This window comes from Choloepus didactylus, chromosome 4 (genome assembly GCF_015220235.1).
Source record: "Choloepus didactylus isolate mChoDid1 chromosome 4, mChoDid1.pri, whole genome shotgun sequence".
Classification (NCBI taxonomy): Eukaryota; Metazoa; Chordata; class Mammalia; order Pilosa; family Megalonychidae; genus Choloepus; species Choloepus didactylus.
In genome coordinates, this window is record NC_051310.1 from 158,536,202 (window position 1) to 158,604,839 (window position 68,638).

General features: G+C 47.8%; 4 protein-coding genes across 16 annotated transcripts; 2 read left to right on the forward strand and 2 right to left on the reverse strand.

The window, feature by feature from the left end:
- Positions 1-11,146: 11,146 nt before the first annotated feature.
- NYNRIN (NYN domain and retroviral integrase containing) lies at positions 11,147-28,156 on the forward strand. Its single transcript, XM_037834686.1, has 9 exons — positions 11,147-11,451; positions 11,576-11,790; positions 17,928-18,613; positions 18,739-20,274; positions 21,090-21,220; positions 21,350-21,446; positions 23,029-23,130; positions 23,322-23,423; positions 24,559-28,156. Exons 2-9 carry the CDS (start codon positions 11,593-11,595, stop codon positions 27,479-27,481), a joined length of 5,775 nt encoding a protein of 1,924 aa, XP_037690614.1. The 5' UTR covers positions 11,147-11,451; positions 11,576-11,592; the 3' UTR covers positions 27,482-28,156.
- A 6,345-nt stretch (positions 28,157-34,501) lies between these two features.
- On the reverse strand, positions 34,502-38,172 carry CBLN3 (cerebellin 3 precursor). The gene is made up of 3 exons (XM_037834700.1): positions 37,824-38,172; positions 37,340-37,459; positions 34,502-37,012 (listed from the first exon to the last, which is right to left on the reverse strand). The coding sequence occupies exons 1-3, from the start codon at positions 38,121-38,123 to the stop codon at positions 36,815-36,817; spliced, it is 618 nt and encodes a 205-aa protein (XP_037690628.1). The 5' UTR covers positions 38,124-38,172; the 3' UTR covers positions 34,502-36,814.
- A 1,211-nt stretch (positions 38,173-39,383) lies between these two features.
- Positions 39,384-50,993, forward strand: KHNYN (KH and NYN domain containing). 8 transcript variants are annotated; one of them, XM_037834690.1, is made up of 9 exons: positions 39,384-39,528; positions 40,301-40,802; positions 41,591-42,696; positions 42,821-42,951; positions 43,034-43,130; positions 43,688-43,735; positions 45,710-45,817; positions 46,027-46,128; positions 46,679-50,993. In XM_037834690.1, exons 2-9 carry the CDS (start codon positions 40,602-40,604, stop codon positions 46,926-46,928), a joined length of 2,043 nt encoding a protein of 680 aa, XP_037690618.1. In that variant the 5' UTR covers positions 39,384-39,528; positions 40,301-40,601; the 3' UTR covers positions 46,929-50,993. The 8 variants fall into 8 exon arrangements, 5 of the variants coding, with proteins under 5 accessions (XP_037690618.1, XP_037690616.1, XP_037690620.1 ...); XM_037834688.1 differs by lacking the exon at positions 39,384-39,528 and adding an exon at positions 39,740-39,933; XM_037834691.1 differs by lacking the exon at positions 39,384-39,528 and adding an exon at positions 39,975-40,193.
- Positions 49,428-52,405, reverse strand: SDR39U1 (short chain dehydrogenase/reductase family 39U member 1). Of its 6 annotated transcripts, none has more exons than XM_037834694.1 (6): positions 52,335-52,405; positions 51,917-52,023; positions 51,744-51,826; positions 51,317-51,438; positions 50,446-50,589; positions 49,428-50,163 (listed from the first exon to the last, which is right to left on the reverse strand). In XM_037834694.1, the coding sequence occupies exons 1-6, from the start codon at positions 52,348-52,350 to the stop codon at positions 49,751-49,753; spliced, it is 885 nt and encodes a 294-aa protein (XP_037690622.1). In that variant the 5' UTR covers positions 52,351-52,405; the 3' UTR covers positions 49,428-49,750. The 6 variants fall into 6 exon arrangements, with proteins under 6 accessions (XP_037690622.1, XP_037690621.1, XP_037690624.1 ...); XM_037834693.1 differs by lacking the exon at positions 52,335-52,405 and adding an exon at positions 52,146-52,312; XM_037834696.1 differs by lacking the exons at positions 50,446-50,589; positions 52,335-52,405 and adding an exon at positions 52,146-52,312.
- Between the last annotated feature and the right edge of the window lie 16,233 nt (positions 52,406-68,638).

The following is a 68,638-nucleotide window of genomic DNA, read 5'->3' on the forward strand; positions in this document are numbered from 1 at the left end:
GGGACGGTCTCGGTTTCAGAAATGAGTCCCAGGGAAGGCGGGAACCTTCATGCCAGGTAAACAGTCTTACAGAAGGAAGAATTTCCTTCTCAGGTGCTGGTGTATTTGTATAACAACAGGTATCCTTCCTGCAGTTAATATTTTAAAAAGTGTAAAGGTAGTAACTGCTCATTAAAAACAAAATCTAACAAAATAAAGGACCATGAAACAGAAAGTGGAAGTCTCCACGCCATGCCCTCGGCACCCTCAGTTTTCATCCTTCTATACCTTTTGTTTTGTAGCCTTCCGGTCCCCATCCCGGCTCCCCAGGCATCCATCCCTCACCTACTTGGTCCTTTTTCTTGGCCAGCTTCCCACAGTATGGGTGTGCCTTAACTCTGGAGAGAAATGTGTCGACAGCCTTTTTTTAAATGCAGTTTTTAATTGTAAACTTTAACGTATATGCATAACAGTGTATTTCAAAGGACGATTTAACAAGTAAAGAGCAAATTTCAAAGAATGTTACAGGCTACAGTTCCACAGTTTCAATTCTTTCCTTACTGTGCAATGTAGGATATATACAGAAAGGTGATAACTTTCAAAGCACAATTCAACAAATAGCTATAAAACAAATTTCAAAGAATGCTATAGGTTATAGTTCCACCATTTCAGTTATTTCCTTCTAGCTATTCTAATACCCTAGCATCTCAAAAATAGGTATATATATATATATATATATATATATATATATATTATATAAAGTTTCAGTATTCGTAATCCTTTGTTAAATCCTATCTTGTTTGTTGCTATTCGTTTCTCTTGTTTAATCACTTTCTCAATTTTCAGGGGTGTCTAGGCAGTGAGCACCCTAACTTGTTCATATTGAAAGGGGGTGTTGACAGTATGGGGAAGGGGGTTGTATCTGATTGTTGCTCTTAAAGAGGTTGTTGCCTCTGGGTTTAAGACTTGTCTGGCATAGGAACACTCTGGTAGATTTAAGTTTCTGAGAGATAAAATTTAGTGAGTGAAACTTTTATAGAGTCTCAGATAGGACCTAGGTATTTGGGGACTACTGTTATTAAGGGTATGGCATACTGTGCCCATTTGGGATTTCTAGCTGGAACTTGCATAAGAGTAACCTCCATGATAGTCTCTCCACTCTATTTGAAATCTTTTAGCCACTGTAACCTTGTTTTGTTACCTTTCTTTTTTCCCTTTTCGTCAAGTAGACATTTTCAATCCCTCAATGCTAGGGCCAGGCTCATTCCTGGGAGTTGTATCCTATGTTCCCAGGGAGATTCGCTCCCCTGGAAGTCATGTCCCACACAGTGGAGAGGTTAATGAATTTATTTGCGAAGTTGGGCTTAGAGAGAGAAAGGCCACATCTGAGCAACAAAAGGGGTTCTCTGGAGGGGCCTCTCAGGGTAATTATAGGAAGGTTTAGCTTCCCATTTACAGCGCTAAGTTTCACAAGAGCAAGCCTCAGGATCGAGGGCCTCACATATTAAGTAGAGGGTTCCTAATTTCACATAACATATATTCTGTCCCAAGATAAACAGTTTCTTATGTTATCTTCACTTAGTTGTATAATCATCATCACTCTGACTTTTTAACAGTTATTATAACATAAAACATCCCAGAGCTCTTATCATCCACCAATTATTCATCCCTTGAATTAGTGTAATGTTGCTAAGATGTTGCTATTAAATATAGTCTACGATATGTAATGGGTAGTTTTTCCATATATCACTCTGTTGTTAACAATTTGTACCAGTGTCATACATTATATCATGCTAACACTTATTTGTATTTGTAGTGCTACTCTGTGAGTTACATGCCTTTGAACAACCACTTTCCAACATATTCACCTTCAGTGCGGCACTGATACTTATAATCCTGTTAACCAACCATAGTCACACCTGTTCATTACCATACCATTAAGTTCACCCTCATTATCATGTCTGTACATATTAGATTATCATCCCCCCTTCACTAGCTTCAGTCTACCTCCAGGTCCCCTATATTCTACCTTATAAGACACTTATTTTACATTGTTCACAGAGTTCACATTAGTGGTAACATACAATATCTTTCCTTTTGTGTCTGACTTATTCATTTAGCATTATGTCTTCAGGGTTCATCCATGTTGCCATATGTTTCAGGACCTTGTTCCTTTTACTGCTACATAGTATTCCATCATATGTTTATACCACATTTTGTTTATCCACTTGTCTGTTGAAGAACATTTGGATTGTTTCCATTTCTTGGCAATTGTGAACAATGCTGCTACGAACATTGGTATACAAATGTCTGTTCATGTCACTGCTTTCAGATCTTCTGGGTGTATACCAAGAAGTGAAACTGCCAGATCATAGGGTAACTTGATATCTAGTTTTCTGAAGAACCACCAAACTGTCTTCCACAATGGTTTACCATTATACATTCCCACTAGCAATGAATAAGAGTTCCAATTTCTCCGCATCCTCTACAGCATTTGTAGTTTCCTGTTTGTTTAATGGTAGCCATTCTTATTGGTGTGAGATGATATCTCATTGTGGTCTTGATTTGCATTTCCTTAATAGCTAGTAAAGATGAACATTTTTTCATGTGTTTTTTAGCCGTTTGTATTTCCTTTTCAGAGAAATGTTTTTTCATATCTTTTGCCCATTTTATAATCTGGCTGTTGTACTATTGTTACTGAGTTGTAAGATTTCTTTATATAGGCAAGATATCAGTCTCTTGTCAGATACATGGTTTCCAAATATTTTCTCCCATTGCTTTGGCTACCTCTTTGTCTTTTTGACAAATTCCTTTGAGGTATAGAGGCTTTTGATTTTGATCAATAGCCTTTAATGCAGTAATTTCATTCTAGAAATCTGTCCTACAAACACATCTGCATTTCTGTGAAAGACTTATGTACAAGAATGCTCATTATAGAATTGTTTGCCAATACTGGACATTGGAGACTTTATGTTAATTGTCAACATAATTGAGAGATGGGAGCAAATCCCCTAGGTATGAGAAACTCTGGTTTGGGGGATCAAGTAGGGGAGACAAAGGGCTGTTACCAAATAGTGTGCATGTGCTTCCAACTAATAAAAGTTATCCTTCTGGGGGACAAATAGGGTCTATTGGGCTGCTTGTTCTGTAATCTGGACTCGGGAGATCTAAGTCAGTGGGAAGGACTCCCCTAACAGTGGCTCTTCTTTTACTGAAGACAAAAGTTAGCATGGTATTCTGCATCTTGCTTTTAATTTTTTGTACCAAAAAAATAGAAAATCAAACTAAAGTACACATTTAGAAAAACTGGAAAGTAGCCCAAACACCCCAAAATCCAGAAAAACAGCATGAATTTATTTATTTATTTATTTATTTATTTATTTATTTAAACTAATGAACTGCCTGACATGGTTTGCGTGACCTGCACCTTTGGGTGATCATTTCAGGGAGGTGACACAGTGGGCAGTAAGAATATTTCTGGAAGCCATATCTCCATGGGGACAGCAAGCAAGAACTTAATTGGACATGGAAGTAACAGCAAACCACATAAATACACCCCACTAAACCTACAATTAATATGTGTCCCACTTTGCTTACTTTCCCCATAGGCCGAGTCCCAAAATGTCTGTGGCTGCTGCAATGCCACTTGACACAGGGAAGTCAGAAGGGGAAAAACACAGTGGTCTTTACCAGCTGCAGTTAGAATATTGTTTACAAATTTTACAGAAACACATAACAGTGTGAACCTATTGCTGGGCACCCTTCCAAGGCCTTGACTGGGTTCTGTGTAACTGTGAATCCCTGAAGCTTTGGCTTCCTTAGCTACGTGGTAAATGTGCTTCTGGGTTGGGTGCTGGGTGGGGGACTGGGCAGCCAGCATCTGGATAATTCCCTCCAGCCCTCCGTCCCTTGTACTTGGCTTTTTAAAACTCATAATATGTCTTGGAGAGAGTTCCCTACTGGGACAAATAGAGGTGCCTAATCCTCCCCATCACGTGTATATTTAGATGTTAGTGTTCCATTGAATGAATATCCACATTTAGATTATTTCCAATCTGCCATAATGAATGATGCTGCAAAGAATATTCTTGTTCATGTATTTTTTTTAGCACAGGTGAGAATATATTTGTAAGAGAACCTCTCAGAAGTGTGATTGCTCGGTCACAGAGAATGTTCAGTTAAGATTTTGATAGATTTTGTCAATTGCTAATCTTGGAGGTTGTGAAGACATGTCAAGAGAGTATGAGACGGGCCAACACTGAGTGTAATCAAATGTTGTGGGTCAAGCCGCTCTGTCAGTGAAAAATGGTATCTTGCTGTAACTTTAATTTACATTTCTCTTATTAAAGGTGAAATTGAGCATCCTTTCAAATGTTTAAGAACCATTTAAATTTCCTTTTTTTTGGTGAATTTTTTGTTTATAGCTGTTCTGGTTTGCTAAGGCTGCCAGAATATAAAATACCAGAAATGGATTGGCTTTTATAAAGGAGTTTATCTGGTTACAAAGTTACTGTCTAAAGGCCATACAGTGTCCAAGGTAAGGCATCAACAGAGGGTACCTTCACTGCAGAAAGGCCAATGGCATCCGGAAAACCTCTGTTAGCTCGGAAGGCACGTGGTTGGGTCTGCTTGCCCCAAGTTGCGTTTCAAAATGACATTCTCTAAAATCTCAGCTTCCAATGGCCGTCTTCAAAATATCTGTCTCTGCTGCAGCTCTGAGGTCCTTCTGTTTGTGAGCCTCGTTATCAGATTCCAGTGAACTGATCAAGGCCCATGCTGAATGGGCAGGGTCACACCCCCATGGAAACGTTCAATCAGAGGTCATACCTTAGCCACAGGAGTCACTCACAGTTGGGTGGGACACATCTCCATGGAAACAACCTAATGCAAAAGTTCCTTCTTAACACTAATACGTTTGCCCCTACAAGATTGCATTAAAGAACATGACTTTTTCTGGGGGGCATAATATATCCCAACTTGTACAATAGCAATTTCTGTTTTTCTATTGAGTTTTTAGTTGTTTTTTTTTCCTTATTGATTTGCAAGAGCTGCTTAAATATGAAGGAAATTAGCCTGTGATATATTTGGCAAACATATTTTCCCATGGAAAAAATTCCATATTTATTTAATTAAATGTATTAAGCTATTTTAAAAGTGATTTCTGAAATAGTAACATTCTTAGAAAGGCCAGTCCCACCCAAATATAATAATAAAATAGATCTCCCATTTCTTGTTCTAGTTCATTTATGGTTTCATCTTTTAATATTTGAATCTTTGATGCTTTCAAAATTTGTTTTGGTGTATGGTGTGAGGTGTGGATACAACTTTTTCTTGGGATGCTGCCCCATTTTTTTTCCACTGACTGAAAGGCCATCTCAATAATATATTAAATTCTTATATGCAGCAGGTCTTATTTTCTAGAGTTTTCATCTGTTCGATTGAACAGTTTGTCTATTCATGTACCCAGTTGCTCACAATAATTTTATAATATGTTTTAAAATTTGGTAGAGGCTAATTTCCCTTCATTACTTTTCTTTTTGAGTACCAGAATTTAAATCAACTTGCTTAGTCCCCATCTCTCCATTCTATTATACTTTTTAGCTTTTTTACTTTAAAATTTTAAATTTTTACTGGAATTGCATTGATTTTATACATAAATTTGCTAACTGTACATAACATCTTTAGTATATTGTTTTCCTATTCAAGAATATGGTGTGCCAGTTTGAAACTGTTATGGACCCCAGAAAAGCCATGACCTTTTTAATCCAATCTTGTTGAGTGGAACCTTTTAATTGTTTCCATGGAGATGTGACTCACCCAACTGTTGGTGAGAACTTTGATTAGATAATTTCCTTGAAGGTGTGACCCCACCCATCCAGTAATTAGTTGACTGCAGTACTTTAAGAGAGCTCACAGAGAGACGGGCCTCAGAGAAGCTGAGAGAGACATTTTGGGAAGAAGCTAAGATACATAATCCAGAGTTTGCTCCTGGGAGAAGCTAAGAGTTGATACAGACCCAGACACTTGCAGATGCAGACAGAAAGATGTTTGGAGATGCTAAGCTAAGAGATGAAGCTCAGAATTTACCCCAGAGAAGCTAAGAGAGGACCCCCAGATGCTTACAGAGAAATGCCCTGGGAGAACAAACAAAGATGCATAGGAGCTGAGAGAGAGAAGCTAAGAGAGACAGAAGCCCAGAGACATTTTGGAGAAAGCCATTTTGAAACCAGAACCCAGGAGGAGCAAAGGACCAGTAGACATTAGCCACGTGTCTTCCCAGCTGGCAGAGGTGTTCCAGATGCCATTGGCCTTTCTTCAGTGAAGGTATCCTCTTGTTGATGCCTTAATGTGGACATTGTTATGGTCTTGGAACTGTAAATTTGTAAACTAATAAATTCCATTTATAAAACCAATCCATTTCTGGTATTTTGCATAATGGCAGCTCTAGCAAACCGGAACACATGGTAGTCTTTCCATTCGTTTATCTTCTTTTATGCTTCTCAATAGTATTGTATTTAAATTTTTTTTTTTTAAATGTAGGTTGTATATTTCTTTTACTACATTTATTCTTACATGTTTTTTTATTTCTTATTGCTCTTATCAATCGGTACTTTTCCTGTGTATTATCTTCTGACTTGTGCTGTTTTTCCTTTTGAAAGCAATTGATTTTTATATATTAACTATGTAACAATATTATCAGGCATCACTTATATTATACTTACTCTGTGTCAAACAGCTATTTATATTAACTCATTAAATCCTCTTAATGATTCTAGAAAGTGAGTACTATTTAACAATGAGGAAACAGAAGCTCAGAGAGGTTAAGCAACTTGCTTAAGGTCACACAGCTAGAAAAGTGGCTGATTCAAGGTTTCAAAGCCTATGTGTCTAAGTTCTACACTAACTGAATCCAGTCACCTAACTCTTATTCATAATGATATCATTTGTAGGGATCCTTCTGCAATATGCTTTCAGTTGATTCTCTTGGGTTTTCCTCAAGAAAATAATTTTATTATTTATAAATATTGATAAATTTTATACTTCTTAATTGATTTCTATTGTCTAATAATGATGACTAGTATCTCCAAAATGATGTTAAACTTTTACTTGAGAGTTTCATGTGGGTTCTTACTGCCTCCAAGCCCAATTGGACCATATGCCTTTTAAGGACAGGAGAGTTTATTTCCTCTGTATTTCCCATCATGTTTAGCAACGTGCTGGCTACACAAGGGATATGTAAAATATCCTTTTAGGTTCTTTGTTTGGTGGACTCAAATGAAACAAATACTCAAGAGACATTAGAGCTTCTAGGAGATCACAGGGCCACAGCCTCCCTCTGGAGCCGAGCCTGACCATGGCCTGGTATCCCTGAGACCACAAAGCCCCCAGACAGTGCACCCATCCAGGTGCCGTTCTCCTCCATCTTCTGGAGACATGACTAGAGTCCTAGGTTCTCAAACTGGAGGAAGCTTAGAGATCACCCAGTCCAATGGTGACAAAACCACTTCTTTCTTATAGGCATGGAGCTCTTGGTTCAAATGAAATGTTGCTTAGAAGATTAAATGCATAAAACAGATAAGAGCAGAGGTGACCTGCTGGAGGGTCCTGGAGGTCATCTGCTCGTCCTCCACTTCTCTGGTTGAAGACGGTCATGGAGGAGGTGACAGAGCTGGGATTTGGTTCCAAGTCTTTGACACCAAGCCCTCTGCTGCTGAGAGAGAGGTAAAAAGGTCTAGTGGGAGAAGAGTGTTAGTGAGAGGAAGAGTAGGGGAAATCAGTATAATCTCAATTTCCTCAGCCTCACCAGTCTGTGGATGTTAATTGAAGAAAAGGGTATGTAAATATTCTCTCTGTGCCCTCTTTGCTCTTCTCTATCCTGCCCAGTGCCCAGGAACTGATTGATATCAATGGACTGTCTTAACCTGACTTCCTTGTCTCTTGGCTTCAGGTTGGGTTTGACCCATGCTAGGCACTAGCAGAAAATTGTAAGGTGGGAGGAAAAGTGATATTTACTTTCACCTCCTTCCAAGCTGGACCACAGTTTATCAGTGGCTGCCCTGGTCTGACTCCTCTGTCCTGCTCCTTGCCAACACTTTGAAACAGAAGACCTGATTGAACTTTGGGTCTCTAGTGAGGTGATTATCTCCCCATTCTGCCCACCTCTAACTGCCCTTGCCTGGAGTTAGATGCTGTTCTCTGACCTCCTTCTATAGTTCCAGCTATTGCCCATTGGTTGGTTCCAGTAACCACTTCTTCTGTTTGTCCTTTTGTGGTTATAGGTGTTAAACAGCTTCCCTCTGATACCACCTCCAGGGTTCCGCACCATCTCTTACTGGTTTTCCCCAACCTTACACCCATATCTCTGTAAAATCTCCATTTTTAAAACTACCTTCCCTTTGAGAGCACCATGTGTTCCCTGCCAGGACGCTGACCAACATGGAGGAATGACTGCTAAGCATTTGGAACCACCATAAGTCCTGAACATTCTATGTACCTTCTGGAAGCCACTTCTGCTGTGACAGGAGCCACCCAGGAATGAAAGTGGCCCAGGCAGAAACCTCTTTCCCCCTGGGTTACTCTGACACAAAAGTCCCAGACAGGGCTGCCTGGATCTCAGAGCTCCTCACCCCCAGGAACTCAGACAGGAGAGGATCTGGGCTGGGCTGGGAGGCATTTGTGTTTCCGAAGCACCTCTCCCTCTCCAGCCCAGGAGAGATAAAGCTCTGTTCCTCTGTCAAGTTCACAGGGCAGGCCCCTCCTTTACTCAAGATGAGTTTTCTCCTCAGAGATTCCTCATTTCTCATGCAAACAGGCTCCTGGCAGGGTGTTGTCAGACATGCCTGGACATATACAGTTCTACTAAGACTTGAGCTGGGATCCTTTTATTCAGGGTTGGGAAGGTAGATTTGGGCCAGGTTCTGGAATGCCTCCAACCCACTCAAACACATTGTAACTTATTATTGTGGTCAAGGAATCACTGCATGTATTCACACAGGGAAAGACTTGGATCAAAAAATTGTTAAAAGATTTAACTTGTTCCCATCTCAGTGGCTGTGTCAGCTCACCAGAGAGCCTCCTATCAAGGCACTCTCCACTGCCTGCCTTTTTTTATTTCCAGTAGAGTGCTGATCATGCCCTTCTTTCTTCCCCCATTTCATGAGGGCAGGGAGCTCTCTGTTGTGGTCAGTGCTATATTCCCAGGCCAATGCTATTACTCTCAGGACCTGGCTCATAGTAAATCGTCAGTAAATGTGTTGAATTTGTCAAAGGACTGAATTAATTTGGTCCAGTAAATGAATTTTGATGAAGAGGCCAAAGCCCAGTGAGGTTAAGGGACTTAGTGACCTGCTTAAAGACACATAGCTCAATTCTGGCAAAGCTGGGAGTAGAACCAGGCTGTCTAACTAAATCCATGATCTCCAGGTGGAGAGGCAAAAGATGGGAGATGGGTTAGCCGAAAGGGTGAGGAGAGCCGGTCTGTAAGCTAGGCTGGTGGCAGTGAGACGGGAAAGGTTGGGAAGGAGGGAACTTCTGGGAAGGTATGGTGACACATTGGTCAGTGCCAAGGTGGTAGAGCAGATACAGAACTGGGAAGGGGGAGTGAACACATATTTGATATCTGTTTTGAGCCAGGCATATGTGCTACTTGTTTTATCTGTGTAGTCTGATTCACAGCCTGTCTATAGGTATTATTATCCCCATTTTTATGAGCTAAAGAAAGGAAGCACAAGAGTTCAAATACATTGCCCTTTTTTATCCATTTATGAAGTGCTTGACCTCTTCCCACCCTCTACATAGCCTCTTTGAACATAGGATTAAACTGGGGAGTTTTCCTTTAAGGTGGTGCCTGTGTTTGTAGTCCACAGGCAGTTGGAAGAGGGCAACAAGAGCCAAGTATTTATTCAGGGAAAGAGTGGGGAGCAGGGATCCATGGTTCCCATCTGGCTTCAGAGAAACCGAAGCAGAATAAGGCAGGCAAGGGCAGTTAGAGGTGGGCACTAACCTCTAGTGGGGAGATAATCACCTCACTAGAGACCCAAAGTTCACTCAGGTCTTCTGTTTCAAAGTGTTGGCGAGGAGTAGGACAGAGGAGTCAGACCAGGGCAGAGCAGAAGGCTTTTGAGCCAGAGGTCACACAGATCACTTTTTCCTTTTCTAGATTCTAATGTAGGGAGAAGTGAAGGTGGGGTTGGGTGGGTTGAGTTCAGCCCGGACTGGGGGTAGCATGAGCCCATGGCCCTCTTCCTCTCAGTTGGGTCCCTCCCTTGCACAGGGCGCTCCTAGCCCCTCGCCCTGTGCACAAACATATGATGGCCTTGCAGCCCAGATGTTCCAGGGTAGGCTTAATTTAAAACCTGCTGCCCTTTGTCCCTATAAGTACACTTGTGCCTGTCAGACTATGGCTCTCGACCTTGGTTTGGAAAATAAGGTCCCTGAGGCCCAGGACCCAGCTCCTGACCTCCACAGAGCCAGGTTCTGTTCAGGCCACTGAGCTCTATAAGGTGTTCTTTGTGCTGAGGAAGCCTCCAGGGCCCAGGGGTTGGAGGTGGGCCCCCAAGCCCAGGGCTTGGCCCAGACCACGGATGCCAGTCTGCTGGCTGTGGGTCAAGAGTTGAGGGAGACCTCAGAGGTCAAGCTGCCCACCAGACCCTCGTCCCATCCTAAAACCTCCCCATAGCATAAATCACACTTGGTAAAAAAGGCTTTCATAAACAACTAATCTCAAAAATCCTCTGCAGCTCTCCCCGCCGCTCCAGCCCTGGGGGGCTTCAGGAGGGCTGGGCTGCCTGCCAGCAGCAGGCTGTCGCCAGACTTCGGCGGGGGTGGGGGTAGTGGGGGTGGGGAGTGGGTCCTGTGACCCTTTCCTTCCTGCTTGGTCTCCAGCCCAGAGTTTCCTCAGGCCCCAGCCTCCCTGGGCTCCCCACCCTGCTCTACTTTAACCCTTTCCTCCGAGGAAAGGCGGGGGAAGAGAGGGAAGGAGTGGCTGGGGTCTGGTTCTCAAGGGGAGCGTGGGAGGCGGGGAGAAAGAGCCCGTCCCACATCTCAAAACACAGTCCCTGGAAGCCAAGACCACCCCCCCCTCAACCCGAATGCTCATCCTTCTCCTTCCCTTCCTTCCACTTGGAAAATGGGAATGTGGAAGGAAATTAACTCGGGTTCCTGGATTCTGGCTCCGGGCCCAAAACTTGGGTGGAAGGCAGAGGTTTCCAGGACCCTCCCCGCCCCCTCCTCCCCGCCCCGTCGTTCCCTCCCTCCGCCCCCCGCGCCCCTCTGAAGCTACCCAGAAGACCGAGAGGGAGTTTATCCCGGAGGGTGACGAGCGGCGAAGGGGGAAGGCTGGGGGCGGAGGGAAGGGCGGCGGGAGCCCGACCGGTCCCACCCCCAGCTGAACCCCTGGCAGGAAGAGACTGTCGCGGGAGCCGCCGCCGAGAGGGACGGAGCCCCGGAGGGCGGGCGCCGGAGCCGTGGCCGGTGGGTCCGGGAGCCCGCAGGGAGGCGGCCGAGGCCCGCGACGAGACGGAGGGAGGGGGGGCGTGGCCTAGGCTCCCGGCGCTGGGGCTGGGACCCCGGTGACACTGTCGCCCCCTCCCCCCAGGGGCGGGCGGGGCAGCCATGCTCCTGTCCGGGGGCGACCTTCCGGCGCAGGAATGGTTCATGGTGCAGGCCAAAGCGAAGCCCCGTGTGCAGCGACAGCGGCTGCAAGTGCAGCGCATCTTCAGAGTGAAGCTGAACGCCTTCCAGAACCGCCCGGACAACCCTTACTTCTGGCTCCAGCTCGAGGGGCCCCGGGAGAACATAGGCAAAGCCAAGGTAATCAGCTTCTCCCCACCCCGACCCGTCCCTGCCAGCCAGACCCTCCCTTTCCCTCCCACCCCCAGACGGTGGTCTCCAGAGGTCCCGGGACCTGGATTCTGAGATATGGTGGGCAGGTTACTGGGCCATCCTCTGGTCTTTCTAGATCTGCACTCTTCCCTCCTTTCCTACCCCTCCTTCCTCTGGTTCCTTCTTTTTTTTCTGCCCCACCCCTCACTTGCGTGTCACTTCTGCCCCTCAAGTACTATGAGAGAGCCTCTATGGTTTGTGACCCCACTCTCCCCTCCCCTGCCCCAGGCTCGCTTTCCCAGGATCCACAGCCTTCATCTGGGTGCAACTTAAGGTCCTGCATTTCTGTGGCCTCTGCAACACGCCTCCTGTTCCCCCCAAAGTCTCTGGAAGGCCCAGGCCCTTCTGTTGCTTTTAAGTCTCCTTAAATCCTGGGTTGCCCCTTGGAGCCTCCCAGAGTGCTGGGACTGGAGGGAATCTTAGAGATGCTTCTAGAGCAACCCTGGCATTTTACAGATGAGGCCCAGGGACCAGACAGGGGAAGGGGCTTGTGGGAGGGCTCAGGGTTTTGTAGGTTGGGGGTTGCAAGGGCTGGTACCAGAACCCAGGGCTCTGGGCTCCCTGCCTGACCTCTTGATGCCCTAGACAGCTTCTTGCAGGGGCCCGGGAATGGGGGTGCAGCTGCTCTGGAAGGCACCAGCCCTTTGGGGTGGGGTATGGGGGTGTGGAGGGAATCTGGGAGGAGGGCTGTGGGCTTCCAGATGAAAGGGCCTGCTGTGTGGGGCTGGACCTTGGACAGGCCAAGGCCTCTCTTGAATTCTCCTCAGCTCCCCTCACAAGCTTCTCTTCCGGCTTGGGCCTCTCAGATACCCCCTGGCTCCCAGTCATGGCTACAGTCTCCCCCTTCCCCCAGATCGACTTATCTCTTTCTGGTAGGAGTGTCTCCCTCTGGCCCAGACCCCCACACCCACAACCAACACACACCTTCTCCAGCTGAGTCTGTATCAAATATCCCAACTGGCCAAGGCCGTGGGTGGGAGAGGCCCAGATCCTGGGCAGGCTGGGAGTTCCTCCCGGCCCCTCTGTGGAACTGCTGGGTCAGCGGTTTTTCCAGTTCTGACTGAGGTACTGGGGGAAGGGAGGGGTGCCTGCTGGGAACAGATGTGCGGGGATCCTGCAGGGTAAGACTAGTCCATAGCTGGGATAAGGTGGGTTAACAAGAGGAAGACTTAGGCTCTTCATCTTTTTGTTAATAGCTCAGCCTTTTATGGGTCTGCCACTTTCTGAGGGGCCCTGCCCCCCTGCTCTCTGCCTAATTCTCAGTACTGCCTCAGGGTTCTTTGGGTCCCTGGTGCCCTCCCTCATGTCACTTCAGGTTCCAGCTCCTGGCCCTGCTAGTGTAAGGGGTGGTTTCCTCAGTTTCCCCCCTCCTTGCTCCCCATTCCCCACTGCCGGCCCTTTGGGAAAGGCATCGTTTAAGATGGAAACCGCACATGAGGGGATTCTGGTAACTCCTTCCTTTATTGCACAGAATGAGCAGAAAGAAGAGATTGTTTGAGATTTGGAGCAGGTAGCCAGGGAAGGGCTTTGTCCCAGGATTTGGGAGATCTGGCTAGGACAGAGGGGAGTTGTGGAGAGAGTTTGGGATTGCCAGTCAGGACTGGGTTTACTACCTTCCAACTGGACGACCTGGGTCAAATTGTTTACCCTTCTTGAGTCTCTTTCCTCATCTATAAAAACAGAATATAACACCCGCCTCATGGAGGGCTTGTTAGTGTCAGCTGAGGTAATGTATGCTTAAATACTTTCACAGAAAGTGGAGAGCTGTAGAGTATAAATGTCTGTTACTATTGTTGCTAACTAGCTGTATAACTTTGAGCAAGTGCTTTCCCTCTCTGAGTCCTGGTCTCCTTGTGTGTAAAGTGCAAGGAGGCTCTGGCTTAAATACTCTCTAAGGTACAGTGATTGATACATGTAAACCTCCCAAGTGTAAGAATGTCTTGAGGTTTCCCTGTGGAGGTGGTATGGCTGACCCCAATCCTCGCTGTAGGTATGCAGATTTGTACACTCTGTTAACAGCCTAGTGTACGCAGGCCAACTAGTAGAGCAGATTCAGGGAAACCAGGGGTTGCAGGACGGGGGTGGGGAGGGGGGGAGGAACACAGGAAGTGAGGGTAGGGGTGGCTTGTCTGGGTCTTAGGGGAGGAGGAGTCAAGAAGGAGAGAGGCTCATCTGGAGAAGGTCCTGCCTGGGTTTCTACATTATTTGTGGTTGATTTTCCAGGAAAAGCTCTGTAGAACTCAAGTGCTTCTGAATTGTTTTGTTGTGGTGGGATTTAAAAAATAATGAAGACATTGCGGGAAATCACATTCTCAGGCAGCAAAAACAAACGCTGGGGAGGCCTGACCTCTCTGAGGTGAAATCAGCAAGTGGAAAGGAGGGTTTTAATAAAGATTATAAGATCCGGGGGACAAGCCCTGCCCAGCCCTTCTGCCCTTTTTGGAGTTATGGGAGGATGGGTTGGGTGGCAGAGAAGAGAGATGACATGTTCACTTCTCACATTTTTGAGGGTGATGAACGGAGAAGACGGGAGCCCAGGGGAAGATAGCGATGAGAGACGGAGACATCTAGGGACTGGGCTCCGGGCTCTGGAGCCCTGGGACAGGGTGTGGCTTGCTGACTTTTGGCTGGACACTAACTGTGAAGCACCAAGGAAGCTGGCTATGGCAGTGTGTGCTGGAGCCAGCTCCTACCAGCCCATGGGTAAAATTTCAGGAATTTTGCCAGCCGGTAAAGTCCCACTGGCTGCTGAAAATCCATCAAGGTGGGAGTATTTACTTCACCAAAACTGGCAAAATGCTACAAATATCGGGGTCATCTCCCCTCCCTCTGCCAGTGGATTGTTCAACATTTACCAGCACACTGTTGAGATGGGCACCTAATCCTTATTTTCTTTAAACTTAATTTTTATTTTATCAAAATAATACACATTTTAAAAGTCCAATACTTTAGAAAGCTTAGAACAGAATATAGCATTTCCCAGCCTTGTCCTTCCCTTCTCCCCTTCAGCACTTCTCCCCATAGACAAAATTTGCTCTGGCACTGGTATACCACCTTTCTGGAAAATGTGCATATACGGTAATCTTCTGATTAATCAGTTTTAGATGTTATCTTTGTACTTTGCATTATCGTAGGTGAGGATTTAGCTCTCTTACACTGCCATCCCCTCTCTCCTGTCAAAGATATTCTGTCTGAATGCTTCTTTTAAAAAACAGCATCCTATTCTTGTTTAAATTCTTTATTATCTCTCCTAGAAGGGTAATGACAGTAAACTTAAAAATTTTTTCTTCTCCCTCACTAGATTTTTTTCCTTCAAGTTTCTTTTTTTCCTGTATGTTTTGGTCGCTATGTTTTATATTAGCAGTTTTCCTCATATCTCTGGTAATCCTTGTCTGTTCATGTAAGTGTGGAGGACAAAATGGGGAGCTGAGGCTGTAGGCAAGATTTGTTGATTTTTTGAGCTTCGCTTTAGGGAGATTTGGGGGGCGCTGTCAGTTAGGAAAGCCACTTGATGATCTATAGGTCTTGGCTCTTGGGCTAGTCAGATTTGCGAGAATGTATTCCTCTAGTCTTTGGCCTGAAAGGTCAGGGTTTGGCTGCTGACACTCTGTGATCAGTTTTCATTATCATCTCGCCCACGTTTTTTTTGGTACCCATGTTCCCAGTATGCTGATCGACTTCTAATCGTAAACCTTTATTTTTTTTCTCTTGAGAGAACAAACCTCCAGCCATCTGCTGATGTGGGAAGATACTCACCCAGCTGTGTGTGGCAGGGGCTGGGTTTCCAAATATAACTGATCCTCAAAGAACTTTAACCCAGTCCTCCTTATTTTAGGTCCCTCTTTTGAATTCCAGAGATTCTTGGTGCTGCCATTTTCTGAGCCTTTTGAATATTTTGCCTTGTGTATTGGGTTGGTTCTGGAAAGCAGATGATGAACAGTCACTTAAGGGAAAGGAGAATTGTAAGACAGGTATAAATGGTGAAACATTCTTATTGAGTGTAGAGTAGTATCGAAATACTTGGTGTTATTGTTTTTCTTTCATTTACAAGTTGGCAAAGGACCCTGGGACTTCGGTATTTTTACAAATACATGGCTCTTTTTCTGTGCTTGTTATCTATTACTCTTTATCACTTATCTATTCAGTTGTTCCTGCCTCCTCTTCTTTTTCTTCTCTCCTCTTGGAAGATAAAAGGTCGGGGTGGGCTTTAAGCAGGAAAGTTGACCCAGGTATTTTCTGGGATGTAAATGCCCATTTTCCCCCTTATTTCTCTTGCTCTATGGTTTAGACAGCATATGGTTAAAGACCCAGTCTGAGGAATCAGAGTGCCTGAGTATTCTAGCTTGAATCTGTGTGACCTTGGACGTGCAACTTTCCTTGCTCATCTAAAATGGGGATAATAGTAATTGCCTCACAGGGCTGAGAGAGGAATAAATGAGATAATGTGTGTCAAGAGGCTGGCACAATAAATATTAGTTCAGATTTATTATTTTGAAAATTATCTCAGTCCCTATATGGCTTTTCATGAAAAGATATTGAAGAGTTGATGAGCCAATAAAGGTTTTAAGCTCTTTGCAGAAAGAGAAAGAAATCACCAGCATCTTCCTCCCTGACACATCTCTCCATGTTACATATTGTTTCTGTGTAGTTGGAATGTGGGGGGCATTTGTTAAGGGCTGTGAGAGTTATCCTGCCCTTGGTCAGATTGACCCTTGCTGGGCAGTGGGACAAGCTCAGATTCCAAGTAGGAGGGGTTGGCTTGGAATATCCACTGGGTTTTGGACTTCTTTAGACTGATCAAAATGTGGTCAGCTCTGGGCCTCAGAGGACCCTTTGGGGAGAGGGTTGGCAGCCCATGTCCTGGGCCAGGTGGAGGAGGTAAGCCTAGGCCTGAGCTGGGAAGGATGACCTGGGTCCTGAGTAGAGGCAATGAGGTGGTTTTTAGGATGGCCATTGGAGATCCAAAACGGAGCATTTGGTCCCTAATGGAACTATCTGTGGAAAAACTGGAAGAGGGGTGACCCTTGTAGATGTGGACAGACTCTGGTCTGCCCAGACAGCTGGAGGACCTCCTCCTGGTTCAGCCCTTGTGCGTATCTGCAGTGTTCCCCTGGATACCGGCCCAGCAACTTATCTATCACCTCCTCAGTCCCCTCTAAGCGACACAGTTGTCATGGTTACGGGTACAGGTTGCACTAGAAGACCTTCTGGAGGGGGATTAAGCCGGAATCCCACAGCATTACTCTGTGGTCGGCACGCAGTCAGCCAAAGGAGGCAGGAAGAACTCTGGTTTCAGGGTCAGGCTGCCATGGGTTGTGAGCCTTAGCCGTTTGCCCTTGACCAAGCCACGTAGCCCTTCGGAGCCTGTAAAATGGGAATAGACTGTGCCAGGCACCATCCCATGCATTACCCATGTGTCAACCCCCTGAGGCTTCATAATAGCCTAATAAAGCAGAAACTATTACTATCCCCATTTTACAGATGAGGAAACATAGGTGCAGGGAGGATAAATAACTTGCCCCAGTTCACACAGCTAGTACTTAGGCAGCGTCAAACCTAGCCAGTCTGGTTTCAAGCTTGTGTGCTTAGTTATCAAAGTCAAGTTCCTGGCACATGGCACATGGAGGGAGCTCAGGAGTGTACTCCTCCTTCCCCCTGGCTGTTATAGAATCCTAGAGTACCAGAAAGGGAGTAGGCCTTACCTAGTTGAACCTGCCATTTTACGGGGGAAGAGACTGAGGCCCTGAGAAGATGCTCATTTCCCCACAATTAACCTAATCTATTGAGATCAAGTTGGAACTAGAACCAGTTGAGACGAAGCCCAGGGTCCCCACCCTCTTCCCCACCCCTTGCCTCCTCCACTCCGAGTGTTCCCTGGAAAGAAATGGGTGTGTGAGGAGGCGAGACCAGCGACAGAGGGGCTGGCCACCGGGGAGTCACTGGGAGAGTCTTGGCTCGTGGCAGGCAGGGGGAGGGGTGGGCATCCTGGGATGGGGGTGGAGGGCAGTGTCTGTGCCAAGCCTTTAAAGGGCTGATTTCCTTTGTGCTCTCCCCACTGTGTCCAGGAGTATCTGAAGGGCCTGTGCAGCCCAGAGCTGTGGAAGGAGGTTCGCTACCCGCCAGTCCTCCACTGCGCCTTTCTCGGGGCCCAGGGTCTCTTCCTCGACTGCCTATGCTGGAGCACCCTGGCCTACCTGGTGCCTGGCCCCCCCGGCTCCCTGATGGTGGGGGGGCTGACCGAGTCTTTCGTCATGACCCAGAACTGGCTGGAGGAGCTGGTGGGGCGGCTGCGCTGGGGCCCTGCCCCTCTGCTGACCCCCCGGGGGATCTGGGAGGCCGAGGTGACCCGGGCCTTTGGTGCCCTGGTCTGGATTCGTGGTGACCAGCATGCAGGGGAGCTACTGCAACTGCCCCCGGCGGTCCAGGAGCTGCTGCTGAGCCTGGTGCGGGATGCCGCGGGCAAGGAGGACATCATCGAGTGGCTGAGCCGCATCGGCATCTCAGAGACCCTCTCTGATCCTGAGGTCCTGATCTGCCTTCCCCACCAGCAGAAGGAAGGCCCGGCCCTGGTGTCCGTGGGAGAGGGTCCTGGGCCCTTCCTGGAGATGGGGACTGTCCAGAATGGGGGCTCAGAGGATTCAAAGAGATTAACCAGCCCAGGAGCCAATGGGCCCCTGGTCTCAGGCATCTTGGGTCCTCAGGAGATCCCAGCCAAGAACAAGCAGCAGGAGACAGCAAACCAACTGGTACGGTAAGTTCTGGAAAATGAGCCTGGCTTCTCTGACCTTACCCCTGTCCCCCTACCCTAAGGAGATAGTAGCAGTTTGGGACTGACCTAGCATTCCTACTTTTCCAACAAACTTGGACTTCCTCCAGGGTCGGTTCCAACAACCAAGGTGGTACGGACAGTGCTCGCCAGGAAGGGCCAGTGCAAGCCACCAGCAGTCAGGACTCTGTGAACCACACACAAGCCCTGATGAAGCAAAGGCAGGTCAAGAGGGTGGAAGATAAACTCCCCTTCCAGGCTCCGGTGTCAGCCCTGAGTGTGTGCCCTCCCTGGAAGGCCTGGAACCCAGGGCCAGCCTTTGGGCCCTTGTGGCCAGGGGCAATTGCTGCAACTTTCTGGAGGATCAATGAACTTCATTCTCTCCACCTGGCCTGGCTCCTGTCCCAAGCGTGCTTCAATTTTCCCTTCTGGCAGAGGCCACTAGGCCCCATTCAGTTCAAGCTGCCAGGGCAGAATCCTCTGCCCTTGAATCTGGAGTGGAAGCAGAAGGAGTTGTCTCCTTTGCCCAGTGTGGAGAGCCCAGCCTGTAAACCAGATGGGGGACTGGGAGGAGAGGCAGCCCTACAGAATTGCCCAAGGCCAGAGACCCCCCCAAAAGTCCTGAGCTTGTTGGTGGTCCCAGGGGGCTCGGGTGTAAAGAACACAGTTATCCCAGGACTTCCACAGATAGGACCACCTTCTACCTCTACACCCCAACTGCAAACTATGGGTGAGCCAGGGGATCAAGGAACAAGGCAGTTGGATTGTAAGGGACTGAAAGAGGAATGTTCTTCAGCGCTGCCTGCAGGGCAAGAGATGCCCACTGCTCAAGGGGGGGCAACCACTCCATCAGTACCGGAAGCTCAAACAGTGCCTGAACCTCAAAAAGTGCCCATGGCTGTCGCAGTGCCCACAGCAGTACCCACAGCTCAACAATCACCCATCAGCCAAAAGTTGCCTGCAACTCAAAAAGTGCCTACTGCTCAGATGACGCCGGCAGCCCCCACAGTCCCCGCAGCTCACGAAGTGCCTTCAGGTTCAGGGCCAGCAGCTCAAGCAGTGCCTGCAGCTCCAAAAGCAGCCATGGCTCATCCAGCATCTCCAACTCAAATGGTGTCCCCGGCTCCTAAGGCTCCCACAGCTCAAGAGACGCCCACAGTGAAAACGTCGCCTGCAGGTCCCAAAACACCCAAAGCTCAAACCGTGCCTGCAGCTAAAACAGGGTCCACTGCTCCAAAAGCACCTGCAGCTCCAAAAGCCACCACAGCCCCCAAAGCACCTGCAGTTTCCAAAGCCTCCCGAGCTCCCCAAACGCCTGCAGCTCAGAAGGTACCCACAGATCCAGGGCGCCCCCTGGATGAAGCCAAACTCCTGAAGGGTCAGGGAGAGGCTGGGAGGCAGGGTCCTCACCCCAGCAGTGCCTTGGGACCCAGCAGTAAGCACCAGCCCCAGATGGAGGGTCTCCTGGGGGCTTGGGAGGGGGCCCCGAGGCAGTCGCCTCGCCACCCACAGGCAAACAGCACAGTCACCAGCTTCCAGAGGTACCACGAGGCACTGAACACACCCTTTGAGCTGAACCTGTCAGGGGAACCCGGGAACCAGGGCTTGCGGCGCGTGGTCATTGACGGCAGCAGCGTGGCCATGGTGTGAGTAACCACGGGCAAGGGCACGGGCAAAGGGTGGGCCAGGGGTGCTGGGGAGCCGAGCAGGGTGTTCCTGGGGGTGGAGTGGGGGCATCCTTTCCTGACCTCTAAATGGGCGACCTGGGGTTCAACTGGGGGAAAAGACAGGAAAGGAAGTGGCACAGGTTGGGTGGCTACTGTCTACCCACAGTGTGCTTTGAATTCTCGTGGCAGCCCTGCAAAGGTAGGTGGCTGTTCTCCTGCTCTGATAGATGCGGTACAGGCTCAGGCAGGTGAAGGATCTTGCTCCATGGTCCCAGAGCCAGTAAGGGGCCTCACTGGCCTTTGGGTTTAGTTCTTTCCAGGGCCAAGGCCCATGCTCTTTCCACTCTGCCAGGCTGCTTCACATAGCCAGCCCCGGACCAGCTTTTAAACTCAGTCCAAACTTCTAGATGGGGCACAAACCTCCTCTCCTCTGTGGGGCTTTTCCTGGACATGTTGACGCGTAGAGACAGCCCTCCCCTCATGGTACTAACCAGCTGCACCATTCAGTTTGCCTCAGGGTGCAGAGGATGCTCCCAGCACAGGGTGGTCGGTTAATGTTTGCTTCCAGCTCTAAACTCATGCTTTAGGGGTTGCTTCTTCCCTGTCTTCCCTCACCATGCCTTTGCACACGTGTGTGCACACATACAGTGTGTGGCAGGGCCCTGCACCCAGTAGGTGCTCACAGATTGTTTGCTGATGGAGGGAGAAGGGCGTTGTTGGTGTCTTTGGGAGCAGAGAGGCAGGGCCGTTCCGTGTGCAGGATGCTGCCCCCTCACTGCCACCCCCCACCACAGGCATGGCCTCCAGCACTTCTTTTCCTGCCGTGGCATTGCCATGGCGGTGCAGTATTTCTGGAACCGGGGACACCGAGAGGTCACCGTGTTTGTACCCACCTGGCAGCTGAAGAAGAATCGGAGGGTGAGAGGTAAGCTCGCCACTGCCTGCCCAGCTCCAACAGCATGGCTGGGCTCCCCCGACCCTCCCGCCACCCCACCGTGGCCATTGCCAGTCAGCCCTCCCCTTGACCATCTCTGCTTCTACCTTTCACCCCTAGAGAGCCACTTCCTGACGAAGCTGCACTCCCTCAAGATGCTTTCAATCACCCCTTCCCAGCTCGAGAACGGCAAGAAGATCACTACCTACGACTATAGGTGGGCCAGGGCCTCAGGGCTCTCTGTGGGCTCAGGGGGTGTGGGGCTGTGCAGCAGGTGGAGTCCTGCCCCAAGTGCTCTGGGGAAATGGATGCAAACGTCCTGGAAGGGTCAGGTCTGGGGAGGATGGGGAGCGCACAGGCTCTCTGTGGGCAGAGGGAGGGACAGAAGTGAGGAGCAGGCTCCATGCGAGCTCTAGCCAAGCCCAGGGGTCGTTGCTGACTGTGGGAACAGCCGTAGTTAACAGACTTTCTTCCCTCATGACCTGTGGGCTAAGACCCAGCTGCTTTGGGGCAGGCTAGCCCTGGTGACTCTTCACGCCTCGAGTGAGCATCAGAGGTACTGTAGGTAGATGGTTTGGGTTGAAACAAGCGTCTCAAGGAGCTGCCTCAGGCTTTCCATCAATCCAGACATGGCCTGGGAGGAGGTATGGACGTGACTGTATGTGGTTGGGGCTGGCCTGGTCTCCTAGCTGAACCCTGAAGGCTGCCCTGCTTGTCAGTCCTAAGCTCCCGCTCCCTGCCATGGCTATGGGATCAGCATGCTGGGCTTGTGTCTGGCCCCTGGGTCTGGAGGAGGCTGTGATCCTACCCGTGTTAGGGCATAGAAGGCCCTGCCATGGTCACTGGTCCTGGACTGGAGTTAATGCTGAAGAAGTCAGTGGAAGTCTTGGCTTGTCTCCCATGCCGGGCAGGAAGTTCTGTTCCTCCCCACTTTTCCCAAGACCCGGCTCCCAGCTTGGAGTCTCAGGCGTGGGAAGGGCTCGGGCACCCTCCCCTGGAGAGCTAGTTCCCTGGGTAAGGCCTTAAGCGCCTCTGAATTCAAACCTGGGTTGGGGGGAAGATGGCTTTCCTGCAGAAGGGCCCTCTGCTGTCCTCTTGTGGAATGGCATCCTGGGGCAGGGCAGTGGGAATCTTCAGGGAGTGCAGAGAAGTAGGTAGCCGTTGCCTTCCCTTCTGGTCACAGCCCTCTTTAGAGACGTGATTCTTGGAAAAATGAATTTGTTCATCCAGGCATCATATGTTTGTCAAGGCATCAGTCATATGTTTGTGCTTTGTGTTTGTATATATGTGTGTCTCTGTTTCTCTAGACATCCATATATGTATATAAAATATCTTGACAGGTATATGAATGTTGTGCATTGGTATAGAATAATAATGGAGTATTTACATGGATGCTGTGCAGCAGGCATTTAGCTAGACACTGAAATGCATGATCTCATTCAATTTAATCTTCATCACAATATAGGGTAGGTTATTTTATCTCTGTTTTACAGATGCAGAAATTGAAGCTATGTCTGTATATTTATATGTGCACACAGCTGTACATGTTTGTGTGTGGAGGGGTGGGTGGGTTTCTGTGTACATGTCTGTGCGTGTTGTATGTGTGGAGGCCTATGTGTATACCAGGGATGTGTGTGCATCTAAGCCCACCCTCCCAGGGGGCTGTCTGTGAAACAGTAGAGGGCAGCTCTGCCTCCCTGACTAGGAAGGGCATTTTTGATGGACTCACCTCAGTGTGAAGCTGCAAGGACATTTTCTCCGAGGACCTGGGTCGTGAGCGACTCCCTCTGCCACCTCAGGTTCATGGTGAAGCTGGCGGAGGAGACAGATGGCATCATCGTCACCAATGAGCAGATCCACATCCTGATGAACAACTCTAAGAAACTGATGGTCAAGGATCGGTGAGGGGCATGTGCTGTCCTTCCCCTTGGATGTCAGGCAGCCCCCGGGCAGGGCAGATGTTGGGGCAAGGAGAGGGGCCTTGGAGGGGTACTCAGCAGGTCCTGCTGGGAGGGGATGAGGGCCTCAGCCCCATCGTGACTACAGAGATGCCCCAGGTGGCCCCTGTACCGTGCTCCTCTCTCCCGCCCAGCCTGCTGCCCTTCACCTTTGCGGGAAACCTCTTCATGGTGCCAGATGACCCCCTGGGCCGGGACGGCCCCACCCTGGATGAGTTTCTGAAGAAGCCAAATAGGTAATGGGCTAGACCTCCCCCAGCTCCTAGCTCCTCTTAGGTCAGATGGAAACTTCCCCTTCATGCCGGCCAGCATTTGTCTTGTGCTTATTAATGTAAAGAGTGATTTGACTTTTTCATGTCTTTAGACTTCTACCATGTATTTATGTATCCATAAACCACTTCCAGTATGGTTTTGCAGTTGGAAAACTTTACATACATGCTGGAATACCATGTGCATCTTTTGACAACTTGCATCATACTCAATGTTTTAGTATTTTTTTCAGACACACGCCATGCTGATTCACAGGGCTCACTTCAATGGCTGCGTAGACCAGTGTATTCATGTGGTCTGTTGAGGGCCATTTTTTGGACTTTTTATGCTATTGGCACCAAGGCTTCAGTGAACAGTCTTGTTCTTGCTTTGTTGTGTGCAAGGGGGGCTGTCTCTAGAGTATATGCCCAGTAGGATTTTTCTCCATATTCATTATCCCATTTGATCCTCACAGTGTGAGTTAGATATAAAGGGCCACTCTCCTCATTCTACATACTTTTCCAGGTCACTGTCCTGGCACCAGCAGAGCTGGTTTGCAGCACCTCAGGTCCTCTGACCCCCGCCTCCATTGAGCCACCTGGCTGTCCCCTTCCCATTCCCGGGGCCCAGCAGGGGACTGAGGCTGGGACCTTCTGGGGCAGGTCCCACAGCCCTACTTCACCAGTGTGGAAAAAAGTGATGTGAATGAGGTGCTGCCCTGGCCAGGTCCCTCCCCTTTCTAGACCTCGCCCCTCAGGGGTCCGGTTGGAAGCCGCCACCAGTCAACTAATGCTTACCGAACCCTTGGCTTGAAACTGGTTTACGATGTTGCCTGGTCCAGGAGCTTTGGATTTGATGAAACTTCAGAGCACAGAGGAACCTCTAATATTGAAGTTCTGGCACTTGTAGGAGGCAGGGGAAGTGTCTTGGGCAGGGGCCTGCCTGATGCCCCTTAGGAGGCTGCACTTGGCCTGGCCTCAGGGGCACTTAGTGACGGGCGAGGCTCTGCGGGGTGTCCACAGGTGAGGTTTTCCCCTTGGATGACTTCTGGGGGTGGGTCTGCTCCACCCACCCCACCCCCATGAGGCCCCTCACCCCCTCTGCTCTGTTGTCTTGACGTAGATTGGACACCGATATTGGAAACTTTCTAAAAGTATGGAAGACCCTCCCTCCCATCTCCTCCAGCGTCTCTGAGTTGAGTGGTGCCACTACCCCTGGGCCCCTGGAGAGCCCGCAGCAGGTGGAAGAAGTCGAGGAGGAGAACGAGGAAAGGCAGGAGGAGGAGAAGAAGGAGGAAAGGCAGGAGGCGAAGAAGGAGGAGCAGGAGGAGGAGGAGAAGGAGAGGCAGGATGAGGAGCAGAGGGAGGCGCGGGGTGTGCAGCAGCCAGCTGGGGAGGCCGGCCTCGATACCTCCCAGGCCTCACTCTTCCAAACCGAGTGCCCCTGCCTTTCAGAGGAAATCCTCCGGTGCCTCAGCCTCCATGACCCCACCAACGGGGCCCTAGACATCGATCTCCTGCCTGGGGTGGCTTCTCCCTATCTGGGCGTCCTCTGGGACGGGAAGGCTCCCTGCCAGCAGGTGCTCGCACACCTGGCCCGGCTGACCGTCCCCAGCAACTTCACCGCGCTCTCCTTCTTTGTGGGGTTCATGGACTCCCATCGGGATGCCATCCCCGACTATGAAGCCCTCGTGGGCCCCCTGCACGGCCTCCTCAAGCAGAAGCCTGACTGGCAGTGGGCCCGGGAGCACGAGCAGGCCTTCCTGGCCCTGAAGCGAGCCCTGGTGTCCGCCCTCTGCCTGACGGCCCCCGACGCCCAGCTGCCCTGCCGCCTGGACGTGACGGTGAGCAACGTGGCGCTGAAGGCCACTCTCTATCAGGAGCACTCAGGGAGGAAGCACCCAGTAGCCTATACCTCGAAACCTCTCCTCCCCGATGAGGAGGGCGAGGGCCCACAGTCGGGGGGAGACAGCCCCTACGCCGTGGCCTGGGCCCTCAAGCATTTTTCCCGCTGCATTGGAGACACGCCCGTGATCCTGGGCCTCTCCTATGCCTCCCGGGCTGCTGCGGACCCCGAGGCAAAGGAGGGCAGGAGGGTTTCTGATGCATGGCTGATCCGTTGGTCCCTCTTGGTACAGGACAGAGGCAAGAGGGCCCTGGAACTGACCCTTCTCCAGGGTCTGCTGGGGGAAAACCGCCTCCTGACACCCACTGCCTCACTGCCACGTTTTTTCCAGGTTCTGCCCCCTTTCTCTGACTTGTCCACTTTCGTCTGCATCCACATGTCAGGCTATTGTTTCTACCGTGAGGATGAGTGGTGCGCAGGCTTCGGTCTCTATGTGCTGTCTCCCTCCAGCCCCCCTGTCTCCCTTTCCTTCTCCTGCTCCCCTTACACCCCAACCTACGCCCACCTGGCCGCCGTGGCCTGTGGGCTGGAGCGCTTCGGCCAGTCCAGCCTGCCCTTGGTTTTCCTCACCCACTGCAACTGGATCTTCAGCCTCCTCTGGGAGCTCCTCCCCCTCTGGAAGGCCCGGGGCTTCCTCTCCTCCGACGGGGCTCTGCTACCTCACCCGAGCCTGCTCTCCTACATCATCTCCCTCACCTCCAGCCTCTCGTCCCTTCCGTTTATCTACCGAACCTCCTACCGGGGTTCTCTGTTTGCTGTGACAGTGGACACCCTGGCCAAGCAGGGTGCCCAGGGGGGCGGGCAGTGGTGGGACTTGCCAAAGGATGTGCCAGCCCCGGCGGTGTCCCCCCGTCCCAGGGGCAAGAAGCCCAACCTGCTGGCTCTACAGCTCAGTGACAGCAGCCTGGCGGACGTCATCGCCAAGCTGCGGGCTGGGCAGAAGCTGTCCGGCTCCTCGCCCTTCAGCTCGGTCTTTACCTCACTCAGCCTCGACAAGGAGAGTGGCCTGCTCATGTTCAAGGGAGATAAGAAGCCCAGGGTCTGGGTAGTCCCGAAGCAACTCCGGAGGGATCTGATTTTCTCTGTGCATGACCTCCCCGTGGGAGCCCACCAGAGACCAGAGGAGACCTATAAGAAGTTGCGCTTGCTGGGGTGGTGGCCCGGCATGCAGGAGCATGTGAGAGATTACTGCAGGAGCTGCCTGTTCTGCATCCCCAGAAATCTCATAGGCAGCGAGTCGAAGGTCATCGAGTCCCTGTGGCCTCTCAGGTCGAATGCCCCCTGGTCCAGCCTGCAGCTCGAGGTGGTGGGCCCCGTCACCACAAGCGAGGAGGGCCACAAGCACGTGCTTATTGTGGCCGACCCCCACACCAGATGGGTGGAGGCTTTCCCCCTGAAGCCCTACACGCACACCGCTGTGGCCCAGGTGCTGCTTCAGCACGTGTTTGCCAGGTGGGGGGTTCCTGTGAGGCTGGAGGCAGCCCAGGGCCCCCAGTTTGCCCGGCATGTCCTAGTGAGCTGCGGTCTGGCCCTGGGAGCCCATGCGGTGTCCGTGAGTCGGGACCTCCAGTTCCCCTGCCTGACGAGCTCAGCAGCCTACTGGGAGTTTAAGAGGGCCCTCAAGGAGTTCATCTTCCTGCATGGGAAGAAGTGGGCGGCCTCCCTGCCCCTGCTGCACCTGGCCTTCAGGGCCTCCTCTTCTGAGGCCACGCCCTTCCAGATCCTGACGGGCGGCGAGCTGAAGCTGACTGAGCCTCTGTGGTGGGAGATGAGCAGTGCCAATATCGAAGGGCTCAAGATGGACATCTTCCTGCTACAGCTGATTGGGGAGCTGCTGGAGCTCCACTGGAGGGCGGCTGACAGGGTCTCAGAGAGGGTGGAGAACAGGCGTTTCAAGCAGGAGAGCCAGGAGAAGGAGTGGAACGTGGGTGACCAGGTCCTCTTGCTGTCCCTCCCCAGGAATGGCAGCAGTGCCAAATGGGTGGGTCCCTTCTATATTGAGGACCGGCTGAGCCTGTCTCTCTACAGGGTCTGGGGCTTCCCGACCCCAGAGAAGCTGGGGTGCATCTATCCCAGCAGCCTGATGAAGGCCTTTGCCAAGAGTGGCACACCCCTGTCCTTCAAGGTGTTGGAGCAGTGAGCTGGAGCAGTGGTGGAGCCCTTTTCCTGTCCAGGAGCCCTGAATTTCTGCTGCTAGGTCCCCTCTGTACCCCCACAGTGCTCTTACTTGGGGACCCTTGGATGTGCCTTTTATAGAGAAGCTGCTTCATAAAGCTCTGTTAATTGCATTGAACTGGGGACCCAGATCCCTTTGGAAACATCCCCAGTTTGGGGTATTTACAGAATCTGCCAAAGGCTGTCAGATATGGGCCTCTGGCACTTTTATCATGGGGAGTAGAAAGTTTTCTTACTAAGCTAGGCCAGGCTCAGTTTCTTTTCCCTAAGTGTTCCCTTTGTCCCGTCACACACAGGCACACATGTGCACATGTATGAGGGTATACACACACACACACACCCCAGGATTTTATTCCTACAGTCTTAATCATGAAACTGTGTGACTCTGTCTAGACCTCGGACTCAGAACCACATTCTTCTCCCAAAAAGAAACCTCAAATGCAGGCTCCTCCCTTCAAACTGTTCATTTGGGGACGATTTGTCCCTGGCATTGTCACAGCTGACACAAATCCATGCCAGCAGTGGGGAGGCAGCTGGCTCCTCAGTCTCCTGGGCAGCTTTCTCAGGCCAGGTTGGGCCTGTCTGGCTGTCAAGGAAGGGCTGCCAGTCTTCCCAGACCTTCAGGGCAGTAGCTTGGGGCTGGGGGTGGGGGGTGGGGGGTGGGCGGGGTGGGGCAGGATGGCCCCTTTGTCAGCACAGGAAGGGGAGGGGGAGAATGGGTCTGGCCTACCTCATTTCACTCCAGCCCATGGAGACAACCCCCAACCCCACGCTTTGATGGTGTCAACCCCACAGGAATCAAGGATCTCGATGCCAAGGGTGGCATTTCTACCTGAAGAGCTGCTTCGACTAGACCTAGGGGCTCAGGCCTCTGTTTTGGGGGTTGGGGAGTGTCTTGAATGAGCATCTGGGAGGTGTCGAGGTGCCAGAACGGCTCTATACCCAACCCCTTCCAGTCCCATCCCAAAGCCCATGGCCCTCTTCTGCTCCTGCCTCTACTTTACCCTGCGTCCCCAAGATCCTGCCGAATGTGTGATTGCTTTGTTTGGATCACCCCCAGCCCCCTGGAACCTACCTTCTGTGTAGCTCAAAGCCCAGACTCCTTTGTGGCCACTCTTGCAGCAGGGGTGAGTTTCTCATAGGTGTGGGTGCTTCTGCTCTGTGCCTAGGCTCAGCCCTGAGAACTGCTGCTGCTGCCGACAGTGGGCTCCAGTGAAGGGCAGAGCTGTGTCACCCTGGCTGGGCCTCTGAGTAGCTTTACGTCTCCCAGCCCAGCTCAGGTGGCCAGAACATGTGGCATTACAGAGTGCTAGAGCCAGAGGAGAACCTGCCATTGAGCCCAGCTTGCTTGTTATACAACCAAGGAAAGAAGCCCAGAGAGGGACAGTGATGTGCCCAAAGCCACACAGCTAGTTTGTGACTGTACCGGGACCAGGATTGAGCTTCCCTACTCCCGGTTCATCATAAACAGGGTTCCAGTGACAGGTTCAAGTTATAGAATCCCTCAAAATCCTATGCCCACATTCTCTCCCACTCCCCATTCCCTGATCTTGTAGACAAACTACCTAGATGTTACCCTTAAACTGTTTCCAGCTGTTGACTCTGTCCAGGAAAGAATGATTGGGTGCTGGCTGAGAAACTGAAAGGTGAGCTGTGGGAATTTTAGCAGATACCCCTTCTCCTCCTCCTCCTCCTCTTCCTTTAACGGTGTCCAGCCTCCTCCTCCCTCCCCAGAGCTCTACCCAGTCCCCCTGTTAGCCACATTTATGATAATATACCTCCCTTTTAAGTGACTTTTTTTTTTTTTTCATTTGATTTGTCAATAAACGGATCAAACTGGAGCCAATGTCTAGTTATTTTTTTTTAGCTTTGGATGCAATTATGGGAGTGGGGAGCGTGGGAGTGGCCATGGTGTATGGTTGCCATGTTTCCTTGCAAACTTAGAGATTGGAAGGCCTGAAGAATACCTCTTCCAGATCATTTGGCCAAACTCTTATTTTTACAGATGAGGAGACCAGGGCTTGGCAAGTGATGTGTTTATTTTTACAGATGAGGAGACCAGGGCTTGGCAAGTGATGTGTTTAAGGCCCCATGGCTGGTTAATGGCAGAGCTGGGACCAGAGCCCAGACTCTGGACTTTCGAGGTGGTGCTCTTTCCAGTTCATATCTTGGAAGCTAGCCTGAGAAAAGGGCATTAGGGCTGGACCAGTTTAGATGTACTGGAAACATGACAGACCTACATTTGGATATCGGCTGTATATTTACTATCTATGTGGCCTGTTTCCTGAGGTCTCAGTTTCCCCATCTGTAAAATGTAGAGTCACCCTAAATTATGGGGTATGCAGGGATTGCATAAAATAATCTGTGTGAAGAAGCTGGCATGGTGCTGGGTGTGGAGTGAACACTCGCGATGTGCCAGCTAACAGCACTCTTCCTGCTCCTGGAACTCTTGCTGATATCCCTACCCAGGCTGGGAGACCTTCCTAACCCTGGCCAAGCTTCCAGACTTCAGGCCTCTGCAGCTTGGGCCTCTGCTTCTTGCTGCCTTTTCTCACCTGCCTGGGCCTCTGCTCATCACCGGCCGGGGTTTGGAGTGGCAGGAGGGAATTGTCCTTCCTGAGAACTCCCCAGCTCATGCATACACTGTATTCAGGATTTAGAGAGCACCTACTACATGCCAGGCTCTCTGCTAGGTGTGGGGTGCATGCCGGGTAACAAGAATGACATGGTCTTGGCTCCTTCGGATCTCACAGGCAGAGCTGGAGACAGATGATTCAACACAGGGTGGAAGGAGAATAGAAGCTGGCACAGGAGCACACAGCACAGGGCTCTGGGGTCTCGGCTCACATGTCATGGAGAGGTCTTTCCTGGCTCCACTCGCCTGAAAGTAATATACAGTTTCTCACAAAAAGTGGGAGAGCGAAGGGTGCAGAACTCTTGAGTGGAAGACACCGATCAGACAGGTGGCTCAGCCAAATCCCTTTGTTTTCCACTCAAGATAACTTCAAGCAATAATCTGCTTTTACCCACACTGGCTTCTCAGCACTCATGGTGAGATTTCTCTTCTTAGCTGTTGCACAATTTCCAAAGTCCTAGCAGTGACTTGAGATTGCTTCTGTTTTGGGAGTGGTGAATAAAAGAGACATGTCCACACCTGAGAACCGTGGACACTGGAAACTACTACTAGGCACTGCTTTTTATATCCAACTTGAACTTTTCCTTCTCCTTTGGGACACTGACAAGAGAGCTTCCCCATGTCTCTGACAGAGAAGTTACAAAGTAGCCAGTATGCAAATAGTCTCAGGGCAAAATGCAAACTAAAGATAAAGAATATCCTGTGCTCTGTCCCAGTCCCAAATTAAAACTTACATAAAATAGCTTGTGAGGTTCGGTCCACCTAAGTCTTACTATACCAGGATTTTCTAGGGACCATCTCCCTAGACCAAGTATTTATGGATAGAAGTGAACACAGATGAAAGAAAGAAGCACTGTGTCAGGTAAACAGCCACAATAAAACAAAACAAATCCTACCTGCTTTTTAAAGATTGTCCAAGGGTTACTGGAACATGCATTTTTAACTTGTTGACTAATTCATGTGGTAGCAATAACTTAGACACATTGAGTACTTGCCCCATGCCAGGCATTGTTCTGAATGCTTTTCAACCCCATGGGGTAGATACAATTATTATCTTCATTTTATGGGTGAAGAAAATGAGGCAGGGAGAGGTTAAGTAACTTGCTCAGTGTCATGTGCAGCTGCTAAGTGAGAGGCTGGGTTTGAGCTCTGGCCCCAGTGCCCGTTACCTTGGAGTTACTCTCTACCCCCCACCCCTCAATCTCTGGCCTCTCCATCTTTTATTAATGCATGGTATAGTGTCAGCTAATATTTCTCCATTTTACTTTGATCCAGATTAAGATATTTCGAGAACTAAAACAGGTCCTGATTTACCTCAGTTGGGCCCAAGAGGGATTCTCTAGGCCCTGGGAAGTTTTGACTTAAGTGCCATATTCTCTTTTGCCCTCAGCTAATAAGTGGCATTATTTCTCAGGTCTCTGCATTCCTGTAGATGATGAAAAATGGAGCAGGGGTGATCACAGCAGCTGGACAGTGAAGGACCTTGCAAACCATGTTAAGAAATATGGAGTCCATTCTGAAGGCCACTGGAACCCTAAAGGGCAACAAAGTTCACTTGGAGCAAACCTAGTGTAGGGAATGGACAGAGGGAGGTGAAACTGGAGGCCAAGAGGCCAGTTAGGCAGTTTTCGTAGAAGGCTAGTTGAAGGATTGGTAGCTTGAGCCAGGATGGATGGGAAGCAATGGATGGAACTGATGGGTGTGAGTGACTGAATCTGGGGGGTTATGGGAGAGGGAGAAATCAAGGAAAACAACTAGTTTTTGGCTTGGGCAACTGGGAAGTTCCATTTACGGACACAGAGAACAAGGGAGGGAGAATGTTTCTGAGGAGGAAAGAATACAATTTCAAGTGTTTTGCAGTTGACTTTAAGATGGGACATCCAATGTATGGATCTGAGGTTTAGGAGGGAGATCCTGGCTAGAGATGAAAATGTGGACAGAAGTTTGTACTTTTGAGAGTGCGTTGCAACAGAAGAAATCCTAGGGTGGAATCCTGAGGAAAACCAACATTTAAGAAATGGACAGAAGAAAGGGAGCCTGGAAAAGAAACTGGGATGTGGCCAGAGAGGTTGGGGGTAAAGCCCAGGGAATGCACAGTCATGGAAGGTGGGCAGAGAGTGCTTCTAGGAGGCAGAATTCACAAGGTCAAAGGTGAGGGAGAGGCTGAGTATCAGGAAGTCTAGGAGGTGTCCACTGACTTTAGTGACAAGGAAATTGCGAGTGACCAGCTGAGGACAGTTTAGGTGGAGCAGTGGAAGCCGTAGTTGACTAGTGAGTAAGGGGTGAACAACTGGTTAGCATAGATATTTTTATTAAGAAACTTGGCTCTAAAGAGGAGGAGAGATGATGCTAGCTAGCGTCAGGGGCACATAGGGCTGAGGACATCCGTATCTATATTTTCAACCACATCCCTATCTATTTTTTTTTCTTTCAGATCTTAGAGACTTGAGCCTACTTAACTGCTAAAGGGAAGGAGTGAGTAGAGGGGGAGAAGATGAACATATGGGAGAGAGAGAGCAAAAAATGAGTGTATGTTTGGAGGAAATTGGGTCCAGGAAATGGGATCAGGGCTTGAATTGGATTGTGGAGATGATGGGGAAAGAAGGCAAAGGAACCCTGAGAAGAACTGCTTGGAATGTCGCAGTCCAGGTGTGGCTGGAGGCTGTGGATTCAGATCATTCATGAACCCTTCAGTGGTGGGACTTTCCTAAGTATAATCAGCTGCCAGAGCACGGGTATAGGGAAGGCTGGGCTCGCTTGTTAGAATCCTTAATGTCTGAGAAGCTTTCTGTACATGGAGAGGAACACAAAACACCCCTGTGTTTTGTTTATTGTTTAATCTACTAACTTCATAAATCTACTTAAGCAGAGATTGTCTAAACACTTAAACACTATTCTGTAATCAACAAATCAAAGTCTATATATTTTACAGATCAAATTATTTAAACACTGATTACAAACTCAGTCAGTCAAATCCTCCTGCATAGTTCCATAGAATTACCAGTCTAATATGGCAGCTTATCTAAAAGCTTCAACTATTTTGGAAAAGCACACAAATTATTACAAGGATTCTAAAATTTATTACACATACACTTAACCCATTTTAAAAATGGGTTTATAGACCCCATGGACATTATTTCATTTCAGACCAAATTTTGAATTTGGAGTATCCAAAAGAACAGACCTGGCTCTGGATTATCAATAAACCAATTCTTGGTGGAGTCCTGGTAACTGTTTCACCTGAGTTGATAAAAACCTGAGCCAGTGTTCATCTTGTACATCGCGTCATTCTTCAAGCCCATGCGTTTCGCATGCATTTTAGTGTGTTGTAACTGGATGCCTTTACTCTAAATGATGTCATCTTTAAGTTAATGACTGGATAGGCAGAATTTCCCCCAAAGAGTCCATGCCCTAATCTCTGGAACCTGTGATATGTTATGTTACGTGCAAAAGTGACTTTGTGGATGTAATTAAGTTTATACACCTTAAATATGAAGATTATCCTGGATTTCCTGGCTGGACCCAATCTAACCACATGAGCCCTTAAAAGCAAAAAACTTTTTCCCAAGGAGTCAGAGAGATATGGAAAAGGGGAGGTCAGAGAGATGAGAAGTGTGAGAAGGACTTGGTCTGCCGTTGATGGTTTGAAGATGGAGAGGCTGCAACTTCAATCCTACAACCACAAAGAACTGAATTCTGTCAACAACCTGAACAAACTTGGAAGGGGGTTCTTTCCCTCCTGTGAGGAACGTGGCCCTGCATGCCAACACTTCGCTTTTGGTCTTGTGAAATCTGAGCAGAGAATCCAGTCATGGCCTGTTGGATGCCCGACCAACAGAAATTGTGAGATAATAAATAGGTGTGGTTTTAAGTCATTAGGTTTGTGGTAATATTACACAGCAATAGGAAACAAACACAGTGAATTTCCTGTCATTATTAACAAATTGACCTGGTCCATTTGCATTTTTAAAAATGTCTAGTCGCCCACTCCAATAGCCAATCTCTTCTTTCTTATTATAAAGCTACCGATTTGCATCTGGGCATGACTGCCTGAAATAAGGACTGTATTTCTAGTTTCCCTTCCTGGTTGGGTGTGGCCATATGACCAAATTCTGGCCAATGAGATCTAATCAGAAACGCTGGGTGCACCCTTCAGAAGGCTTCTTTGAGGGGGAGGGTGTGCCCTTCTCTTTCCTTCCTCCTTCCTGCTGGCTGGAAGGCTGATGTAATGCAGGAGTCCAAGGAGACATCTTGGGTTGTGGGCTGGGTTGCTAAGAATGGTAGAATGAAAAAAAAAAAAAAAAAAAAAAAAAGAATGGTAGAATGGCAAGAGGAGAAACTGGTCTTTGATGATTATAAAAATGCCATCCCATCCCTGCACTCTTTATTTTCAGTCTCTTCTGTGTAAGACAGAAATAATCTTTGAGCTTGTTTGAGCCATTATTATTTTGGGTTTTACTGATACAGACAAATTTAATCCTAATCATCATGCCTTATTAATATCTCACATAATAAGTAGGGTAACAGAATGACTTAATTTCCCAGGAGATGAAGGATCACGTTTGAGCAGAGAGCTGTTCTCTGTTGGACGTGTGACTAATTCACCACTTCATAACAGACTGTTGGACTCTGTCTTCATGGTCATATGACTAAATGGTGCTTGATCAGTCCCTTTCATTCTTGGCATGGTTCCAAATTTTTCTGTTATTTATTTTACTTGGAGCTCTCTGTATTCACCCCTCCCTACTTATACAGATAAAGAGAAATAAATGTTCTTTATCAACAGACAAAATGCCTACCATACTTGTACTCTTGTACTTTATCAACATTCATTTTTAAACATCCTATTATATTCACTCTTTGTTCTTTAGTATATTAACTACCTTTCTACACACTTTATAGTGATTTGTTCCTTCCTGAGTATCATTATGGATTCACAGATTTTGAAAATTCACTTCGTTCCAATTAACTACATTATTTCCTTTTTTAAAAATTATTATTTCCTTTTGACGATCAAGCTGTCACAACATGACAAAACTGAGAGCCTCTTTGAGTTCATTCCTTTGTCTTTCTACTCTATTCTATACATTTAAAAACCTATTCTTGCTTTCTGCCATCAGTAACACATTCCAGGCCTAGTGTTATTTAATGCATGGAGTTACTCGCCAAGGAATCCTTGGTCTTTTTAACGGTGAATAATATTTGAGATCAAAATCCAGGTGTTAAGAACACATATAAAATTGTTACTGATATTTCTAGTCTACTTTAGTCACAAAGTTTGAAAAGATAAATCACATTGGTATTTCCTAATTAACTCAAACATTTCTAAATCCTTTCTAATTTGACTCTAGTATACAATTTAACATTTATTTTCTCTATAACCTATCTGCTTATACCCTTTCCCCCCTGACCCAAATTCAAATGCATCCTCTCTCTTTAGTGATCTTACAGTGACTCATCAATCACTGTTCTCTAGCTGCTTTATTGATAGATTCATCCATGGTGGGCCAATGGGACTGGGGTCAGCAGTAGGGGAGGAGAGTGTTAGTTTAAGATATTGGCAGGAGTTTTAAAGGGATGGACCATGGAATCCAAGGCCATAAGAAGTTTAAGAAGGAGTATAAGACCGCATGGATCAGAGGAAAGAAGAGAAGTCATGTCGTAGGTGGGAACAAGCACAGTGAAGGTAACTGGGTGAGCATCTGGGAGGAAGGAGGTGGTAGCCAAAGCATGGAGTGACTGAAGTTCAGACTTCAGAGGTGGAGCAGTTCCAGGAAGTGGCCAAGCCAGAGGACGCATGGTCAGGGATGTGTTCCATGGCGTGGAGATCTGTACTTGTCCATGTGTGACTCTCTACCCCCACCTCCATGGCAGTTTCTGTAACTCAGCTCAGCTCTCGGTGCCACTCATGGAACAACTGCCAGAGCACATACACACACCCCATGAACTGGGTAGAGAGGTGAAGGTCAGAGTTCATCCAGGACCTGACACAGATGGATGCCCAGGCTCCCTGCCTGCCAGCTGCCCCTATGTACTTGCAGAGTGTGTACCATGTCCAGGCTGGGTGCACCCCCCTTCCTGCCCCACCAGGCAGACCCAGGCTGCTCTAAGGCCCTCCCCACTTTTCTGCTCATGCCGTGCATGCTGTAAGCTGCTGGCTCAGCTCCTCACTGTGTTGGCTGAAATCCGTGATGCTGGCACTCCTCAGAGGAAGGAGGCCTAGGGTATGCTGAGGGTGGTCCATCTGGTTCCCTGTGGGGGTCTGTCAGGCTTACCTGTGCCACCTGTCGCAAAACAATACACAGCAGGAAGCTGGGGGAGGGACGACAGGAGCAGCAGAGATTGCAAAGCAGCGCAGGCCTCCTAACTGCCCAAATCCTGCCCCAACCCTGAGGCTGCAGGCACAAAGAGATGCAGTGGGGAGGCTGGGAGGGCATAGGAGAGGGCAGAGTGGAGGTGGCCAGGCCAAAGACCCCATGGCTCTCAGCTTCTCTGTTCTTAACCTTGGGTGTTTGGCACAGGGTCCCATGCAAAGAGTGGGATACAGGCAGCCAGGGGGAGCCTCTCTCCTGCCCTAAAGATGCTGTTCCTGGAGAAGGAGAGGGCAGAGGGCAGAAGGCAGTAGTCAGATGCTGGATTCTCATCCTTTAAAAGCCCAGGTCCTCAGAGTGGGAAGATGAGGAAGCCAGAAAAGCTTGAGTATTTCCAGCCACCCAGTAGGTTCCCCCGGCGCAAGCGCAGGGACACCCGGTCCCCAGGGTCCAGGGGCAGCAACACAGAGCTGGTGGCTGCCTCCCGGGTCACATCAGGATCGTTGGCAAAGGCTGAGACGACAGGCCATGTGTTCAGCATCAGGCTCACCTGGGGAGGGGAGCCCAGTCAGCTCTCCTTCCCCAGCCCAGGGCTCCCCTTATCTCAGGACCTCCATTTTCCCAAGGGCTTCCTCTCTTCTCTCCAGCCCCGTGAGAGACTCTGGAATCCTGGAAACCTCCTGGGAGGGCTGAGGGGTGGCCAGTGTCTGACTGCACATCCTCCACACTCTCTGCTAGGCAGACCCTTTCCTCCCAGCCTCCCAGGACACAGGGCAGTGGAGGGTGTGCTTTGGGGATGGCCATGCTCCGCTCACCCCCACACCTCCCAGCCCCACTCCCTTCCTGAGCTGGGGACAGGGCCCACGGCTCAGGTCACCTGGACGGTTTGGCGGTTGTACACCTTCACCACGTGGAAGCGGAAGCTGTAGACACCGCGGACAGGGGCCACGAAGGAACCTGAGGTCCGGTCAAAGCCACCACCCTCATTCACCAGGACCTGGGGAAGTAGACCCTGCTGAGTGGGCCTGGAGGTGGGGTGGGGGGCGGGGGTGGTGCCTGTGGCTCAGGGACAGGTACTACTATGTTGGGGGAAGGCGCAGTGAGTAAGGAAAAGAAGGGGTAGCAAGTAGGGGCGAATGGAGGGAATGTATGGATTCAAAAGAAATGGTGAGAAGGGGCAAGGAAAGGCATATCTGAGCTTAGAGAAGGGAAACAGTGGGGTCAAGGGGTGATCGGCCAGGCTAGGGGAAGATGTAGGGAGTTGTTTCCTTAAAATTTGAAGGGCAGCAAAGGGAGCTTGGATCGTTGATTCTAGGAAGTTGCAGGGTCCTTCTAGCTCCCCTGGCTGGGAGGAGGATTACCTGGTCAAAGTAGATGGCCCCATTGGTGCCGTTACCCGTCTCCTCTGCCGGCTCATGGTGGTGGCTTCGGACTGCAGCAAATGCCACTCTTCCGGGGGGTGCCTCTCCCAGGGCTGCCCCCCCGGGTCCTCCTGCAGCAGCTCGGCCGGGCTCACAGACCACCAGGCACTCACCCTCTAGTAGGATGGGCTCTGCCCCGTCCTGGGCCCACCCGGCCCCCAGGGCCAGAAGCATCAGGACCAAGGGCAGCCTGGGACTGGCTGGGGGACCTGCTGGCTGGCCGCGCTTTGCTCCCAGCATGGCTGAGTGGCTCTGAGACCCACCAGTCTGGTCTTCTGTTTCCTCTCCCTGCTCCTTTCAGTTTTTGCTCCTCTCCCCAAGGAGCACCCCACCCCTCACCCTGCTCCTCAGCCCTCTCTCTGGGTCTCACAGTCACCTGGCCTTGGCACCTCCCTCTCCATATCCCTTCATACCCCATGACTCTGTCCTGCCTCTCAGTCCATTACTCCTGCTGTCACTGCAGTTCCTCCCCCTTGGCAGGGCATGAAATGACAGCATTTGGGCCCTAGGAGGGAGAGGAGGGACTGTAGAAGGGGCACTTCTCAATTCTGGGTTCATTGCTTGGTGTGGCCAATAGAAGTCACACCGAACCAGGCTGAGAAGGAAAAGAGGGTTTATTGATGCCGGTGGGAGGACAGGGGAAGCTTTCCTGAATCAGCCTCCCCGAAGAATTTCTATACTCATCAGAGACAAAGAGAGTTAATCATTTTAGTTAACATGGAACAGAGGTTTAGAGAATGTCAGTAATTTAGTTATTTCCTATTTCCTTCAGGAACTAGGTGACACTGGTGAAAGGTGCCTCTGGGTGTCTAGGGAGATAGATGAAAAGGCTTTATTGATATCAGGGAGGTCTAGGGACCATAGATGAATGCTTATTCAAATCCGGGAACAGACTTTACATTTACATAGTGCTTCAGACTTTCATTCACATACTGCTTCAGACTTTACATTTACATACTGCTGCTTTGTCAGAATAAGAGCCTGCTTCCGCTTTGAAGGTTACATTTTAAGGCTACTTGACAATTTTCTGCTTGCTTAGTTTTAAGAATACATTTAAAAAGTCACTGTTACAGGATGAAGCAGCTGGATAGGAGGGCTACAGCCAGAACGTCAGGGGAGCCCCTCCCATAGCACGGGTGTGTACTGTGTCTCTCTGTGTGACTATGTCTGTGAGTGTGAATACGTGTGTACGTGTGCATGTGCCTGCGTGCGCTTGTGAAACAGCTCCCACAGCCCCTACAGCTTCCTCATTCCTCCCCTTTCTTCCAAACACCTCACAAGTCCTTCTCCGTGGTATCTTTTCTATTTGTTGGAAGAAAGGGGTGCCTTTGTCTCCCCCCACCCCCCAACTGTTTTGGCGGGAAGTGTTTGGGGCAAGAGTGTCACTGCCTTGTGACCTTGGGCCAGCCACTTTCCCTCTGTGGCCGTCCTTATCCTCATCCGAGGGGACGGGACTGGATGAGCTTTAAGGCCCTCTTCACCTCCAACTTTTAATGAGTGGTTGCTCTTTACCGAGGAACAACTGCCCAGAACTAGTGAGAGCCCAGAGGGACGCGGAGAGCTGATGAGGGAAGGCCAGGAGGGGGAGACGCGCAGAGAGACCCGCTCGCGAGCCGGCGGGGCTGAGCGCGACAGCCGGAGCACGGTCAGTGACCGCGGGCGTCGCGGCGAGACTGCGGGGGGAGGCGGAGCCGGGAGGAGGGAGGAGAGAGGAGGGAGAGGGGAGGGAGAGGGGAGGGAGAGGGGAGGGAGAGAGTCCGCTGCGGGGCGCCTCACCCCCCGCCCCCGGGCCGCAAGCCAGGGCCCCGTGCAGGCCCAGCCCCGGGGAGGAGCCGGGCTGTCTCCGCCCTACGCCAGGAAGTGACTCAAAAAACATTTCGGGGATGTGGGGAGGAGAAGTCCCCGTTGGGTGAAGAATTCGGAAAGGCCCGCCCAGATTCGCGCCCCCTGCCCGTCTCCCCTCGGCGTGGGGGCCCGCGCGACGCTGGGGGCAGTGCCGGCACCGGGAGGCGTCGGCTGGACCCGGGCCTGCAGCGGGCGGCAGAGGCGGGTAGGGCCTCCCGGACCCTCCCCGCCTCGGAGGAGCAGGGACCCGGGAGCAGGAGTTGGGAGCGCGACCCGCCTGGGGCTGCGCGGGGGCGGTGGCCGCGCGGGCGGTAGGCGGAGCCGGTCTGGGCCCCTTGGCCCGGGGTGGGACGCAGGACGCGAGGGGAACGCGGACGCCTGAAGGAGGGGGAGAGGGTGGGAGTGGTTAGGACCTTGGAAATGGCAGACAAGGGACCCAAGAGGAGGATTCAGTTCAAGGCCCTGGTGAGAATTCATCTTTAAGAGACCGTTTTGGACTCGAGATTGCAGAGTCCCCCGAGGAGAGGCGCACCCGGGACTCTGATCACTCGTCCACTCTTTCTGGCCTGCAGACCGAGCTGGAGTCCTCCACCCTTCCTGCTGATGGTCATCATTTTTAAAAGGCCAGAGGATCACCCCAGAAAGACAACCTTACGGATCGAGGATTCCCTCTCGAGAGGAAAGGCCCGTGTTCGGATAATCAGATATTACCTCTTTACCCTCAAGATGGACTCAGACACCTTTTACCTTCTGGGGTTGTTTACCAGAGTTGGTAACTAGGTGCAGGCTCTTGATAGCTGGTACAGGCAGGGAGACCAGGGTCCAGTGAGCTCTGAGCTCCCTTCTGTCCTTCGAGGGCTGGGCAGAGCAGCCATGCCTACCTGGGGGGCTGGCTCCTCGTCCCCTGACCGCTTTGCAGTGACTGCCAAGGCAGAGGTTAAGGTGAGGGAGCAGCAGCCCCATGTGGAGCGCATCTTCAGCGTGGGGATGAGTGTCCTTCCCAAGGACTGTCCTGAGAACCCGCACATCTGGCTGCAGCTCGAGGGCCCCAAGGAGAACACCAGCAGAGCCAAGGTAAATGCCCCTCCCGTGAGCCCGCGAGGGACAGCCCTACCGCACTGAGATAGATGAGAGGAGGGAACTGGGGAGGATTTTGACTCCTTGCTTGTCTCAGTGACCACCTTAGTGCCCCAAGGTTTTGAGGGACTTCCTTCCTCTATGTTTCTTTGGAGTTTCAGTTTCATTTCTGCAGTGATGGCCCAGGTTCTGCCAGTACCTGGGAGTGATTCAATTCAAATCAATTTGTGCTTCTTGGGAAGAGTAATCCAGCTAAACAAGCTGGCCCCACCAAGGAATTCACTGTGGGGTGGGAGGCTGGGCCTCATCCCTCCTTGTTTCTTTTGGAGTTAGACCGGGGTTTCAGCACAGGCTCTACCACCTACTAGCCTTGTGACCAGTCTCTTTTCTTTTCTGTGAAATGGGGGTAATGGCATTATCCACCTCATTGCCCTTATTGTGAATATGATAAGGCATGTAAAGCATAAGTTCAGTAAAAGTTAGCAATGACACTCATTACTATGGAAATACACAATACGTACACATAGACACATAGAGAGAGATGACTTTGTAAGCAACTAATTATGACAATGTCTTTAACTGAGCTAAGGTCTCAATAGAAATACTAGCCAAAGGCTGTCAGCTGAAAAGGGAAAGAATTGAGATTCATTCTTTTCAACCCTGTCGGGCTCCATTGCTCTGCCCAGGCATCCTGGAACTCAGAGCAATTGAGGCTGAAGGGGTGATCTGACCACTTAGGATTCCAGCAGTTTCCTTTTTTGCCTCTTCTTCTCCCTCCTCCCCAGGAGTACCTGAAGGGTCTCTGCAGCCCAGAGTTGCAGGATGAAATCCACTATCCGCCCAAACTGCACTGTGTCTTCCTCGGAGCCCAGGGCTTCTTTCTTGACTGCCTGGCCTGGAGCACATCAGCCCACCTGGTGCCTGGAGCGCCTGGTTCAGTGATGATCAGTGGCCTGACTGAGGCCTTCGTTATGGCTCAGAGCCGGGTGGAGGAGCTGGTGGAGCGGCTGAGCTGGGACCTGCAGCCAGGGCCATCCGCTGGAGCCTCCCAGAGTGCTGGGGTGCTGGGAGACTTCTCTGCCCTGCTGCCACCCTGGGGAGACGCCCACAGAGAGGCTCTGCTGCAGCTGCCCTTGGCTGTCCAGGAGGAACTGTTGAGCCTAGTGCAGGAGGCATCCAGGGGAAAGGGTCTGCGAGTGCTCCCCTCCTGGGAGGGGAGGAGCCCAGGCCTGCTGGGTGCTCAGCACCTGGGAGTCAGAGCTTCCCTAAGGGAAGGCAGGGAGTCCCAGGACACTGGATCTAGGGAGTGGGGAGAGTCTAGGGGAGTGAGGCATGCTGTGGAGAAGGAGGCCGGGAAACAGGTTGGTCCCAGGGAGATGGATTTGGGGTGGAAGGAAGCCTGGGAGAGAGAAGTGGCCTTCAGGCCAGAGTCAGGGAGAGGAGAGGTAGGGGAGGCAGGGCCCATAAACGGGAAGGTCTTGGAGAAGGAGGGGGTGACTCAGGAGAGAGGAAGGTTCTATGTCCAGGGTGAGCCTCCCAGTGCCCACGGCCCTTCTCAGAGGGCAAATCAGCCTCGGGGAGCCTCCCTTCTCCAGAGACTCCACAATGGGAAAGCCTCACCTCCAAGAGTGCCTAGTCCTCCACCTGCGCCTGAACCCCCATGGCACCGTGGAGACTGGGGAGACAAGGGAGACAAGGGAGAAAAGCAGCAGACTGGGGCTCGAGGCCGGGGGTCTCCGTGGAAACGAGGGACCCGGGGGGCCAACTTGGTAACCGGCACACAGCGTTTCCAGGAGGCCCTACAGGATCCTTTTACCTTGTCCCTTGCCAATGTGCCTGGCCAGCCAGACCTCCGCCATATTGTCATTGATGGCAGCAATGTGGCCATGGTGTGAGTACCGGTGGGGCTGGGGGCCCTGGGTTGGGGCGTGAGGCAGGCATCTTTGTCTGTCTTGAGGATGTGTGCTGAGGGGCTGGAGTTCTTCCCCCAGAGTTCTGCCTCTTTCCGCCTACAGGCATGGCCTCCAGCACTACTTCTCCAGCCGGGGCATTGCCATTGCTGTGCAGTACTTCTGGGACCGTGGCCACCGTGACATAACTGTCTTTGTGCCTCAGTGGCGCTTCAGTAAGGATGCCAAAGTCAGAGGTAAGTTGGGTCTGGTCTTTTGTGTTCTGGGATGGACCCCATTTCCACCTCTAAGATAACCCTGTATGTTCCACTTCTGTAGAGGGTCACTTTCTGCAAAAGCTGTACTCTCTAAGCCTGCTCTCCCTCACCCCCTCGCGAGTCATGGATGGCAAGAGGATCTCCTCCTATGATGACAGGTACCCTCCTTTCCCAGCCCCAGGCTTGATAATCAAGGAGCCGGGAGAGACTGAGGGAGAGGAAAAGCCTGGGTGGAGGGGAAGGAGCCAGTTTTTCCTCCATGTGCCCCTGTGATTGGGTAGGTAAACCTGCTCTGCAAGTGAGATGACGTGGACTGAGGCAGCCCATTCCTCTTTTCATTCTTCATTCGTTAAACTCCTTCATGATCCCTCGTCTTGATAATAGTGTCTTACTGCCTAGAAAATACTGACTTAATGGAGAGATTGGAAAGCTGGTGGCGTGAAGAGCTGACAAATGCTTTCTTACGACCTAGACTTCTAAACAGAGAGAAATGCTCCCAAGAAATCTCCAACAACATTAACAAAGGGAAAACTGAAGTAAACCTTCAAAATAATGATTTATGTGAAGAGATAAATCCCCGAATAATAAGGCTATGCAATCTGTAACAGAAAGGTCACTGGACTTAGAATTTGAAGATTTGAATTTGAGCCCCAAGTTGCAGTACTAGTTGACTTTGTGGCCCAGGTATTTTAGTGACTTACCTTCTTTGTCTCAGGGTCCTCCTCCATTCATTCACCCCCTGTGAATATCAAAAGAAGATGAGGTATGTGCTTGCCTAACTCAAGGTGTTTGCCAAGAGTGGTATTACCTCTTAACTTTGCATGGATCCAAGCAAGTGTGGCAGAGAGTTTTATCTCTATTGGAGACTGAGGGTAAGAGTGGTTAATGATCTTGGCAAAGGCTACTATGTGGCAAAGGAAATATGAGAACTCAAACTGATGTGTAGAGTTGCTGGATGGTTTAACCAAACAAGAAAACACTCCCTCCCCAGGGTACATACATAGCACAGAAAATGGACAGATTTAAAGTTAATTAATATTAAAAATTTTTACAACTACAAGTTCTTTATTCACTAGTATATTATTCAGTTTTAAATGAACAGTTAGTTTCTAAACCACAGGGAGTACATATTTTGCCTTTTAAAATATTTAACTTTTACCCACAAACAAGTAAATGTTATTTTATGAAAAGGCAATTTACTTTCTCCTGATACTGTTCCGTTTTGTACCTAGATTCACAGATTATCTACAACACAGAACATTCTTTCCACATCATCATTGAAACAATTGAAACTGAAGATTGAGGTAGTTTTAATGAATTTTAAAGGCACGTGCCTACACAGTTGTGTAGGACCTGGTGGACAGACAATACAAGATGAATTTGGAATTTTTTCTAGTATAACAGTGAATAAACACCATGGTTCATAGCACAGGCCTACTGTGAGAACACTGCTGGACAAAATAGAACATAACACAATAATAGTAAAATAGACTTAATCAGAAAATCCAAGGCACATACATTTATAAGTCATTCCCTCACCTTGTTTCCCAGACAGAAACTCAGAGCCAGACCTTGGTCACACCTGATTCTAAATCCCAGTCCCCTCTGTACCACACTGTCTTTCAAATACTGACTACCCAACTAGTATGAGGCGCCTGCCCTGCAGGAGGAGGTGGGGACCGTGGGAACAAAACCTGCTTCTTAAATTCAAAGAGCCAAAAGAATTATCTACTAAAGGCTACAGGAACTCAGAGGGTGGGGACCCCACTTCTGGCTGCGGATTTGTGGCAAGGGAGGTAGTTGTATTTTTGTTATTGAGAAGGAAGTAGTATGGTCTGGATCTCTTAGTTTCTAACCTATTAAAAAGGTCCCCACCCACCACCTCATAACTCTTACCCTACTAGAATTTTGTAGAATTACAAAAATGGGGCCCAGGCACCTATTTTTAAAAAAATTGTTGGAGATTTTGTTGATCAGTGAAGTTTGGGAACCACTTTCCAGATGCAGGGAATAGTTTGAGAGACATGGAAGTCAGAAAGCATAGGGCATGTTTGGAGAACAAGGTGGAATCTGATCATTGATTTTCGCTGGAGCTGTGGGTACATCAGGGAATACCAGGAGAGATAAGGCTAAAAGGGTGGCTTGGAGCTGGATCCTGGAAGGCCTTGGTTCCCAGGCCTGGGTTTGTGGACTTTATTTGGTAGATAAAGGGCAACTAAAGAAGAGTTTTACACAGGGGAAGAGCATGTTCTGTTGGGGGAGGGCAAGATAGACTGGAGAGTGGCAAATGGCTGAAGGCATGGCAACCCCCCCCCCCCTCCATTAGGAGGGTGCTACAATATTCCAAGTGCAGTATCCTAATAACGGGTGATTCTGGTGGGGCTGGAAAGGAAGAGGGCAGCGTGGATGGCTTTTCAGAGAAAGAACATACTGGATTTGTGACTGATTGTTGGGGTAGGGTGGAAGAAGACAGAGCCAGATCTTACAGTCTCTTTCTAATGAGCATGAACTGTTGGCTGAGGGATTGTGGTGAGTGGAGGAGATTCTATTGGGGTGACCACCTTAGATTCATCTCTGTTTCCTGTTGAACCCATGGCATAATCAGTCACCTGGGGCTGGGTCAGTGAGGTGAGGGGCCAGATCTCCATCATTAGAAGTGGGTCATGGGAGTCCATAACACTCTCTGGGGTTGGAACCTTGGAGAATCCAAGAATGGCTGCCATGGTTTTTGAGACAGGTTCATGGTGAAGCTGGCTGAAGAGACTGATGGGATCATTGTCTCCAATGATCAGTTTCGGGACCTGGCGGAGGAGTCCAAGAAATGGATGGCAATCATCAGAGAGCGGTGAGGGAACCCTCACCCAAGAACAGGGCCTGGGCTCAGACCTTCCTCTAAAACCAGCTCTGCTCTGGTCTTTGGGTGGGAACTCTGGGAAGGGGGGTTGAGGTTGCCTTGAAGGTTGGTAGCCAGCAGCTTCTGGTGATGGTGGTCTCAGCTGTCGGGGAGGTGGGCGAGGGCCCCCGCTACGACCACATATTCTCTGTCTTATCTAGCCTGCTGCCCTTCACCTTCGTGGGAAACCTCTTCATGGTCCCTGATGACCCGCTTGGGCGATATGGCCCCACCCTGGATGAGTTCCTGAAGAAGCCAGTCAGGTAATGTCCCAGGTACTCCTGTAGGCAGCCCCCAGTCCTTATCTTCTCTGCAGGGGGGGACCTTGCAGGTCCAGAAACTTGGGTGGGGATGTGATCTTGATTTGGGCCAACTGAATTCTGTAGTAGTTTGAGTCACCTTGGGGCTTGGCATTTAACTCCCTTCCAGGGAATCCTGACACAGAACCTCCTAGTTGGGCGGGAAATTTCCCTAATGGAGATATTTGGAAGATGGTTGCTTATACTTATAGCCAGCTGTATTCAGAATGCTCTTTGCTGGATCCTTAATTAAGTAATTGATTTATTAGACTAGGATTAAGTAATAGTAGTGGCAGGGTTCACCTTTCTGGTTTCCAAAGAACTTTCTGTCTCCCCATCAGAGGCAGTTGATACTGTCACTCACTGGTCAGCTTGGGGAATTTCAGGATTGCTCCCCCAGAGCCAAGAATAAGCCAGGCAGAGAAATGGGGGTGGGGAGTTGGGAGGCCTGCTGAGCTCTGATTTCCCTCCAGGATGCTCCTTGGCTCTTCATGTTCTCTGTGCTTCTCCCCAGGACACAGGGGTCTTCTGAGGCTCAGCATCCTTCCAGGGGCTTTGCAGAACATGGTAAAGATCAGCAGGAGAGAGAAGAGGAAAAAGGCAGTGGTGGCATTCGGAAGACCCGTGAGACAGAGCGGCTCCGGCGCCAGCTGCTGGAGGTATTCTGGGGCCAGGATCACAAGGTGGACTTCATCCTGCAGCGGGAGCCATACTGCCGGGACATCAATCAACTCTCTGAGGCCTTGCTCAGTCTCAACTTTTGAGCCCCACCTGCTTTTGAGTGGCTTCTGCCCCATCAGCTCCAGCCCCATCCAGCTCAGTCCCTTTTGTGATAATTCCTCTGCTGTTCAGACCCTGACCCAGACCCACTCTGAGTTGGTGCTTTGAGTCAGAGAAGCAGCAAGGAAGAGCATTTGAGTTGGGGAATGCTCTTGCCTGGGACTCTTTGGGGGACAGGACTATAAAGTGACCTGATCTCATCTTGAGTCAGGACCTCAACCAGCTTTCAAGAAAGAGGTTCTGCTCAGCCTTAGCTTCTCAAATTGTCTTAGCAGAGGGTTTCTGTAGAGAGTCAGGGCTGCTGGAAAGTTGAAGTCCTGGAGACTGAGATTGCTGATTCTACCTTCAAGCTAAGCTGGGAATGGAGGCTGGGTTGGATGGGAGGGGAATAAGACGGAACAGGTAGCAAGGAAGCTAAGTCTTTTCTCACCTCGGCTGCCGCTCTGGGAACCCAGAAAGGCTGTAGTGTTACATGGCTGGGTTGCAGTGGGGCATCAGGAAGCAGATGGAGAAGGCAAGAGAGACTTGGCTTTCAGTCTCAGCTATGCCTGTCTGTGGCCTTGATCAAGCTGCTTGGCCTTTATTCTGCCTATAAATCAGGAGTAAAAATACCTGTTGGGAGAAGAAATGAGAACCTATGGGAAAGCTCCTTGGAGGAAAAGTACTTCGACCAAGTCTCAGGTATATCTTCCTGCGGCTGCACGTGATTCCTAACTTGGACCTCACTTTCAGAGAGCTGTGGGTCCTGTCCCAAGGCATCCACCTGTGCCCCAGATTTTAATGTGCCCTATAATGGCTGCATCCCTTTTGGGCAACCCTCAAATCCACATTTACAAAATAGTTAAATTTGGGGGTGACTTTTTGCATTACCAAAATACTCTCAGGGTTCCTTTAAATGGCAGCTCTCTTATTGCATTCAGGTGTTTGTTTATGGATTAACAAATCTGTGGGAAGCTCTCTGGTTACATGCACTTGCTGAAGTATTGGGAGCAATCGCCAAACCAGTGAAGATGTGCTCTTCAATGACAATGTTAATGTGATCTGACCCTAACCTTTCTCTACAGAACACATATGTTGCATAAAGCAAGCACACTCATGTGTGTTTGTGTGTGTGTGTGTGTGTGTGTGTGTGTGTGAGTATGGAGATGGGAGGGTTTATAGAGGTTCTACCTTTGTGAACCAATTATCTGAAAATGAAAACCGAAGAATTGAAGTTGGAAGGTACCAGAGCAGGTTCACTGTGACATCAGGACATTTTCTCTCCACTCTGATTACAACAGGTCATCATCCTTTGCCAGGGAATTTACAACGTCATGAGGTAGTACATTCTATCTTTGGATAGTATCAGTCATTAGTCCTTCCTTTAACGCAGCCCAAAATGTGCTTTTCTGTTACTTTTACTTTTGAGGCTGGCTATTCCCTCAGGAACAATATAGAGCCAGTCAGTGTTCTAAAGAAGAATCAAAGACCAGATAAATAACTAGGACAGGAACCCTGAATTCTCTCCTGTCTAGGCCTTGCAGCAAGCTCCTGCGCAGGATTCTTTTTAGGCTCTGCTTCTCTTGAGAGGTATGGAGAATTGAGTACTGCCACTGTTTCTCATTCCAGCAACTGGCATTGGTTGCTGAGTGATGATAGAAGGGGTCCCTAGGTCCCAGTGTGCCCACCCTGATAATTGGTCATTTACACCATTAGACTGTATTGAGCTCGGCTGGGGGTGGGTGTGTGGGAGAGGCTGGCCAGGGAGGTGACAATGACTTAAAGACAACTTATAGTCCCCAGGGAAGAAAGATTAATATGACCTGAATTGGGAACTGGAGGGACTTCTGGTCCAGTTATGACACATACCAGGGTAGCTAAAAAGGGAAAGGGTCCTAAATGAACCTGTGGGCTCTATTCCTAACAGGGTGGAATTTGTAGTGTTTGGTTGCTGTATCCTTAGTTCCTTGTTCCCTTCACTTTCAGTATGATGATGGGACACGAAATAGGCCAGAGGCTGACTAAGGCCCCTGGTTGACTGAAGTGGCTCCATTCAGATGGGAGGGAAGCCATAGCTTCTTATAGGCAAGGATGTTGACTTTGTCCTGCTGCAGCTTGATGAACTGGAACCAATGTGTGACTGCTTTATTAGTTCACTGCCATTTGGTGACATGGACTGAAGGCTCTCCTAGACCTGGACCTTGTCTCTCACTGTTGGCATCTTAATGGCAGTCTGTGAACAGTTATGTGAGGTGACCAAAGAATTCAATAGAAATGTGTCTTCATTTCTTTCTTCTGCTAGTCTCTACTTTTACTATAACCTCATGCCCAAATTTGTTTCCAGTTCTTTTAGCAGCTGAGGGATCAAGAAGAAGCGGGTGGGTGGAGGAGAGATGTTGCCCATTTTAACTTTCCAAACCCCATTTAGGGGAAAGAGTCAATCTAGGGTGACATATCTTGAAATAAATTCCAAGAGAACCTAGGCCAAAGAGATGAGCCAAAGCTAGTGAGATAATGTATCTTTATTGACTAAACTGCAGAGCACTCTATACATAGCATAACGGAGAAATGGCGTAGGAATGAGATGGGGACATCAAGCTTGGAAATTCTTTGGGAAGGGGTCAGAGGGTTGAGGTCCTAACTTGATGGGATCACAGCCTTGAGATAGTGGACAGTCTCTTAGTTAAATAGGGCGGAGCAACAGAATAATTGGAGATAAATAGGAAGAAGGAATCCCTAAGAACTGGATGGTTTCAGAGCCCAAACAGGAATTCCTGAGCTTATTCACAGGATCTACCCAGTAGGCCTGTGCCATGAACCTCCCTACTTAGGCTACTACCTCCTTTAAGGCAGCCCCCAGCACTGGGAAGGCATACTGGTAGCCAGCAGCCAGTGTTCGCCGTGGGACCACCTTCTGGCCCTCCAGCAACATGATGGCTCGCTCTCGCCCAAAGATGGCTTGTACCACAGTGCTGGGGAGGGGGATGAATGCTGGGCGGCCCAGGGCAGCACCCAAAGCCTGGGCAAAGTCAGCATTGGTAGTGGTGGAGGCTGGAGCCACTCCATTCAGGACCCCCTGCACATGGCTTGCTTCAAGGGCATGGGCCAGGATTCCTGCCAGGTCCCCGATGTGAATCCAAGGGAAGAACTGGTGGCCTGAGCCGATGGGGCCCCCCAGGCCCAGGCGGAAGGGCAGCAGCATGTGGCTGATGGCACCGCCCCCTCGGCCCAGCACAACCCCTAGAACAGGCAAAAAGAATGGTACAGGGGAAGGCCCTCTGCCTCCAAGCAGCCCCACTATTGTCTGTTTCTCACAGTTTCTCTTTCCTCACTGCTCCCCAAGCTGATTTAGCTCTGTAACAGATCTGAGGGGTATGGTTCTCTCCCATCCTCCCATCTTAGGGGTAACCAGAAGTGGTGGCACTCTCATTCTCTCTAAACTCAGCTCCCCCTGATCGGACCACTCCCCCAACCCAGAGAAGATGCTCCAACCCTATCTGATACCCAGGCCCCTGGTCTCACCAGAGCGCACTACCACCTGGCGTGTGGAATCTCCAGGAAGCCTGGCTGCTGCTTCCCACTTGGTTACAAGGTTGGAGAAAAAGTCAAAATCCCCTCCAGAACTGTCCTCATCATATTCTGCAGTCAGGCTGGGCTGGTAGTAAGCTGCCAGTGGAAAAGCACATGTTTGTCCTGGGTGTCCTTAGTCCTGCCTGGCCCTTTGCAGGTAAGGCTCCATTCCCCTTGGTCTCAGCTTCCTTAGCCTTTGGGATTTCCCCATGGGAAGACAGAGCCATGGATATTTTTTCCCTGAACTTCTCCATAGCACAGACCTGTTTCTGCCCTGGAGAACTCTTACCTTTGTTTGCAGGAGTAAATAGGTTAAGAAGATTTGGGTGCCAGGCTGCCTGAGTTTTAATCTCAGCTTCACCATATGTTAGCTGGGGGACTTTAAGCAAGTTACTTATCTTCTCTGTGTGGAAAGTTTGCCTGTTTTAAGTAGGAATAATAATAGCACCCCACCTCATAGGGTTATTGTGAAAATAAAATGATGTAATATGTGTAAAATACTTAGAATAGTGACTGATAAATACATTTTAATTGTTTGCAGTTATTTGGTCCCCAAATTAAAATACAAGAAACAGGAACACTGGTCTTAAAGCACTGTGGCATGAGAAGAGGGGACTTGAGAGTAGGTGGAATTTTCCCTGGCACTGGGAGGAGTGCCCTCTTTCTTACGATTGTAAACAAAGATCAGGAGAATATATGGATCCAGGACCTAGGAAATTACTGTGCTTACATAAGACCAGGGCTCTGGGGCATGTCTAGTTAGAAGGGCATGAATTACCCCTTTCCCTTGGCTAAGGTAAGGGGTTGGTGATTTGGCACATACCTACACCTGTAACTAAGACCCAAGCCTTGGGGGGTTGTGGGGCCTTGGTGATGGCTGTAGCCAGCATGTGGGTGGTCTCCAGGCGACTGCTGAGTACTTCTTTTTGAAAGGCTTCATTCCACCTGCAGGAGAAACAAAATAAAAAGCCACTAAACAGCATGTGCACATACTTCTCCCTCTCTCTTTCCCTGGGGCACCACCTATACCCACTTCTGCATCGTGGCAAAGAAATGGCCCATGTTTCCTGCAGAGGTAAAATCATAACTATCTTGGGCATCCTGAGTTATATGTGAGGACAAACGTCAACTGAGCAGGTGGACGTGTAGGGTGGGAAGGAATAAACATCCCTATATCTGCTTAGTTCTGGCAGTTTCATCATCAGCAACTCTGGGGTTCTTATCAGAGTCGGGCCCTCTCCCCGCTTGACCTTCGGAGAGGGTTGAGGATGTTTACTCCGGCCAGGTTGACAGCTGCATCGCAGGGAGGCAGCCCAGAGGCAGAGAGTTCATCCTGTCAGAGAAAGTACACAGTGCTCCGAGGTCCCGCCCTGCACAGCCAAACCATCCCCTTTCACCCAGCTTTTCTTGAGGACGGACATACCCACGTGATCCGATCAGGCCCAGGCTTCCGGGAGACCAACGTCACTTCGTGGCCCTTGGCTTTCAGCAGCTGGGTTAGGGCTGTCCCAATGAAGCCTGTCCCGCCACCTGGTAGGAAAACAGGAGTTGTTTATCCCTCCAAGGGGCTCCTCCCGTTCCCGCCTGTGGCCCCTCCTCTGGTGCCACCCCCTCTGACTCCAGACTTCTCCCCTCCTCATCCCACCCCGTCCCTGGCGATGAAGAGATGACAGGCCAGAGTGGATTAGGGAAATTCGTCTTTTCAGGATAGGAGGCCAAGGCCAAGCTGCCGGCCCACAAGACAGTGCCCTCTCTCGGAAACAGCGATCCCACCCGCCATCTCCGGCGAACTCTTCTTCCCATAAACCCGCCCCCAACTCTTCCCTCCCGCCGTCCCTCACCAACAAGCACTCGCATAGCGACCGGGACCTATCGCGCCTGTGCAAGACTTAGAGTCACCCCTCCCCCGCTTCGGCGCGTGGTATGCGTCCAAGACCTTTGTGCGCATGCGGAGCCTATGAGGATTGTTAATGGGCGTGGCCAAGCCGGGCGACCCGGATGAATTTAAAGCTCTAGGTGGTTTCAGTCCTTGGGAGGCAGGGAGGACTTTATGGGATTTAGACTGAGGGGGCGGGGAAAGAAGAGGGGGATGGAGAGAAGGGAAAAATCTTTTAAAATCGAAGCCACCCAAATGTCCGGATTGTGGATGTCCATTCGGTTTGGTGGATCAGTAGAATCTGTTCAGGGGTACTATGGATTTCTTTCTTCTTTGCCTTTTATCGTCTCCCTGCTTCTACTGTCTTCTTTTCTTCCTGCTCCTACCTATTAGCATTTAAACATGACAGATTTTCCCTCATCTTAAGATAACCCATTTCCTGGAGGCAACCCAAGTGTCCCGGAGATGACTGGATAAACACAGTATGGTGTATGTATACAATGGAATGTTGTTCTGCCATAAAAAGAATGACGTTCTGATGCGTGTTGATAACATGCATGAAGCTTGAAGACATCATGTTGAGTGAAATAAATCAGACACCAAAGGACAAATATTGTATGTTCTCACTTATATGAAATAATTAGAATATGCAAATTCATAGTCAGAAACTAGAATACAGGTTACTAGAGGCCAGGGTGGGGGTGGGGAATGGGGAGATAATGTTTAATTGGTACAGAATTTCTGTTTGGGGTGATGGAAAAGTTTTGGTAATGAGTGATGGTGATAGTAGCACAACACTGACTCTAATGAACAGCACTGAATTGAATACTTGAAAGTGATTAAAATGGGAAATTTTAGGTTGTATATGTTAGCAGAATAAAAAAAAAAATCACACTTAGAACAATAAAAAAGAAAAAGGAAAAAACATTTCTAAGCTTATTTCTCCAGATGTAGCCTCTCTTTGTCTTCACCTCCTCCTCCAAACTACTGAAGAGTGGCTCCATTTTCTACTTTCCAATTCACTCACGTGGTTTCCACCTTTATCATATCATTGTCCTTCTCTCCAGTATTATCAATTTCCCGTGTGTTACTAAACCTAAATGCCTAGTTTTCATTCATTTGTCTTGACCTCTCAGTATCACTGGACACTTGCTGGCTCCTCCCATCCTTTGGAAATGTTCTTCTTTTGGCCTCCGAGAAAATCACACTGTCTTCTGGGTCTTTTTCTGCTCTTTTGTCAACTGTTTCTTTAGTCTCCTTTGTTTGCTCCACAGCCACTATGTTCTTAAAATGTTGGAGGTCCTCAAAGCTGGAGCCTAGGTTCTTCAGCTTTTCCCAATTTGCACTATTATTCCATCTCATCTACAATATTAATTCAATTACCAGTTTTTCACAGAAGACTATCCAAATGTCGTATGCAAGTCAGATCTCTCCTCTGAGCTCCTAACTCCTATAAAAATTTCCCACTAGCGTCTCTTCCTGGATGTCTGAAACCCTGTTGATTTTATTTATTAATGTTTCCCAGATTCATCTATTTCTCTCTGTCACTGTCATCACCACCCTCATTCAAGTTAGTATTCTCTCTTGCCTAAATTTCTGCAATAATCTCCTTATAAGTCTCTCTGCTTCTGTGTGTACTCCCCTCCTTACTATTCTACACATTGCAATCTGAGTGATCTTTTGAAAAGATGTAGGAAGAACAATAGGGTGGCTTATATATCCTAAAAATCTCCCGGTACTAAGTGCTTGGATATGCTGGAAAAAATTTAACAAATATTCATTTAAAAGCATTGCCAAGTTAGCTAGAAGATAAAGGAAATCCCCAGGAACCAAACACAAAGCATACATTGGGAATGAGGCTACCTTGTGGTTGTTTGCCAAACTCAGTAACCTAGAGGCTTGGGTGACAGGAAACAGTGCTTGTGACCCAAGCAAAATTGGCACTGAGACCTGTGCATAAAGTTCTCGATGGGCCATGTCTTCAGGGAAAAGATAAACTTGAAAAATTCCACCTAGTATCAAAGAACATGACTAGGAAACTTACTACTATAGGGTTGGTTGTAGGCTAGGCTTTGTTGAAAACAGATTAGTCTTCTTTTCAAAATTATAAAACACAAAATGAAACAAACCATAACTGAGGAAAGGTCAACAGAAACAACAAATAGCAGAGTTAGATCATCAAGGATTTCAGATATTGGAATCATGAGATATAGAATATAAAATTACAAAGTTCAGAATGTTTAAGGAAAAAGGAAGAAAAATTAAAAACATGAGAAAGGTACAAGATACTATCAAAAACCCCCAACAGAATTGACAAAGAACCGATCTGAATTTCTAGATACTAAAAATATAATAATTGAAATTTAAAAACTTAGCAAATGGGTAAACCAGCAGAAAATAGGTTTAGGCATTGCTTAAGAAGAGTTTATTAGATCTGAAGAAATTAAAATGTAGGACAGAGAGAAAAAGAAATAGAAAATATAAAAGAGAGATATAAAAGAAGATAAAGTGAGAAATTCTAATCTGTCTGTGTCCCAGAGGAGAGGAGTCAGGGAAAGGAACAGGAAATACTTGATAAGATAATAGCTGATTATTTTCCCAAATTGGTGAAATACATGAATCCTGATTCAGTAAGCAAAATAAATCTTAAGTAGGGTAAATAAAAAGAAATCCATACCTGGTGACATCACAGTAAAACTACAAAAACAAAGGCAGAAAAAGCAGAATTATCTATAAGGAAATGACAATTAAATGGACAAGTGACAGCTTGACTGCAACAATATCTTCAAGTGCTAAGAGAACATAATTGCTAGCCCAGAATTGTTTGCCAAGCAAAGCAGCATTTAAGACTGAAAACCTAATAAGGATAATTTTAGGCAAGCAAAACTGAGAGCATTTACCACCATCAGACTTCCCAGCTTTGTCCTTCAGGAAAGAAAGAAAATGATCTCAAGAGGAAGGCCTGAGGTCCCTCATCTCTGATGTAAAGAGAGGTGTGCAGAGCTGCCATCCACCAACCCTGACCTGAGAAGTTGGCTTCCCTGGGGGACCAGCCAAGTCCTGTAAGAGAGCACACGGAGAGGGAGAGGCAAGAGGGCCCACAAGAGAGGCTAGGATGGAGGCCTGGGGGAATTTCGGGGGGGCTGCAGAGGCCAGAGGCCAGGCCCAGGGGAGGCCCAGTGGACTCCAGCCATGTGCAGGGGAACCCCGGGTGCCATTGGTCTAACTTCAGAGAAGAACCCTTCTGCCATCCCATGAAGAAGCCCAGAGCCGCCTACAGGAAGGGGAGTGACCATGTGCAGTACAGATGAGCTGTGCCATTTGAGGCTCCTAGACCAAATGTTCTGCCCACCACCAGGCATGTGAGGGAAGCCATCCTAAACCCTCCAGTTCCAGCCAAGCTGCCAGCTCATGGCAGAGATGTGCCAGGCAGCCCCAGGCCAGAAGACCTATAGAATCATGAGAAAAATACAAGTTTGCTGTTTTCAGCCACCAAGCTGAGATTTTATTATACAACAAAGTTAACTCAAACAAACTCTATTTTCAAAAGTTTCAGCCCAAATCCTTAGTTTATTACAAGGGTTGACATGATAGGGCCACTGGGTTGGTGCCTGTTTTTGTAAATAAAGTTTTATTGGCACACAGGGGCTTTTGAGCAACAATGACTGAGACTATATGGCCTGCAAAGCTTGAAATATTTACTCTCTAGCTCATTAATTTTTAACTTTAAAGAAAAATTTAACTGCTATAATTAGTTGCATTTCCCTACTTACTGTATAGGATTTCTTTTTTTTTTTTTTTTAATTCAGTTTTATTGAAATATATTCACAAACCATACAGTCATCCATGGTATACAATCAACTGTTCACAGTATGATCATATAGTTATGCGTTCATCACCACAATCTATTTCTGAACATTTTCCTTACATCAGAAAGAATCAGAATAAGAATAAAAAATAAAAGTGAAAAGAGAATACCCAAACCATCCCCCATCCCACCCTATTTGTCATTTAGTTTTTACTCCCATTTTTCTACTGATTTTTTTTCAATTTTTTAACTTTGTTTATCAAAAAATTAAAAACAAACAGGCAAACAACAACCAAAAAAACCCCACAACATTTCAAACAAAGCAATGGATTAAGGAAAACAAATAACCTAAAATAACTACTTTGCTTCCAATATGTTCCTACCATACCCCAAGAAAATTAATAAACCATGTCCAAACAGAGGAGTAAGAAAAACAAATAATCTAAAATAACTACATTGCTTCCAACATGTTCCTACCATACCCCAAGAAAATTAACAATCCCTAAGAAAACAAAGGAATAAGAGAAAAAAAAAAACTAAAATAACTCTATTGCTTCCAACATGATCTTACTACATCCAAGAAAGTTTACAAACCATAATCATTCCTGAGCATTCCCATAACATTGAGATTACCCTCCATAGTTTATCTGTTCTTATTAGATTATCATTCCCCCTCCACTAATTGGTATCTCTAGGTCCCCTACATTCTACACTATAAAACATTGTACATTTTTCACAGAATTCACATTAGTGGTAACATACAATATCTCTCTTTTTGTGCCTGGCTTATTTTGCTCAGCATTACGTCTTTTTTTTTTTTTTTTTTTTAATCTTCATTTTATTGAGATATATTCATATACCACGCAGTCATACAAAACAAATCGTACTTTCGATTGTTCACAGTACCATTACATAGCTGTACATTCATCACCCAAATCAACCCCTGACACCTTCATTAGCACACACACAAGAATAACAAGAATAATAATTAGAGTGAAAAAGAGCAATTGAAGTAAAAAAGAACACTGGGTGCCTTTGTCTGTTTGTTTCCTTCCCCTATTTTTCTACTCATCCATCCATAAACTAGACAAAGTGGAGTGTGGTCCTTATGGCTTTCCCAATCCCATTGTCACCCCTCATAAGCTACATTTTTATACAACTGTCTTCGAGATTCATGGGTTCTGGGTTGTAGTTTGATAGTTTCAGGTATCCACCACCAGCTACCCCAATTCTTTAGAACCTAAAAAGGGTTGTCTAAAGTGTGGGTAAGAGTGCCCACCAGAGTGACCTCTCGGCTCCTTTTGGATTCTCTCTGCCACTGAAGCTTATTTCATTTCCTTTCACATCCCCCTTTTGGTCAAGAAGATGTTCTCCATCCCACGATGCCAGGTCTACATTCCTCCCCGGGAGTCATATTCCACGTTGCCAGGGAGATTCACTCCCCTGGGTGTCTGATCCCACGTAGGGGGGAGGGCAGTGATTTCACCTTTCAAGTTGGCTTAGCTAGAGAGACAGGGCCACATCTGAGCAACAAAGAGGCATTCGGGAGGAGGCTCTTAGGCACAACCATAGGGAGGCCTAGCCTCTCCTTTGCAGCAACCGTCTTCCCAAGGGTAAAACCTGTGGTAGAGGGCTCAATCCATCAAACCACCAGTCCCCTATGTCTGCGGTCATGCCAGCAACCATGGAGGTGGGGCAGGCGAATACCCCTGCATTCTCCACAGGCTCCTCAAGGGGGCACCGCAACTTTTTTTTTTTCCCTGTCTTTTTTTTTTTTTTATTTTAACTTTCCCTTCTTTTTTAAATCAACTGTATGAAAAGAAAGTTAAAAAGAAAACAAAGATACAATAAAAGAACATTTTAAAGAGACCATAACAAGGGAGTAAGAAAAAGACAACTAACCTAAGATAACTGGTTAACTTCCAACATGTTCCTACTTTACCCCAAGAAAGTTACCTAATATAGCAACATTTCTGTGAACTTGCTCCTACTATATCCATCAGAAATTAACAGACCATAGTCATTCCTGGGCATTCCCAGAACGTTAAATAGCTTATCTGTTCTTCTTGGATTATTGTTCCCCCTTCCTTAATTGCTCTCTATTGCTAGTTCCCCTACATTCTACATTATAAGCCATTTGTTTTATATTTTTCAAAGTTCACATTAGTGGTAGCATATAATATTTCTCTTTTTGTGCCTGGCTTATTTCGCTTAGCATTATGTCTTCAAGGTTCATCCGTGTTGTCATATGTTTCACGAGATCGTTCCTTCTTACTGCCGTGTAGTATTCCATCGTGTGTATATACCACATTTTATTTATCCACTCATCTGTTGAAGGACATTTGGGTTGTTTCCATCTTTTGGCAATTGTGATTAATGCTGCTATGAACATTGGCGTGCAGATATCTGTTCGTGTCACTGCTTTCCGATCTTCTGGGTATATACCGAGAAGTGCAATCGCTGGATCGAATGGTAACTCTATATCTAGTTTTCTAAGGAACTGCCAGACTGACTTCCAGAGTGGCTGAACCATTATACAGTCCCACCAACAGTGAATAAGAGTTCCAATTTCTCCACATCCCCTCCAGCATTTGTAGTTTCCTGTTTGTTTAATGGCAGCCATTCTAACCGGTGTTAGATGGTATCTCATTGTGGTCTTAATTTGCATCTCTCTAATAGCTAGTGAAGCTGAACATTTTTTCATGTGTTTCTTGGCCATTTGTATTTCCTCTTCAGAGAACTGTCTTTTCATATCTTTTGCCCATTTTATAATTGGGCCGACTGTACTATTGTCATTGAGTTGTAGGATTTCTTTATATATGCAAGATATCAGTCTTTTGTCAGATACATGGTTTCCAAAAATTTTTTCCCATTGAGTTGGCTGCCTCTTTACCTTTTTGAGAAATTCCTTTGAGGTGCAGAAACTTCTAAGCTTGAGGAGTTCCCATTTATCTATTTTCTCTTTTGTTGCTTGTGCTTTGGGTGTAAAGTCTAGGAAGTGGCCGCCTAATACAAGGTCTTGAAGATGTTTTCCTACATTATCTTCTAGGAGTTTTATGGTACTTTCTTTTATATTGAGATCTTTGGTCCATTTTGAGTTAATTTTTGTGTAGGGGGTGAGGTAGGGGTCCTCTTTCATTCTTTTGGATATCCAACTCTCCCAGCCCCATTTGTTGAAAAGACCATTATGACTCAGTTCAGTGACTTTGGGGGCCTTATCAAAGATCAGTCGGCCATAGATCTGAGGGTCTATCTCTGAATTCTCAATTCGATTCCATTGATATATATGTCTATCTTTGTGCCAGTACCATGCTGTTTTGGCAACTGTGGCTTTATAATAAGCTTCAAAGTCAGGGAGTGTAAGTCCTCCCACTTCGTTTTTCTTTTTTAGAGTGTCTTTAGCAATTCGAGGCATCTTCCCTTTCCAAATAAATTTGATAACTAGCTTTTCCAAGTCTGCAGAGTAGGTTGTTGGAATTTTGATTGGGATTGCATTGAATCTGTAGATGAGTTTGGGTAGAATTGACATCTTAACGACATTTAGCCTTCCTATCCATGAACATGGAATATTTTTCCATCTTTTAAGGTCCCCTTCTATTTCTTTTAGTAGAGTTACGTAGTTTTCTTTGTATAGGTCTTTTACATCTTTGGTTAAGTTTATTCCTAGGTACTTGATTTTTTTAGTTGCTATTGAAAATGGTATCTTTTTCTTGAGTGTCTCTTCAGTTTGTTCATTTCTAGCATATAGAAACATTACTGACTTATGTGCATTAACCTTGTATCCCGCTACTTTGCTAAATTTGTTTATTAGCTCTAGTAGCTGTATCGTCGATTTCTCAGGGTTTTCTAGATATAAGATCACATCATCTGCAAACAATGACAATTTTACTTCTTCTTTTCCAATTTGGATGCCTTTTATTTCTTTGTCTTGCCGGATTGCCCTGGCTAGCACTTCCAGCACAATGTTGAATAACAGTGGTGATAGCGGGCATCCTTGTCTTGTTCCTGATCTTAGAGGGAAGGCTTTCAGTCTCTCACCATTGAGTACTATGCTGGCTGTGGGTTTTTCATATATGCTCTTTATCATGTTGAGGAAGTTTCCTTCAATTCCTACCTTTTGAAGTGTTTTTATCAAAAAGGGATGTTGGATTTTGTCAAATGCTTTTTCAGCATCTATTGAGATGATCAATTGATTTTTCCCTTTTGACTTGTTAATGTGTTGTAATACATTGATTGATTTTCTTATGTTGAACCATCCTTGCATGCCTGGAATAAACCCCACTTGGTCATGGTGTATGATTTTTTTAATGTGTCTTTGGATTCGATTTGCAAGTATTTTGTTGAGGATTTTTGCATCTATATTCATTAGGGAGATTGGCTGGTAGTTTTCCTTTTTTGTAGCATCTTTGCCTGGTTTCGGTATTAGATTGATGTTAGCTTCATAAAATGAGTTAGGTAGTGTTCCATTTTCTTCAATGTTTTGAAAGAGTTTCAGTAAGATTGGTGTCAGTTCTTTCTGGAAAGTTTGGTAGAATTCCCCTGTGAAGCCATCTGGCCCTGGGCATTTATTTGTGGGAAGATTTTTGATGACTGATTGGATCTCTTTGCTTGTGATGGGTTGGTTGAGGTCTTCTATTTCTTCTCTGGTCAGTCTAGGTTGTTCATATGTTTCCAGGAAATTGTCCATTTCCTCTACATTATCCAGTTTGTTGCCATACAGTTGTTCATAGTATCCTCTTATAATTTTTTTAATTTCTTCAGGATCTGCAGTTATGTCACCTTTTTCATTCATTATTTTGTTTATATGGGTCTTCTCTCTTTTTGATTTTGTCAGTCTAGCTAGGGGCTTGTCAATCTTGTTGATCTTCTCAAAGAACCAACTTTTGGTGATATTTATCCTCTCTATTGTTTTTTTGTTCTCTATGTCATTTATTTCTGCTTTAATCCTTGTTATTTCTTTTCTTCTACTTGGTTTAGGATTGGTTTGCTGTTCATTTTCTAGCTTCTTCAGTTGATCCATTAGTTCTTTGATTTTGGCTCTTTCTTCCTTTTTAATATATGCGTTTAGTGCTATAAATTTCCCCCTTAGCACTGCTTTTGCTGCATCCCATAGGTTTTGGTATGTTGTGTTCTCATTTTCATTCGTCTCTATATATTTAGCAATTTCTCTTGCTATTTCTTATTTAACCCACTGATTGTTTAGGAGTGTGTTGTTTAACCTCCAGGTATTTGTGAATTTTCTAAGTCTCTGATGGTTATTGACTTCTAATTGTATTCCATTGTGGTCAGAGAATGTGCTTTGAATAATTTCAATCTTTTTAAATTTATTGAGGCTTGTTTTATGTCCCAGCATATGATCTATTCTGGAGAAAGTTCCATGAGCACTAGAAAAGTATGTGTATCCTGGTGATTTGGGATGTAATGTCCTGTATATGTCTGTTAAATCTAATTCATTTATCAGATTGTTTAGGTTTTCAATTTCCTTATTGGTCTTCTGTCTGGTTGATCTATCTATAGGAGAGAGTGATGTGTTGAAGTCTCCCACAATTATTGTGGAAACATCAATTGCTTCCTTTAGTTTTGCCAGTGTTTCTCTCATGTATTTTGTGGCACCTTGGTTGGGTGCATAGACATTTACGATTGTTATTTCTTCTTGTTGAATTGCCCCTTTTATTAGTACGTAGTGGCCTTCTTTGTCTCTCAAAACATCCCTGCATTTGAAGTCTATTTTATCTGAGATTAATATTGCTACACCTGCTTTCTTTTGGCTGTAGCTTGCATGAAATATTTTTTTCCATCCTTTCACTTTCAGTTTCTTTGTGTCCCTGTGTCTAAGATGAGTCTCTTGTATGCAACATATTGATGGTTCATTTTTTTTGATCCATTCTGCGAATCTATATCTTTTAATTGGGGAGTTTAATCCATTTACATTCAATGTTATAACCGTGAAGGCATTTCTTGAATCAGCCATCTTATCCTTTGGTTTATGTTTGTCATATTTTTCCCCTCTGTGTATTAATATCCTTTATTGTACCCATACCGAATCTCTTTAGTACTGAACCTTTCTCCAAGTCTCTCTGTCCTGTCTTTGTTTCTCTGTCTGTAGGGCTCCCTTTAGTATCTCCAGTAGGGCAGGTCTCTTGTTAGCAAATTCTCTCAGCATTTGTTTGTCTGTGAAAAATTTAAGCTCTCCCTCAAATTTGAAGGAGAGCTTTGCTGGATAAAGTATTCTTGGCTGGAAATTTTTCTCACTCAGAATTTTAAATATATCGTGCCACTGCCTTCTTGCCCCCATGGTGGCTGCTGAGTAGTCACTACTTAGTCTTATGCTGTTTCCTTTGTATGTGGTGAATTGCTTTTCTCTTGCTGCTTTCAGAACTTGCTCCTTCTCTTCTGTGTTTGACAGTGTGTTCAGTATATATGTCTTGGAGTGGGTTTATTTGGATTTATTCTATTTGGAGTTCGCTGAGCATTTATGATTTGTGTATTTATGTTGTTTAGAAGATTTGGGAAGTTTTCCCCAACAATTTCTTTGAATACTCTTCCTAGACCTTTACCCTTTTCTTCCCCTTCTGGGACACCAATGAATCTTATATTCGGACGTTTCATATTATCTATCATATCCCTGAGGTCCATTTCGATTTTTTCAATTTTTTTCCCCATTCTTTCTTTTATGCTTTCATTTTCCCTTCTGTCATCTTCGAGGTCACTGATTCATTGTTCAACTTCCTCTAGTCTTGTACTATGAGTGTCCAGAATCTTTTTAATTTGGTCAACAGTTTCTTTAATTTCCATAAGATCATCCATTTTTTTATTTAGTCTTGCAATGTCTTCTTTATGCTCTTCTAGGGTCTTCTTGATTTCCTTTATCTCCTGTACTATGGTCTCATTGTTCATCTTTAGTTCTTTGAGTAGCTGCTCTAGGTGCTGTGTCTCTTCTGGTCTTTTGATTTAGGTGCTTGGGCTTGGGTTATCCATATCGTCTGGTTTTTTCATATGCTTTATAATTTTCTGTTGTTTTTGGCCTCGTGGCATTTGCTGAACTTGATAGGGTTCTTTTAGGATTTGTAGACCAATTGAAGTCCTTATCTCTAATTTATCAGATCTACAGCTTCGTGGAGTACACTTTCTCTAACTAACCAGCAGGTGGCGTCCACGAGCCACCTGTTCTCCACAAGCCAGTTCTCCCCTGCTTAGCCTTTTTGGTGAGTGGGGGAGTGAGTCTTGTGGGGTCCAATTGGTGTACCAAGCTTGCGTGTGTAGTTGGTGTTGCCTGCCCTGTATATGGGGCGTGTTTCTGGGCAGTCAGGGAGGGGGGTGGCTCTAACAATCAAATCTCCCTGGTGATCCTAGAGTTTTAAAGCTGCTGCAATAGTCTAATCCTTCAGTTCAGTCCTGCCACAGTTTGTCTCTGCCACTGACCCACAAGTCCTTGGTATTGGCGTATGGCTCCTGAGACTTGTAAGTGGGCCCCTCTTCCAGGCCGTGCACCCCGGGTCCTCTGTTGAGAGATGACTGTGCTATGTCACAGGTGAGTGCCATCCCCCCAGGGCAGTTCTGGGCTGCTGGGCTGTGTAGGGAGGCTCCCAGTCTGCTGAAATGATGGCTGAATGGGGCTTTGTTAATTCACACTGCTCTACCTTCCCAACTCTGGGACAATCAGCTGAGGTTGCAGGGAAGGCTAATGTCCACACCCAGTTTTGTGGTGTGTGCCTGTTATTTGAAGCACTTCCGTCACACTGGGTTGTCTGGGGCAGTTCTGGGCTATGGGGCTGGCGATGGGCAGGAGTGTTTCCTGTCCACCAGGATGATGGCTGTGAGCGGACACCCCCCTTTTCTTGGGAAGTTGTGGTGTTTAGTGAATTTTCTCAGCCACTGGATTATTGCGTTTTGTCTCAGAGCTCTCCTAGTTCTGCTCTTGACTTGACCTGCCCAAATAGCAAGTCTTTGAAGCTTTCTGTATTGGGCTTCTTAGAGTAATTGTTTTAGAAAAAGAAAAAAGGATTAAAAAACAAAACAAAACAAAACAAAACAAAACAAAACAAAAAAAACGGGCCCTCCTCAGAGATCTAATGGGTTATTGAAATGCTAAGAGACAAAGCAACCAGGGCCATTAAGGAAAGGTCCACAGGGCAGAGAGATCAGCTTTTCTTCGGGATTTGCATATGCGCCTCAGGGCCCTTCCCCTTTCTATGTTCAGCAGAACTCCAAAAATCCTCCGCTTTTATTTTGGAGTTTTTCGTTTTGTTTTTTTTCTATGCCTGTCTCCTCTCTGCTGGGCTGGCTGCTCTCAGATTCTCTGGTGTCTGGTCTCAGTCTATCTATGGTTGGAGTTTGAATCAGTAGAATGAGTTTCCGATAAGGGCTGCCACTGCAGTTCTCCCCTCTCCCCCCTGGAGCTGACAGCGCCCCCCCCCCCGGGACTGAGCCTGGCAGGGAGGGGCGCGGGTCCCCTGGCCGCAAAATCTTACAGATTTCGCTGATCTCAGCAGTTCCACGTTTTCATGAGTGTTGTATGAAGTATGCCCAAAGTCAGATTGCTCTGTGGTGTCCAGTCCACGCAGTTCCTGGCTTTCTACCTACTTTCCTGGAGGAGTAACTAAAACATACAGCTCACCAGTCTGCCATCTTGCCCCGCCTCCTGTATAGGATTTCTTCATCTATTCGTGCTAATTCTTTGGTTGCATGTATGAGAATATTTTCTCCTAACTTATTTCACTTTCTGTCTTTTGATGAATAAAAGTTTGTAATTTAAAAATAATCAAATTGAAAAAGAAAAAAAAAAAAACAAGGCTTGAGATGCAAGAGACTGGTGATCCTAAAGTCAGAAAACAGGCAGGTAAATATAAACAAATACTGAACATATTAAACAACAACAATAATGTCTAACGTGTAGGTAAAAATTAAAACAGAACTAAAACATTAGTAATAGAAGGGAAGTATGAGAATACGAGAGTATGTGACTGGAGTTGAATTATTGGGAAAACTAGAGTGATACTGAATAGTATTAAACTTTGTTATATATAAATTTAAAAAATTAAGGGTAACTATTACTTATTAGAATTAGAGTGCACTTCTAAATTGGTAGAGGGGAACAATTGAATAAACTATCCAATCAATTAAAAAATCATTAGAAAAGATAAAAAACACAAAAGACCTGACAAAACAAGAAAGCCCAAAACAAGATATTAGAAATAATCAGTAAACATAATCAACTTAGAAATTGAATGAATTGGTTATATTCATTCAAAATGAAATTGTTGGATACAAATTTCAACATGAGTGAATCTCACAACTATAATGTTAAGGAAAAAGGACAGCAAGATTTTGAAGGGCTGGGAGAGGGTTGGAGGAAAAGCACTGGAAGATAGTAAGAGCGGTTGATGGCTGGGGTGGACGAGTGATTTACCAAAGAACCACTCAGTTGGGAATGTTTTCTTTTGCAGCAATTAGGCCATGTGTCGGTTTGTATATCTTTTGTCCCCTAGAAAAAGCCATGTTCTTTAATGCAATCTTGTGGGGGCAGATTGATTAATCTTTTTGATTAGGATGTGAATGTTTCCATGGAGATTTGTCCTCGCCCATTTAGGGTGGGTCTTGATTAGTTTACTGGAGTCCTTTAAAAAGAGCTCCAGGCCCAGACGCTTGCTGACGCTGATGCTTGGAGACGCTGGGAGATGCAGACAGAAGCCCAGAGACATTTTGGAGAAAGCCATTTTGAAACACAACCCAGGAGCAAAGGACCAGCAGATGCCAGCCACGTGCCTTCCCAGCTGACAGAGGTGTTCTGGACTCCATCAGCCTTTCTTCAGCGAAGGTATCCTCTTGCTGATGCCTTAGTGTGGAAACTCTATGGCCTTAGGACTGTAAATTTATGACTGAATAAACCCCCTTTATAAAAGCCAACCCATTTCTGGTATTTTACATAATGGCAACATTAGCAAACCAACAGGCCCCCCTGGAGGCTGTCAGGGCTGGGAGAGGGGGAGGGAGATAAGGAACGGCTTAGTTGGGAGCCTCTCAGACTCCAGGTAGTAAAAGGTCTAGGGTGACAGCGTGAGGAGAGGGGAGGTCCTGCAGGCAGTCCGTGTTGTTTTTCTCTGCAGTCCCACGGTTTCAAGATTAGTTTCAAGGTAGTCAGGATGGAGGAGGGCGTGCAGGGAGTGAGGCCAGCTACTTGGTCAAGAGAAAAGAGAAACAGTCTTGGTTACCCTATTTCAGATGCCTCCCACGTCATAGATTCAAGAGGGCAGAGGTCCATCACGATCTTCGTGTAGGGGAGGTGGGAATACCTTCCAGAGCTTTGTGCTCCTTGTAAGAGGGGACCCACACAGAGAGAGTTCCCTTCCCAGCAGCGCTCCGGCCTCTTCCGGGGGGCTGGTGGAGAGTAGGCTCTGCCTGAACACGCCCACCCTTTCCCTGAGCCACCTTGAAGTTTTCTATCCTCTTCTGGGGTCTGAGGATGAGAGGGGCAGCTTCTTCCTTTCCCCTCAGCCTCTCCTTTCTGTTCAACTATTTGTGGCTCTCACAGTCCATCTGACACTTTAGGCAGTTAAAACATTCAAGTCTGAGCTAGACGAGAAGGCATGAGAAATTTCCATCTGCCCGTGTGTGTGTGTAGGGGCAAGTGCAGCTGCTTTGCTCTTCAGGAAGACAAGGTCCCTCCTGAGACTGCAGCTGTCAGGGAAATATCATACTTGGATATGGGGCAGCTTCCTCTACAGTTGCTTCCAGAAATAGTAACAGAGCCGAACATAATCCCTCTGGGTGACCAGGCCACCACTGTGGGGCAGGACAGGAAATCAGGACTCAGGGAGAAATCCTGCCTGCTCCCCACAGCTTGGGCTGGGGCGGGTTGGGAAGAGGGATTTGCTGGTGACAGTCACCTCTGCCCTTCCCCATGCCACCTCTGAGTAAGTACTCCCTACTTTTTTTTGTTTGGACATATTTTTGCAAATTCTCTCAGGCTCTGGGATGTTACTAGTTGAATGCTAGTCATATCATCATTTCACGTAGTTTCTGATCAAAATGTGGTTAGACCAACCAGCCAATCAACAAAAAGCCCCAATACTGGAGACATGTCAGATGAAGGATCCTAGAACCCCCTTCCCCCTTGTTATAAGATAGTCTTCTCTGATCCCAGGGTGTGTGACAATCAAAGCAGCATTCACTGAAACTCGCCAGGAGATGCCAGCTCTTCTCCAGGGGCTTCACCTTTTCTTCTTTTCTCTTACCCTCCATGAAGACTTCTAGACATCACCCCCACCAGCCAGACCCCTATCCAGACATCTGTTCCCAGTGGGACTTTACTCAGGAGTCAATACCTCCCCAGTCTGCAGCATCCGCCCCATCTCCTTCTGCTCTGGACATACTGTGGAGACCAAGTCCCCAGAAGTCTTTCTGTTTTTATGTCCTGGGCAGTGAATGGGAAATGAGTTAACAATCACCCTTCTATGTGTTCTGTCAGTGCTGAATTGTGTGTGTGCATGCTTACATGTCTGAGTGTGTGTGTGTGTGTGTGAGAGAGAGAGATAGAGATAGAGAGAGAGAGAGAGAGAGAGAGAGAGAGAGAGAGATTGAGAGAGAGAGAGAGAGAGAGAGAGAATATTAGTCATTAATCTTTGTCCAGATGCTTAACCTAGACTTGAGGGGAAGCTGCTCAGCACGAGATGCTCTCCTTGAGCCACCAGAGGCCCCACTAGCCCAGCAATTCCATTTCATATCCACTCGAAGGAAGGGCTACAGGCTGAAGACTGTGTTACTATTCTGGCTCTGGGCTGGGATGTAAAATGACTGCCAGGAAGCTTTTCCTGGGTTTGTTTTTCTCTGGTCCTAGCACAGCCTATGAAATTAATCTGTGGAGAAAGTTTTATTTTTATTTTTTCATTTTCCCAGAGTGGCTGAAGCCTTTTCAGCCCCACATGAGACAGGACCAGAGGAAGGCTAGGTCCTAGGGAGGGGGCCTGAGTAGGTGACTGCAGGGAAGCTCACACTTCCCCAATCCCTCTCTGCATGGCAGGCATCCCCATGAGATGGCATGAGATCGTCCAGGGCAATGGATATCCCTGTACAGAGGCGATCCTTCTTCTCACATCCCACACAGAAGAGAAGACAAGGGCTGAGCCGCTGACCTCCTTGCACTGGGAGAGAACAAGGTTGTTGCCATGAGGTCCTATTACATCACACACCTGTGGTGGTAAATATGGAGACCAGATATCTTGGAAATCCTCAAATACGTGTGTGTGTGTGGAATGAGGACAGGGGATAAAGTCTGTTTCCTGTGGCCCTGGGGGTTTGGGGCAATGCTTGCCAAAGCCGGCCCCTTCTTTGCTGTCTTCCTTCTTCTGCCCACTCAGCTCACATTTTCTCATATCACACAGCAGTTGGCAAGATGTGGGGTTTCCTAAGAAGTAAGATGTGGCTTTCTCAGGTCAACAACTTGGAGTCATCACTGACTCCTC

Excerpts from the sequence above, each read along its gene's own strand:
- CBLN3 (XM_037834700.1), bottom strand. The coding sequence starts at position 38,123 with ATGCTGGGAGCAAAGCGCGGCCAGCCAGCAGGTCCCCCAGCCAGTCCC. Across the intron at positions 37,460-37,823 it reads GGGCCATCTACTTTGACCAG|GTCCTGGTGAATGAGGGTGG; the intron begins GTAATCCTCCTC and ends CTACTTCCCCAG. Across the intron at positions 37,013-37,339 it reads ACAACCGCCAAACCGTCCAG|GTGAGCCTGATGCTGAACAC; the intron begins GTGACCTGAGCC and ends TCCCCTCCCCAG.
- NYNRIN (XM_037834686.1), top strand. The coding sequence starts at position 11,593 with ATGCTCCTGTCCGGGGGCGACCTTCCGGCGCAGGAATGGTTCATGGTG. Across the intron at positions 21,221-21,349 it reads GAAGAATCGGAGGGTGAGAG|AGAGCCACTTCCTGACGAAG; the intron begins GTAAGCTCGCCA and ends TTTCACCCCTAG. Across the intron at positions 23,424-24,558 it reads TTTCTGAAGAAGCCAAATAG|ATTGGACACCGATATTGGAA; the intron begins GTAATGGGCTAG and ends GTCTTGACGTAG.
- KHNYN (XM_037834690.1), top strand. The coding sequence starts at position 40,602 with ATGCCTACCTGGGGGGCTGGCTCCTCGTCCCCTGACCGCTTTGCAGTG. Across the intron at positions 43,736-45,709 it reads GAATATCAAAAGAAGATGAG|GTTCATGGTGAAGCTGGCTG; the intron begins GTATGTGCTTGC and ends TTTTTGAGACAG. Across the intron at positions 46,129-46,678 it reads TTCCTGAAGAAGCCAGTCAG|GACACAGGGGTCTTCTGAGG; the intron begins GTAATGTCCCAG and ends GCTTCTCCCCAG.
- SDR39U1 (XM_037834693.1), bottom strand. The coding sequence starts at position 52,296 with ATGGGAAGAAGAGTTCGCCGGAGATGGCGGGTGGGATCGCTGTTTCCG. Across the intron at positions 51,827-51,916 it reads GGCCTGATCGGATCACGTGG|GATGAACTCTCTGCCTCTGG; the intron begins GTATGTCCGTCC and ends TTTCTCTGACAG. Across the intron at positions 50,590-51,316 it reads GGTCTTAGTTACAGGTGTAG|CTTACTACCAGCCCAGCCTG; the intron begins GTATGTGCCAAA and ends TTCCACTGGCAG.